At 36.1% G+C, this 72089-nt stretch overlaps 1 long non-coding RNA gene across 2 annotated transcripts; it reads right to left on the bottom strand.

Moving 5' to 3' along the window:
- Positions 1–14158: 14158 nt before the first annotated feature.
- Positions 14159–56968, bottom strand: LOC139362272 (uncharacterized). 2 transcript variants are annotated; one of them, XR_011620782.1, is made up of 4 exons: positions 56243–56968; positions 54261–54434; positions 36543–36613; positions 14159–15385 (listed from the first exon to the last, which is right to left on the bottom strand). It is a non-coding gene; the product is annotated as an uncharacterized lncRNA (long non-coding RNA). The 2 variants fall into 2 exon arrangements; XR_011620783.1 differs by lacking the exon at positions 14159–15385 and adding an exon at positions 34129–34228.
- Positions 56969–72089: the final 15121 nt, after the last annotated feature.

Below are 72089 nucleotides of genomic sequence, written 5' to 3'. Positions count from 1 at the left end.
CCAGCCCTAGGCAACTACCTCAGAATCATTTATTTTTGAAATATTTATTATATGCACATATACATATGTATATATGTATAAATCTATTTATATCAACATGTTTATCTTCTATAAGTGTGTGTATGTATTCATCTTTATGTTTCTGTGTACATATGTGTATATATGCATAACTTTCTAAATACATACATACACACATATATGTGTGCGTGTGTTTAGTCTGTTACTTATTGATTATAAATAAAAGGTTATTTTTCTTATTATGGTCATAAAATCCTCATTGTTAATGTGCCATATACATTTTACTGATGAATAAATTTACCTATTAAAAGAGTGGAATAAACAGCTCTGTTGCCTTTTGTAGGCTTCAAATATTTGGAATATTTTTATCTTTGTAATCACCATTCAAAGTTGAAGGGGAAGATGAATTAAACATGCCAAGGAGATGACCTTCCGCATTAGAAGTCTTGTGAGAGCTAAGACCATACAGGAGAAAGACAAAAGTTTAACTTGCCTGGCAGACTCTGATTCCCTTGATCTCAACCTCAGTGCTTTGAAAATGAAGTGCTAAATTACTAATTCCAGAATAGTAATGACCAAACTCAATAACTCAACCGTGCTAGCAGATCACAAGTGAAATGAATAGAAGCATATATAGGGCTACCATAGTTTTCAAAGGTGCTAATGAATCACAAAAACTATTGGTATCTTTACAGTGTTAAACTTTGAAGAAGAGCAAACATAGACAAATCAAGGCAAACAATTATTCTTGCAACAGAACAAAAATTAGTATTAGAATTTGGATCTTAATTATTGAAATTAATCTGGAATGTCTTTTTAAGCTATGAAGGTATAAAATGTTCCACTAAGGCCGGGCACGGTGGCTCAAGCCTGTAATCCCAGCACTTTGGGAGGCCGAGATGGGCGGATCACGAGGTCAGGAGATCGAGACCATCCTGGCTAACACAGTGAAACCCCGTCTCTACTAAAAATACAAAAAAAAATAAGCCGGGCGAGGTGGCGGGCGCCTGTAGTCCCAGCTGCTCGGGAGGCTGAGGCAGGAGAATTGCGCGAACCCGGGAGGCGGAGCTTGCAGTGAGCGGAGATCTGGCCACTGCACTCCAGCCTGGGCGACAGAGCCAGACTCCGTCTCAAAAAAAAAAAAAAAAAAAAAAAAATGTTCCACTAAAAGTATGTGTCTTATGTTGACAAATTAGGTAAACTATTGTAATGTTATTGTAACATTACCATTACACAGAAAATGAGGGATAAAGGCAAATAAGCATACTTAACACAATTAGTCAGGACTATTAAATACAAACATATTAAACATTAATGATCGTTACTCTTTGAAAATTTGGCCCTGGATTATCACTAATATTACCATATAATGCTGAAAACAGCTTCTTGTTTCTCTATTATTCTTACATTTCTCCAAAATTTGTTTTAGGGAATGCATTTATTCACCAAGTAGCAAGACAATTGTTTATATAGTCATGATAATGTAATCATAGGGCAGATCGATGTAAAAGGATTTTTGACATTGTAATTATTTGAACTTTAAATCATAACAATGTGTTTTTATGTTTGTATACAAATAATATCTTCAAAATGATACATGTATAACAGGGTCAAAAAAAGCCAGTTTTTGCATGTCAGCACTTAATTGCCTTTGACAGTTTAAGATTATTTCAACGTTAGTATTATACATTGATTGGATGGACATTCTGAATCCATCTCCAATTCTAACTTGAACTAAAATCTCTTCTGCATAAATCCTTTTCCTTAGCAATTTTTATGCACAAACTTATTTTCACTCTTCAAAATTCTTTTGCTTTTAATTGTAATAAAACATATTTTTCAGAAATTTTCATTACAGTTTTCAAATTCTACGCAAGGTCTATGACACATTCTAACTTCCTATCACAATCAATGCATTTATTTAAAAGATGCTTTTTAAACCCATGTGTTCCAGACCGTGATCTAGGCTTGTGGAGTTCAAGAATGAAAACAAATAAATAAACCAACAAAAGCAAGGCCTGTAATCTCCTGGAGTTGAGGATTCTTGTTGAGAGGAAATCATATCAATAAAATATGCAAAAAGAAAGAAGATACTTTGAGAGCAAGATAGCCACACAGGTTGATGAGATAGAATCAGGAAGAAGAAAAAGAAGACTCTGAGGTCGTCTGCGAGCTGACCTCCGAATGGCAGAAAGGTCATCCACCTGACTATTTGCAGATTCCCTACAAAGAAATGATGATTGAGGCATCCATGAGTCAAAAGCAAGCCTGGTGTTTTGGAATGGCTGGAGCCTACTGAAGAGGAAGGAGAGTGGTGGGGATAAATTGGAGAGACAGTGAGAAACAAACAACGTGTGTTCTCACTCATAAGTGGGAATTGAACAATGAGAACACACGGACACATGGACATACAGAGGGGAACAACACACACCAGGGCCTACTGGGGGGTGGGAAGTGAGAGGGGAGGGAACTTGGCGGATGGGTCAATAGGTGCAACAAACCACCATGGCACACATGTACACATCTAACAAACCTGCATGTTCTGCACATGTATCTCGTTTCTTTTCTTTAGAAGAAATAAAAATAATTAAATAAATAAATAAATAAATAAATCATAATGTTGAATAAGTAAAAAAAAATTAAAGGGTAAAAAGACATCATGTAAAACAATATACTGAAAATCTTAGAATTAAAATGTCATTATTAAACTTTTTTTAAAAATTTTAGCCGGGCGTGGTGGCTCACGCCTGTGATCCCAGCACTTTAGGAGGCCGAGGTGGGCGGATCACGAGGTCAGGAGATCCAGACCATCCTGGCTAACACGGTGAAACCCCGTCTCTACTAAAAATACAAAAAAATTAGCCAGGCGTGGTGGCAGCGCCTGTAGTCCCAGCTACTCTGGAGGCTGAGGCAGGACAACGGCGTGAACCCGGGAGGCGGAGCTTGCAGTGAGCTGAGATCGCGCCACTGCACTCCAGCCTGGGCAACAGAGCCAGACTCCGTCTCAAAAAAAAAAAAAAAAAGTTTAGTAGTTCGTGTACATAATGCAACTATTAGTTTAATTAGTATTAGCGGGACCCTGATGAATAGAGAAATTACCATGCTGATAATTTGTGCATGTAGCTTTTGTCAAGCAGAGAATAAATATATAATTTTAAAATTACATACAACTAGTGAAATATCTCAAATGTAATATGAATAACCAAAAAGGAAAAAAAATTATTAGAGATATAGAAGATAGATCAGAAACGTGGAAAACTAGTCATACAAAACTTCCAGACAGAACAATAAATGCAGAGATCATTTGAAAGTGTTAAAGAATATAGTTGATTCCCCAAACCCAAGCAAACAAAGATTAGGGATTAATCAGACCCTCATAAAAACGCATAGGACTATTTGTAGACTGTTCTTATAAACAAAAGGCTAAATAAACGTGGCCAGGGGCAGTGGTTCACTCCTGTAATCCCAGCACTTTGGGAGGCTGAAGTGGGTAGATCACCCTGAGGTCGGGAGTGCAAGACCAGCCTGACCAACATGGAGAAACCCTGTTTCTACTAAAAATACAAAAAGTAGCCAGGCGTGGTGGTGCATGCCTGTAATCCCAGCTACTTGGGAGGCTGAGGCAGGAGAATCGCTTGAACCTGGAAGGCAGAAGTTGCAGTGAGCCAAGATCACAGCACTGCACTCCAGCCTAGGCAATAAGAACAAAACTCCATCTCAAAAAAAAAAAAAAAAAAAAAGAAAGAAAGAGAAAAAAGAAAGAAAAAAAAGATTATTCTTTCTTCAGGGGACTTTTGTAAACATTACAGAGAATTTTTCTAAATATCCATTTGACTGGACAGTAGAGAATTTAATTTAAAAATTATGTATTTATTCTCTGCTTGCCAAAAGTTGCATGTACAAATTACTATAACTGGAAATTATGTGATACATCTAGCATTCTGTAACAGCCTGTATCCCATAACAAAACCTGCACCTGCCTGCAGGAAATTGTGCCTCACCAGCTTACTTTAGAGACTTTTCACTGTTTGTTGCAGGGCGCGCCCCCCCCACCCTCCCCCGCCTTCTGTAATGATAAAGCTGTTACTTACAGATGGATTGCTGGGTGGTTTTACTCAATTCAGGATAACTAATGGTCTTGTGAATCAGAAGCCTCTGACCCAAGTGTTGGATATCCCTTTATGTGATCTACCTAACGATGACTCTAAAGAGAATCTTTATTCAAAAACCCATATGTTATGTGAATCCTCCAACTGATGTGTCTCCTGACAAGCTTTTGCAGTTTTTTTTGGAATGACAGGTTATTTTCTGTCTTTTGGATGTCTGGTTACTCAGATTTTCCATGGCATCTGCAAATGGCAAAGATAATTTTTGAAAAGAGGTTAAATAACCATGATTTTTTTTTCTTCTTCAGGTGAGAGAGGACTGACTGTCTGGACTCAGTGCGTTATAGTGATTGATGCTGTCACATGAAGACAAATCAGACATACGGGGATTGAATCTCCAGGAACTTTCATTTCTTCCATATAGTACGGTATCATTGTTCCCAAATAGCAGGAATATTTAATGTAGAAAGAAACCTAAGAATAACATCCTTTTCAATGGAAGGATGTTATAGTTTTTGTGCTACTAACCCCCCAAATTCACAATCATTGAAATATATTTCAATTAACACGTTGTATTTATACATAATTAACACAAGGAAAACTACATTTCTCTTCTGATTCTTCAGTTATTTTGTTATAACTTTCATAAACAAAAGGATTCTCACAATAGTTTTGCATTCATTAAAATGTAGAGCCCATCAAACAAATCTAATTATTTGTATTACCCTTTCTTTTCTAGGTGGAACAGCAAACTTTTTTGCTACTTTGTAGCTATTCTAGGAAAGCAAAAGATGATTTAGTTATAAAAGACAACGAAAGAGTTTATTATTCTGAATCTGAAATTTGAATTTGAGAAAGCACAGTTAAGAATTTTTAGAGGAGAGCAATGTGGCCGAATAGGAACAGCTCCAGTCTCCAACTCCCAGCGCGAGCGACACAGAAGACCGGTGATTTCTGCATTTTCAACTGAGGTACTGGGTTCATCTCACTGGGGAGTGCCGGACGATCGGTGCTGGTCAGCTGCTGCAGCCCGACCAGAGAGAGCTGAAGCAGGGCGAGGCATTGCCTCACCTGGGAAGCGCAAGGGGGAAGGGAATCCCTTTTCCTAGCCAGGGGAACTGAGACACACAACACCTGGAAAATCGGGTAACTCCCACCCCAATACTGCGCTTTAAGCAAACAGGCACACCAGGAGATCATATCCCACACCTGGCCGGGAGGGTCCCACACCCACGGAGCCTCCCTCATTGCTAGCACAGCAGTCTGTGATCTACCGGCAAGGCGGCAGCGAGGCTGGGGGAGGGGCGCCCGCCATTGCTGAGGCTTAAGTAGGTAAACAAAGCTGCTGGGAAGCTCGAACTGGGTGGAGCTCACAGCAGCTCAAGGAAACCTGCCTGTCTCTGTAGACTCCACCTCTGGGGACAGGGCAATAACAAACACAGCCGAAACCTCTGCAGACGCAAACGACTCTGTCTGACAGCTTTGAAGAGAGCAGTGGATCTCCCAACACGGAGGTTGAGATCTGAGAAGGGACAGACTCCCTGCTCAAGTGGGTCCCTGACCCCTGAGTAGCCTAACTGGGAGACATCCCCCACTAGGGGCAGTCTGACACCCCACACCTCACAGGGTGGAGTACACCCCTGAGAGGAAGCTTCCAAAGCAAGAATCAGACAGGTACACTTGCTGTTCAGAAATATTCTATCTTCTGCAGCCTCTGCTGCTGATACCCAGGCAAACAGGGTCTGGAGTGGACCTCAAGCAATCTACAACAGACCTACAGCTGAGGGTCCTGACTGTTAGAAGGAAAACTATCAAACAGGAAGGACACCTACACCAAAACCCCATCAGTACATCACCATCATCAAAGACCAGAGGCAGATAAAACCACAAAGATGGGGAAAAAGCAGGGCAGAAAAGCTGGAAATTCAAAAAATAAGAGCGCATCTCCCCCCGCAAAGGAGCGCAGCTCATCGCCAGCAACGGATCAAAGCTGGACGGAGAATGACTTTGACGAGATGAGAGAAGAAGGCTTCAGTCCATCAAATTTCTCAGAGCTAAAGGAGGAATTATGTACACAGCGCAAAGAAACTAAAAATCTTGAAAAAAAAGTGGAAGAATTGATGGCTAGAGTAATTAATGCAGAGAAGGTCCTAAACGAAATGAAAGAGATGAAAACCATGACACGAGAAATACGTGACAAATGCACAAGCTTCAGTAACCGACTCGATCAACTGGAAGAAAGAGTATCTGCGATTGAGGATCAAATGAATGAAATGAAGCGAGAAGAGAAACCAAAAGAAAAAAGAAGAAAAAGAAATGAACAAAGCCTGCAAGAAGTATGGGATTATGTAAAAAGACCAAATCTACGTCTGATTGGGGTGCCTGAAAGTGAGGGGGAAAATGGAACCAAGTTGGAAAACACTCTTCAGGATATCATCCAGGAGAACTTCCCCAACCTAGTAGGGCAGGCCAACATTCAAATCCAGGAAATACAGAGAACGCCGCAAAGATACTCCTCGAGAAGAGCAACTCCAAGACACATAATTGCCAGATTCACCAAAGTTGAAATGAAGGAAAAAATCTTAAGGGCAGCCAGAGAGAAAGGTCAGGTTACCCACAAAGGGAAGCCCATCAGACTAACAGCAGATCTCTTGGCAGAAACTCTCCAAGCCAGAAGAGAGTGGGGGCCAATATTCAACATTCTTAAAGAAAAGAATTTTAAACCCAGAATTTCATATCCAGCCAAACTAAGTTTCATAAGTGAAGGAGAAATAAAATCCTTTACAGATAAGCAAATGCTTAGAGATTTTGTCACCACTAGGCCTGCCTTACAAGAGACCCTGAAGGAAGCACTAAACATGGAAAGGAACAACCAGTACCAGCCATTGCAAAAACATGCAAAAATGTAAAGACCATCGAGGCTAGGAAGAAACTGCATCAACTAACGAGCAAAATAACCAGTTAATATCATAATGGCAGGATCAAGTTCACACATAACAATCTTAACCTTAAATGTAAATGGACTAAATGCTCCAATTAAAAGACACAGACTGGCAAACTGGATAAAGAGTCAAGACCCATCAGTCTGCTGTATTCAGGAGACCCATCTCACACGCAGAGACATACATAGGCTCAAATTAAAGGGATGGAGGAAGATTTACCAAGCAAATGGAGAACAAAAAAAAGCGGGGGTTGCAATACTAGTCTCTGATAAAACAGACTTTAAACCATCAAAGATCAAAAGAGACAAAGAAGGCCATTACATAATGGTAAAGGGATCAATTCAACAGGAAGAGCTAACTATCCTAAATATATATGCACCCAATACAGGAGCACCCAGATTCATAAAGCAAGTCCTTAGAGACTTACAAAGAGACTTAGACTCCCATACAATAATAATGGGAGACTTCAACACTCCACTGTCAACATCAGACAGATCAACGAGACAGAAAGTTAACAAGGATATCCAGGAATTGAACTCATCTCTGCAGCAAGCAGACCTAATAGACATCTATAGAACTCTCCACCCCAAATCAACAGAATATACATTCTTCTCAGCACCACATCGTACTTACTCCAAAATCGACCACGTAATTGGAAGTAAAGCACTCCTCAGCAAATGTACAAGAACAGAAATTATAACAAACTGTCTCTCAGACCACAGTGCAATCAAACTAGAACTCAGGACTAAGAAACTCAATCAAAACCGCTCAACTACATGGAAACTGAACAACCTGCTCCTGAATGACTACTGGGTACATAACGAAATGAAGGCAGAAATAAAGATGTTCTTTGAAACCAATGAGAACAAAGATACAACATACCAGAATCTCTGGGACACATTTAAAGCAGTGTGTAGAGGGAAATTTATAGCACTAAATGCCCACAAGAGAAAGCAGGAAAGATCTAAAATTGACACTCTAACATCACAATTAAAAGAACTAGAGAAGCAAGAGCAAACACATTCGAAAGCTAGCAGAAGGCTAGAAATAACTAAGATCAGAGCAGAACTGAAGGAGATAGAGACACAAAAAACTCTCCAAAAAATCAATGAATCCAGGAGTTGGTTTTTTGAAAAGATCAACAAAATTGACAGACCACTAGCAAGACTAATAAAGAAGAAAAGAGAGAAGAATCAAATCAACGCAATTAAAAATGATAAAGGGGATATCACCACCGACCCCACAGAAATACAAACTACCATCAGAGAATACTATAAACACCTCTACGCAAATAAACTGGAAAATCTAGAAGAAATGGATGATTTCCTGGACACTTTCACTCTTCCAAGACTAAACCAGGAAGAAGTTGAATCCCTGAATAGACCAATAGCAGGCTCTGAAATTGAGGCAATAATTAATAGCCTACCAACCAAAAAAAGTCCAGGACCAGATGGATTCACAGCTGAATTCTACCAGAGGTACAAGGAGGAGTTGGTACCATTCCTTCTGAAACTATTCCAATCAATAGAAAAAGAGGGAATCCTCCCTAACTCATTTTATGAGGCCAACATCATCCTGATACCAAAGCCTGGCAGAGACACAACAAAAAAAGAGAATTTTAGACCAATATCCCTGATGAACATCGATGCAAAAATCCTCAATAAAATACTGGCAAACCGGATTCAGCAGCACATCAAAAAGCTTATCCACCATGATCAAGTGGGCTTCATCCCTGGGGTGCAAGGCTGGTTCAACATTCGCAAATCAATAAACATAATCCAGCATATAAACAGAACCAAAGACAAGAACCACATGATTATCTCAATAGATGCAGAAAAGGCTTTTGACAAAATTCAACAGCCCTTCATGCTAAAAACGCTCAATAAATTCGGTATTGATGGAACGTACCTCAAAATAATAAGAGCTATTTATGACAAACCCACAGCCAATATCATACTCAATGGGCAAAAACTGGAAAAATTCCCTTTGAAAACTGGCACAAGACAGGGATGCCCTCTCTCACCACTCCTATTCAACATAGTGTTGGAAATTCTGGCTAAGGCAATTAGGCAAGAGAAAGAAATCAAGGGTATTCAGTTAGGAAAAGAAGAAGTCCAACTGTCCCTGTTTGCAGATGACATGATTGTATATTTAGAAAACCCCATTGTCTCAGCCCAAAATCTCCTTAAGCTGATAAGCAACTTCAGCAAAGTCTCAGGATACAAAATTAATGTGCAAAAATCACAAGCATTCTTATACACCAGTAACAGACAAACAGAGAGCCAAATCAGGAATGAACTTCCATTCACAATTGCTTCAAAGAGAATAAAATACCTAGGAATCCAACTGACAAGGGATGTAAAGGACCTCTTCAAGGAGAACTACAAACCACTGCTCAGTGAAATAAAAGAGGACACAAACAAATGGAAGAACATACCATGCTCATGGATAGGAAGAATTAATATCGTGAAAATGGCCATACTGCCCAAGGTAATTTATAGATTCAATGCCATCCCCATCAAGCTACCAATGAGTTTCTTCACAGAATTGGAAAAAACTGCTTTAAAGTTCATATGGAACCAAAAAAGAGCCCGCATCTCCAAGACAATCCTAAGTCAAAAGAACAAAGCTGGAGGCATCACGCTACCTGACTTCAAACTATACTACAAGGCTACAGTAACCAAAACAGCATGGTACTGGTACCAAAACAGAGATACAGACCAATGGAACAGAACAGAGTCCTCAGAAATAATACCACACATCTACAGCCATCTGATCTTTGACAAACCTGAGAGAAACAAGAAATGGGGAAAGGATTCCCTATTTAATAAATGGTGCTGGGAAAATTGGCTAGCCATAAGTAGAAAGCTGAAACTGGATCCTTTCCTTACTCCTTATACGAAAATTAATTCAAGATGGATTAGAGACTTAAATGTTAGACCTAATACCATAAAAATCCTAGAGGAAAACCTAGGTAGTACCATTCAGGACATAGGCATGGGCAAAGACTTCATGTCTAAAACACCAAAAGCAACGGCAGCAAAAGCCAAAATTGACAAATGGGATCTCATTAAACTAAAGAGCTTCTGCACAGCAAAAGAAACTACCATCAGAGTGAACAGGCAACCTACAGAATGGGAGAAAATTTTTGCAATCTACTCATCTGACAAAGGGCTAATATCCAGAACCTACAAAGAACTCAAACAAATTTACAAGAAAAAAACAAACAACCCCATCAAAAAGTGGGCAAAGGATATGAACAGACATTTCTCAAAAGAAGACATTCATACAGCCAACAGACACATGAAAAAATGCTCATCATCGCTGGCCATCAGAGAAATGCAAATCAAAACCACAATGAGATACCATCTCACACCAGTTAGAATGGCGATCATTCAAAAGTCAGGAAACAACAGGCGCTGGAGAGGATGTGGAGAAATAGGAACACTTTTACACTGTTGGTGGGATTGTAAACTAGTTCAACCATTATGGAAAACAGTATGGCGATTCCTCAAGGATCTAGAACTAGATGTACCATATGACCCAGCCATCCCATTACTGGGTATATACCCAAAGGATTATAAATTATGCTGCTATAAAGACACATGCACTCGTATGTTTATTGCAGCACTATTCACAATAGCAAAGACTTGGAATCAACCCAAATGTCCATCAGTGACAGATTGGATTAAGAAAATGTGGCACATATACACCATGGAATACTATGCAGCCATCAAAAAGGATGAGTTTGTGTCCTTTGTAGGGACATGGATGCAGCTGGAAACCATCATTCTTAGCAATCTATCACAAGAACAGAAAACCAAACACCGCATGTTCTCACTCATAGGTGGGAACTGAACAATGAGATCACTTGGACTCAGGAAGGGGAACATCACACACAGGGGCCTGTCATGGGGAGGGGGGAGGGGGGAGGGATTGCATTGGGAGTTATACCTGATGTAAATGACAAGTTTATGGGTGCAGCACACCAACATGGCACAAGTATACATATGTAACAAACCTGCACGTTATGCACATGTACCCTACAACTTAAAGTATAATAATAATAAATAAATTTTAAAAAAAAAGAATTTTTAGAGGAGAAAATATATGAACTAAAGTCTTAAATACCTAAAATAAGGAAATAGTTACAATCAATATTTTTCTAATGCACAGTATACGAAACAATGTAAACCTGAACTTTACAAATTAGGGACTCAAGAGCAGGCCAAAAGTACAGAAAGTTAAGAATATTTGAATGATAAAAAGAAAACTCTACAATGTAGGCCCAAAATAACTGGTAAATTTAGAAAAAGAAAAACCAAAATTTGATTTTTTTTTGTATAAAATTTTATGTATCTAAATTTGTATGTATATTTGAAAAATTTAGATAGCTAAATTTAGACACCTGCCTCGGAGACTGGAAAATTCTTAACAATGGCACAGACACCTAAATGCGACCCAGATTTAAGGTCCGCATTTCAGTCAGTGCCTTTTACAAATGGAGGTTCTATTCCTAAGGAATATTGGTTTCTTTTATTCCCAGGACAATACATTTAAAAACTAAGTCTGGCAGTCGCAATGAAATAATCAGAGCTCAGAAAACTTACCTTGATATTACAGGAAGGGTGGCCTTCCCTCTGAGCCAGTAAAGATACAAATAACAATTAGCAGTAAAGAATTTATTGTTATACATATATAGAACATAAATATCTTATTAAGATTATAAACACTCTTAAAAAACACTCTTTGGTATAAGAGTGTTTCTAACTCAAATTTGTATCTTAAATCAAATTTTTATAAAAATTTGTATCTAAATTTTTCAGTAGACTTTTTCCCTTCTGCCTTAGAGATTGGAAAATTCCGCAATGGCACAGACATCTGAATGTGATCCCGATTGTGGGCAACAGTATCAATCACTCTTATGTTATAGGAGTGTTTTTTACACAGTCTTGCATATATAACATAACTGTATAAATATACATACATAAATATACAAACAGATGATTAGTGTAAAACTTTCCACAGCTATGGTTTTTTCGTCATTTACTGTATTACTATTTTAATAAGGCAATGTTAGTTTATAATGTATTTACCATCTTAATAAGCTCTGAAAGTTTTATCAATAAAGAGACAAATTATTTTCTTGTTCACAGTTTTTATCTTTCCATAACAAATACACCTAGTGTTTTTTAACATTAATGAGATTTCAAATGATGATAAATATAATCCTTAATCAAAATAATTCCTCTGTTTTCTTCAAACACCAGCAGAACACTTGAAGAAAGGAACACGTGCTGTCAATTTTTTTCCCATGAGAAAACATTCAATTTTTTGTAAATTTTAAAATGGCAAAAATAGCCACAATTGAAATGGCATTCAAATGCATTTGTACAAAGCATAATATGAATAAATTAAAAGTTGGTTCAGCAATCACTGTTTTGCATCATTTTCATATTTAGAAATTGCAAAGCATTTAAAGATTCTGTTTTAATCACTTCAATTTATCATTTGTTTAAGGTTTTAAAGTTTTTAAAAGAGCTATATTTATAAGTTTCATTAAGTTAATTTCTTAATAGTTACATTGTAATGAGAATTTCAGAGGCATAAACTCTTTTAAAATGTTCTTTTTAACAATTCTACAGAGATAAACATAATTTTATATTGTTTTGGAATCTTAACTATAAGGAAACACTCATATCTTACTTGACTCATAGAATCAATATCATTAATTCAGAAGGTATTTATAAGTAAGTTAACCCTATTCTCAACATAATAGGATGTTGTGATTACACTCATTTTTATAGTAAAACCAGGGAGAAAAACAGTTTTCTTTAAAATCAGTATTATTAACTGACTTGCATTTGTCTAATTGAATATCTTATTATCTCAAATAGTACATGAACTGTTATCTTGATATAATCTGTAAACCTCTGAATTAATAAACTAATTTTTAAGGTCTCCGAATCATTCCAAAGGTTGAGTACCCTGGATTTTCTTATTTGGGGAACTTTGTAACCGGTTTCATAATTTAAAATAAAAAAATACTGCTAAATTTTATCCCCCTTGAGTTAAAACTTTCAGAAGGAATAAATTTAAAGAGGAATAAACATATGAATTTAATATTTTCCCTTTATTGGAGTAAGAATGTGAAAACTATTTTTTACCAATCTTTTTATTTACAATATTATAATAACAAGTATCTTTGACAAAAGGGTGGATTTTCCCCACTTGCATGTTTCTTTAACTTCTAAATTATTATCGTCATCTTGCCAACAGGCTTTTCAACAAAATTTTTCTATCCTTTGGCCTCACCAAAAGAATGGACACAATGGTAGAGGTAGACAGAAAGTAAGAACCAAGGACAAGTAAAATTTTTCAATAAATCTTTTTATTTCTGACTTAGAGACTGTAAAATTCTTAACAATGGCACAGACATCTGAATGTGATCCAGATTTAAGGTCCACACTTCAGTCAGTACCTTTTATAAATGGAAATTCTTTTTTTTTTTTTTTTTTTAGATGGAGTCTCGCTCTGTCAGCCAAGCTGGAGTGCAGTGGCACCATCTCGGCTCACTGCAACCTATGCCCCCCATGTTCAAGCGATTCTTCTGCCTCAGTCTCCTGAGTAGCTGGGACTACAGGTGTGCACCACCATGCCTGGCTAATTTTTTATATTTTTCGTAGAGATGGGGTTTCACCATGTTGGCCAGGCTGGTCTTGAACTCCTGACCACAGGTGATCCACCACCACGGCTTCCCAAAGTGCTGGGATTACAAACATGAGCCACCATGCCCAGCCTACAGTGGAGATTCTATTCCTAATAGAATTTTATCTATTCCCAGGACAATAAATTTAAAAACTAAGTCTGACAGCCTTGATGAAATAATCAGAGCTCAGAAAAGTTATCTTGAGATTCTGGGAAGGGTGACCTTCCTTCTGAGCCAGTAGAGCTGCAAGGTGGCAAGGATGTATCCCCTATTCGTTATCTAGTGAAGGGCTCTGGTCCATTGAAGCAAGAGTTTCAGATAAATTTTGGTGGAACTTCTAGTTTCATTGAAGTCCATCAGTTAGTGACCACCAGAAACATGCATGTAGTCAAACAAAGACAGATTTATTAACGTGCCACAGAAAACAAGAATTGATCAGAGAAGCAATAAGGCCCTTTTTAGTAAGAGGGAGTTATGAGATATTTATGACAGATGGTGATTTATCATAGGCAGTTTTTTTAAAGTTTAAAGGAAAGTTTGTCTTGTATTGAGACCTATCGGCAATTGTAATAAATAGGAGATTGGAGGTCTTAACAATTTTTAGGAAGAGGCAGAAGGAACAACCTAGGACAATGTTTTTAATCAGAAATGGAAGAGTAGTCATGCATGTTAGCTGGAAGAGAGGTTTATCTGATTATTTACATAATGACATCTGTCCTTGTTTCTGTGTTCAGATGGGATTAGAGTCATTTTGCCTGGCCGGGTGTGGTGGCTCACGCCTGTCATCTCACCGCTTTGGGAGGCCGAGGCGGGCAGATCACCTGAGGCCAGGAGTTCAAGACCAGCCTGGCCAACATGGTGAAACCACATCTCTACTAAAAATAAAAAAATTTAGCCGGGAGTGGTGGAATCCACCTGTAATCCCAGCTCCTCGGGAAGCTGAGGCAGGAGAATTGCTTGAATCCAGGAGGCGTAGGTCGCAGTCAGCCAAGATCGTGCCACTGTACTCCAGCCTGGGGTGATAGAGCAAGACTCTGTCTCAAAACAAAACAAAACGAACCAACAAAAAACAGTCATTTTGCTTTTATCTTGTTCTGCCGTGGTCAGAATGAGTCTGTTTGATTATTGTTGATCTTCTTCAGAAACTTTTTTAGATCAAGAAGAACATCATGGCCTAGCTGTTGGTTGCCAAAGGCCAGCAGTTGGCCATCATGGCACTGTTGTTGCTATTGTTCTTTGTTTGTTTCCCTTCTCAATACTGGTATCCTCCAACTGTGGAATGTGTTTCAATAAAATGTGTTGGCTTAAATAGGAATAAGATTAATTAGTGAAGAGATAAAAGATTCAGGTGTAAGATGGATAAGGGAAAATAAAATCCTATGGTTTTTTGTTTTTTTTTTTTTTTTTTACTTAAGTTAAAAGTATCAGTATAAACTTGCAATGTATTTTAAGTTTTTAAAAATGCGTATTTCATAGTTTTATCCACTCTATAGGAACAGAAACAAGGGTCAGGTCAGCTTCAACACCTTTAGTGGTCAGGTTGTGGTCTTCATATGCCATTTTCCAATTACCAGAACCAGGGGTCCTTTGAGATACAGTTGACTCTAGACCTGGGGCAGAAAATAAACAAGAAAAACATTGAATTTCTTGTCATATCACAAGCAAAGAAGCTCTCAATTACAAGTGAGCATGTGTCAAACAACAACAACAACAACAACAAAACGCAACTCATTTTTCTTGACCTATGACCAATGAAAGCACAATTGAGCATCAGATTTCAGGTCCTTGACATACAATCCTCCCCCAGAAGTTAAACCAGATCAACAGGTTGTATTAATTATCTTTGCATAGCCTTCCAGTTAGAAACAGATACCTGGATTTAATACTCCTCCACTCAATATGTTTTATTATACTCTGCTCTGGGCTTGCTTATTCAGAAAATAGACTGAGGCTTTTTATTGACAGAGAGCCACATTTCACTGAATGCTTTTTAAAGAACTTTCCAAAGCCTTGCCTTTTAACTCAAAGACTATCCTAAATATCCTGACTATCCATACTATCCTAAATCATCAGGAAAAATAAAAGCACACACACAATAGATTTAAACTAAAATCTGACAACGTTCTTGGATGCTGTGGAACTCCTGTGGCCTAAACCTATTGACATAAGCTTTTCCTTTATGAGTTAATGCACCTTGAATTTGGGGATTTCAATCTAAATATTTTTCTGCCCTAATGCAAAGTGATATGGCTAAATACTGTGAAATACTCATATATTGCATACAGATTTATAATCACCAGGTAGAAAAATCATTTACGAAACATTCAAAATATCTTCCTAAGTAGATTTTGCATAGCCTGAAATAAAAAGATTTAGTCTTCTGATAGAGACATCGCAGAGTGCACCTAAGTCTCAGTGGAAAACACCTCATCAGGAACACTTAACAACTATCACAAACAAGATAACCCCAAGAGGTTGATCTCTGGATTCATGTTTCTTCATCAAAAGGCATTTGCTCTCTGCTACAGATCATTGTACTCCGTTCTTTCATGAAATACTAAGATGAGGATTCTTAGGAACCTTCCAGAACATGCTACTGGAATCTTCCAGAAGCTTATGAACTTTAGAAGAGAAAAACTAAAACAGGATCCTTATACCAAACAGAGGTCTACAACACCTGAGATGATGGAAATAGATCAATTTTCTGACATATTTTCTCCTTTTAATTTTTTTTTTAATTTACCACTTATTTTATCTGTTATTATTCAGTGGTACCCCTCAGTAACCTCCTGAAGTTTTTTAAAAATATGCTTGAACCTATATTTGTCTCTTTATTTTTGAATCCTCTATGGCGTTCTTCTACTATCTAAGAAAAGGCAAGACTCATATGCACTTTTCCACAACCACAGCTACTACTCTGAAATTAAATAGTTACTGAATTTGTCATCCCTCATTTGATGACCTCTGACAAAATTTAATTCTGATAATGTCTTAGAAGTTAGATTTCTTTGACATTTTCTCTCTAAATTTTATATTTCCCTAACATTATTAATCCAATGCTTTACTATTATCAACATTTTATTTTGACTACAAGTAGATAAAATATTACTACAGAAATCATTACAGCAAACCGGACTAACCAGCAGTAGAAACAGAGATTGATTAATTCTATCACATCCACTCTGTTAACTCCAGATCCTTTTTTAAAACTTTTATTTTAGATTCAGGAGCACATATGCAAGTTCGCTATATAGGTAAACTCATGTCACAAGGGTATGTTATACAAATTATTTTGTCACCTAGGTGTTGAGCCTAGTATACGTTAGTTATTCTTCCTGATCCTCTCCCTCCTCCCACCCTTCACCCTGTCATAGGCTCCAGTGTCTGTTATTCCCCTCTGTGTGTCCATATCTTCTCATCATTTGACTCCCACTTATAAGTGAGAGGATGTGGTATTTGGTTTTCTGTTCTTGTGTTAGTTTGCTAAGAATACTGGCCCCCAGCTCCATCCATGTTCCTGCAAAGGACACATTGTCATTCTTTTTTAGGGCTGCATAGTATTCCATGGTGTATATGTACCACATTTTCTTTATCCAGACCATTGATGGGCATTTATTGATTCTTTGTCTTTGCTATTGTGAATAGTGCTGCAGTGAACATTGGCATGCATGTGTCTTTATAAAAGAAGGATCTATATTCCTTTGGGTACATACCCAGTAATGGGATTGCTGGGTTGAATGATAAGAATTCTTTTCAGTGACTAATCACCTTCACTCATAAAATCTACCTGTTTTAAGAGACCAATACTTACCTCACTACTGTTAATGACAAATATAATCATGCTCCCAATACCATCTGAGGCCCACTAACACACTGAGGTACTACTTCTCTGGTAGACAACATTTCTGCATCAAGTATTTAAAATGTATTTGCCTATGTGCTTTCGTACACAATTATAGATAGAAAGATAGGTAATAAGACAGATACACTGATAGATGAAGAGACATAAGGATTACAGATAACCATATTTTGTTAAAATATCCACGATGAGACGAAAGGAAAAGTTCACCTGTCTCTCTACAACTGACCCATATAAATGTGGGGTGTGTTTAGGTTTTCATGACTTGGCTTTCAGGCCCTTATTTACAGTCTACTGTGGATCTCAATAACCGTCTTATATTTGCTTGTATTGAGTTGTGCATTTTTTTCAAGAATCTTAAAGGCTAGTAGTTGTCAACAACTGTGAAGAATCTCAGATTTACCCCTACCTCAAGTTAGCAAGCTTGCTTGCCACAGTTTTGTGGATACTGGCAGAACACGGGAGACTTCTCAGTCAAAAATGAAGAGCTCTTTACTCATAGCACAACACACAGAAAAAGTTGCATATCCACATCAGTTCTCTTTGCATCTCAAACTACAGAGGTAAACCCACATGGATGCTATGCAGGCTTTTGGTTTCCATCACAGCTGAAAAATCTTGAGTTGAGGAAGCACCAAACTTTTATAGAGGCTGCAAGTAAACCTTTCCAAACTCTGTTTCAGAAGGAGACATTATCTTTCTTCTACTGTATACAAAGAACAAATCCCCATTCTGCTATAAAGGTGGATAGTATGTTTATATATCCAGGCAGTTTGCTAGAAAAGTATACTTTAAAATAAAAGTGCAAGATGTACAAAATGGCAAAAGTTGTCCATGCCTCTTCTTGAGTGCATGCAGAAATGCAAGCGTCCCATGGAGCATTGTTTTCCAGCACTTTTGTGATACTGTCATGGGACACTATTCAAAACATAATCCTGCAGCAGAAGAAATCATAAGATGTAATTGTCCCAACTGCAGAGGTTCCCTGAACAAACTGTAAACCATAACATTTGGGGAACATTGCAGATTTGAACACTACATAAGATACAGATTATTGTCCTCTGGCCTTGCTTCATATATCTTTGCTTAAGGCAGGAATAATGGGAGATGGAGAACTAACAGATGGCAGATGGCAACTAAGGGGTAGACCGTGATGTTTCTTTTTGAGCAGAAGCAATTTCCAGAGGATGTTAACAAAAATCAGACAGGGTCACTCCTTGACTGCGGAAGAACAACATGGAAACAAGATCACTCTGTAATCACATCTAAACTGATCCCTATACAACCAATTTGACAACCTAATCTTCTCCTCTTTCAGCTCATATGAGTTACTATAGTTTTAGTAACAATGATAAGCCCAGCTCAGCTATATTTCTCTGTTTTTTTTTTAAATAAAATATATTAAGACAATCAATCACTGAATTGTCCCAATGTGATAGCACCTGATTTATTTTCTTGGACTCCATCCCAAAATTTTTAATAAAAGCCCCAGTCACATAATAAACACTTCCCAACTCTCTTACTGAGATGCTCCATAGGTCCTCTACTGTTCTTCCTTGCTGTAGAAATGTGTTTATTTATTTGGTTGGTTGCTTTTAAATTTTGTGGGGACATAGTAGGTATATATATTTATGGGGCGCATGAGATGTTTTGACACAGGTATGTGATGCAGAATAATAATCACATCATGGAGAACGGGTTATCATCCCCTCAAGCATTTATCCTTTGTGTTACATCAATCCAATTATACTCATTTAGTCACTGAAAAATATACAATTAAGTTATTGCTAGAGTCACCTGTTGTACTATCAAATAAAAGGTCCTATTTATTCTTTCTAATTACTTTTTATCCATTAATCAACCTCATTTCTACCTCAAATATCTCCTGCCCCACTGGCCTTCCCAGCCTCTGATAATCATCTTTCTATACTCTATGTCCATGCCTTCAATTGTCTTGATTTTTAGATCCCACATGTAAGTGAGAGAATGCAATGCTTGTCTTTCTGTGCCTGGCTTGTTTCACTTAATGATCTCCAGTTCCATCTATGTCGCTGGAAATGACAGGATCTCATTCTTTTTTATGGCTCAATAGTACGCCATTGTTTATGTGTAGCCCATTGTCTTCAGCTGTTCATCTGTTGATGGACACCTATGTTGCTTCCAAATCTTAGCTACTGTGAACAGTACTGCAGCAAGCATGGGAGGACAGATAACTGTTTGATATACCAATTTCCTTTCTTTGGGGTATATAGCTAACAGTGGGTAGCTCTATTTTTAGTGTTTTAAGGAACCTCCATACTATTCTCCGCAGTGGTTTTACTAATTTACACTCCCACCAACAGTGTACAAAGTTTCCCTTTTCTTCACATCCTTGCCAGGATACTGCAGCAATTTAATAAGCCTTGTTTTGTTTGAATTTAGGTGTATTCTTGGTGAAGTTTGTCTAGCTGGCTTCAAAATATCAACATTTTCAGTGACATTATGATTACTAACCTGTGTTGAGATTAATTTTTTAATTTGCATTTTTAGTATTTTGCTTTTCAGTGTATAATCTCTGTGGATATCATGTCATGGTTATTTAAGTGATCTGAAAGAGTTCATTTCTGTATGATTATGCCACTAGCTTCACATGTAGTTGGTTCCTTAGTTGCATTTGCTTTTAATTCACAGAGATTGCTTTTGAAAACAAAAATGTCGTGTTATAATTTTATAAAATGCTATTATGATTTCTAAAACAAATCTAAAAACAAATAAATTCTGAAACATAAATCACATTTTGTGCCCTTTATCTAGTTTCCTCCTTTCTCCATATGCAGGAATGGTCACATATGAGATGCCATTTTGTCCATTGTGCATGTTTTAACTGATCTTCTTGCCATCATTCCAGAGGTATTTCACACTGATGTTTAGAACTTCAAAGCTCACTACTTGGTTTTCTATAGACTTCCATGGTTTATGTAATCAGACTTTTAATGCTGGACAATCTGTTGATTCCTGTTTTGCTATGACAATTAGTGCTGCAAAAAAAGACTGTGCATATGTCTATATATTATTACAGGTTAATCGTCAAAACAGAATTAACCGTGTAGGCCAGGTTCAGTGGCTCATGCCTGTAACCTCAGCACTTTGGGAAGCTGAGATAGGAGGACTGTGTGAGCCCAGGAGTTTGAGACCAGCCTGGGCATTGCAGTGAGACCTTGTCCCTACAAAAAGTTTAAAACTTAGCTGAGGGTGGTGGCGCGTGCCTGTAAAACCAACTACTCAGCAGGCTGAGGTGGGAGAATTGCTTGAGCCCAGGAGCGGGAGGCCGCAGTGAGCTGTGGTCATACGACCTTACTCCAGCCTGGGCAACAGAGCAAGGCCTTGTAGATAAAAAATACATAAATAAAGCAATGAACCTGAGAAAATAGTATACATGAAAGTTGAGGATCTGATAAATCATTTCCTCAAAACGATTTAAATCCACATTCCTTAAGGAAAGTCTTTATGAATTGCCAGATTTCACATACTGAACTCTGCACAACTTGGTCTGTCAACTGAAAAGAGATAATTTCTTTGGAAAAATACAAAAGGCTGAACATCCCAGATCATAATAGAGTGGCACCAGGCACGAAACAGAGCAGTAAAAGCAAAGAGACAGCCTGTCAAGCTGCTGGAAGTGGCCTCATTGATGTCCCATTATGTTTTCCAATTGATCGAACAAGTTGCTGCCAGCTTGCTTGGGATCAGCCCCTCGTGGATGCTCACTGTGATCATTTTCAGTGACGCAGGTAGACTTCTTCCAATCCTGATGAAGGATCCCCCCCCCCCAAAAAAAAAAATGACGTCCCTAACTCAATGTTTAAAAAAGAAGGGTTCAAAGGGAAATAAGAAAGAAAATGTAAGAGACTGTAAATTTAGAGCAAATGAAGTTCTAGTGTCTGGGATTAGCAAAGACTAAATTTTCTACAGGCTGACTGTTTTCTTTCACATGCCAAACTCTGTAAAGTCTCAGTTTTATAGACGACTCTTATCTCTTGAAGCTGGGGTCTGCTATCTAATTGAAGTCTGCTGACTAATTGACAGTTTTGTTTTATGGAAGAAATAGAAATAATCTCAGGCAAAATGTAATAAGTAAACACTAAAACTACTTTTTACAATTTGTCCTCAATTTGGTCTACATTACAAAACTATTAAAGATGAATTGATTTCCATTTTCTTGCTACTATAAGTGTGAATGCTTCTGTATTTATTAAGATTATGGAATATAACATAATTTACTTTTCATATATAATGAATTGATATGTTTTGGCTGTGTCCCTACCCAGAATCTCATTTTGAATTGTAATCTCCATGATCCCCATGTGTCAAGGGTAGGAGGTAATTGAATCACGGGAGTGGTTTCCCCCATGCTGTTCTCGTGATAGTGAGTGAGTCTCACAAGATCTGATGGTTTTATAATCATCTGGCATTTCCCCCGCTTACACTCACTGTGTCCTATCACCCTGAGAAGAAGGTGCCTGCTTCTCCTTTGCCTGCCACCATGATTGTAAGTTTCCTGAGGCCTCCCCAGCCACGCAGAACTGAGTCAATTAAATATCTTTCTTTATAAAGTACCCAGTCTTGGGTATTTCTTCACAGTAGTGTGAGAATGGACTAATACATGACTGTTAAGATTCCTTTTTTTTTCTTTTTTTGCTTGATAAAGTTTTTATGTATCTTTTAAAATCAAATACTATTTCTTAGAAGCCTTCGGAAAATATTGTGCCTGAATATTGATGTTATACAAAGAGGTAATAATGTCTCCTTTAAGAATTTATGTTCACGAGGCAACCCTCACAAGAATTTGAAGCCTTATTTTGTATACCTATATAAAATATTTTCATTTCAGTGCCGTTAGGGTAATACGTCCACCCCCAGGGAAAGTGACAAAAGAAAAAAATTCAAACAATTCAATGTCAATCAGACTTCAATACTACGATAAGAAAAAATTTCCAGGTAATAACTATTCACAGTTGAAAATAACAAATTCCACAAGAAATGAAAGTACTATGAGTGAGAAGCTGTAGAAACCACACACAAAAAATGACTACTGAAGACAATTACTTCAGATGTTAAAATAAATCAGACAATAGAATATAATAATATTAGAACATTCGGATACTAATATTATTAGAACATGAAATATGTATTATTATTATGAATAACAAATACATGGAGACTTGAAAATATGAAAAAGGTGAATGATTAGAAGTGAGCATATATAACACACAAATAATTTGAGTTTAAAATAAAATATTAGAAGAAATAGAACTAGTAATATAACTTAATCAAAGTAATGATTAAAAAAAGAGAGAAAGGAAGGAAGGAAGGGAAAACAAAAAAAGAGAAAGAAAAGAGAGAGAGAGAATGAGGGAGGAAGGAAGGAAGGAAGGAAGGAAGGAAGGAAGGAAGGAAGGAAGGAAGGAAGGAAGGAAGGAAGGAAAGAAGGAAGGAAGGAAGGAAGGAAGGAAGAGAAATTCTCCTATTAGGCATAGCAGGGTAAAATTGCAATAAACCAAAGATAGAGAGAAAGTCTTAGAAGCAGCTGAGATGAGAGAATATTGTCTGCAAAGGAACTTTAATTAACTTAAGGGCTGACTTTTCAAGGACAAGACCAGAAGTGAATGAAATTGTTATATCTTTAATGTACTGAAAGAAAACACATTTCAACCTAGATTGTTGTAATCAGTGAAACCATCTCTCAAGAACAAGAACAGAACAAGGACAAAACAAGCACAGAATAAAGACATTATCTGAAAAACAAAAACAGAGATTTCCCCCACTTAAAATTGTCAACAAAATGAATGGCAATAATGAGTTTCAAAAATTGGGTGAAAAGAATTGAGAAATAATAATAAGCTCCCAAATTAGACACACAAGAAACAGAAAATAAGGAGAAAAGAAAAACACAAAATAAGATACTAGAAATAAATCAAAATACTGAATTCAAGAGAAGTCCCTTAAATATAAAACCAAATATGTTAAATAAATTGTATATAATATTATACTAGGTAAATATTAATTAAATTAATACTGCTATTCAAAAATTGTATATAATATTACACTAGGTAAGTGTTAAATTAATTCTGCTCTTCAAAAATTCCATATAATGTTACGCTAGGCAAGAATTAATGATGCTATTCAAAAATTGTATATAATATTACACTAAGTATTAATTAAATTAATACTGATATTCAATTATTAATATCAAACAAATTAGAAATAAAGCATAAGTGTTAGTTTTATATGGATTACTACTGTAAGGTAAAAATATTCAAAAAGCCAGGAACATATGTGCACTTCTAATTACTGGAATCATACAGAAAACAGTCAGTAACAAACACATATGTAGAGCATTCATACATGGTTGAAATGTAAAGCACACTTATAGTTAATGATCAAAATAAAATTACGATTTGAAAAATAGTTCAAATTAAGCAATAAGGAACCTTCTACCAGTCAAAACTTACAGACGATTTCACTGGACTATCAGATTATTTTGATAAGGACAATAGCTAGTGATTATAAGGATCTAGAGCAACATAAAAATGTGTAGTGAAATAAGCTCGACAAAAAGAATGTATGTTACATAATTCTTTGGAAACCGATTTCCAAAACAAATAGTAGCATCCTTTGGACAGCGCACCTTAACTCTGAGAGGACTTAAGGGAGCCAATTGGGGTACTGGAGGTGTGTTATACCTTGATCTGTGCTGCAGTTACGTAGCTGTAACATTTAAAAATATTCATCAAGCTGTGCACTTCGCATCATGCACTTTGCTTTATAAAGTTATGCCTCAACAAGAAAAAAAAAAATTTCAATGGCTGCAGTATAGTGGTCTTACACAAAATTTTTAAGAAAACTATAAAGCAGAACATAGAAGAGAAAATTCAATAAACCTACAAAAGAAATGAAGAAAAAATTCACAATTAATGAACTTAGCATCCATTTTAATATAAAAGTAGACAGCAGAAAACAACGAAAGAAATTTAAATAATAATAACTGGCAATTAGAGAATAAAAATACAGTTTTTTTTTTTTTTTGGTAAAGACTAAAACAATATTAGAAATACCCAAGTGTAAAAACCCAAGAGTAAGAAAAAATAGATAAGGAACAAGAAATATATTTTATGTAATATAGGAGACTTTTACTTCTAATTTGTGAAAAAAAAATTTTTAAAGCTAAGATGGAAAAAATATATTACTTATCTAACCTGATTCAAAATGAAATTGTAAAGATGAATAATCTTGTAATCATTAATGAAATTGTACCTATAGTCAAAATCTTTTCACAAAGAAGATGACAGGCTGAATAATTTTAAGGGCAAGTTTCACCATACATTCAAGCAGCAGATTTTATGTGATCTATTCCCTTAGAACTTCTAAAGGGGGAAAGAAAGATAAACAGAAGTGTAAATAGTTTACATTTGTATCTTCTCATATTTAAGATTAGGATCAAGATACAAATGCAAACTATTTACACTTCCCTTTATCTTTCTTTTTTTCATTAGGAGTTCTAGGCAGTTTACTAAGAAATGAATTATATGCATAAAACAAAATTCTAGTTATTTGCAATTGGATTGTTATGTCCATAGCAAATGCAACAAATTTATAAATAAATTATTAGGGTTAATAAAAAAGTTTATAATGGCTGATTAACCAAAAAATATACATGGCAATAATTATTTCTTTTTTTTCTAATTATTTCCACGGAGGTTTCCATATCGTGTCAACATCAATATTTTTTACAAGAGCAAATCAAATTCTGAATTATGTTAAATGATGTAAAAGGCCTTTTGGAACAGAGTTATAAAATTTCATCAAACAATATGGGTGAGCTATACCATCAAATATTATAAAGATTCCAATTCTTTCCAGTTGAATCAAAGGATAAGTGAATGAATATAATTTAATACATTTATATAATAAAATATCATAGGGGAATAGAAGTGACTAAACTATAGATGTTTGCATGGAAAACTTCCAGGAGAAATAATATAGTTTTGAATAATAAAAGCAAATCACAGAATGATATATATTGCAACTGTTTTTGTAAAGTGCAAAAACAGGCAAAATGTTTAAAATAAACACTTTTTTTAGGGATATAAGTCTATATTGTTTGTGTATTTTTAGCCGTTTTCAATACTCAAAAGTCAAAATTTTAGAATTTTTTTTTTTTTCTCATGAAACTCTCTAAAACACGTGGAACTCCTTCCATTTAGAGACTCCATCACCTCCACAGTCACACACTTCCTCATCCATCTAGCTGAAGGGGAAAAGAGCAAGGAAGAACACGCCCACATCTGGTCCCAAAGTGCGACATATCACTTCCATTCATTTTCCAGCTAAGCTAGAACTTTTCGTGTCGCCGCACCTAAATACAAGGGAGCTCGGGGGCAAGTTCTCACGGAGGCAGCTGCTTCACAGTGACCACTTTACAATAATCCAGGGAGCTTACGTTTCTCGTGCAAGTTCAGCAACTCTGTTGTAAGATGCAAATGAAAAATGAAAAACATAGGAGGGGATCTATATGTAACCTTAGTGTTATTTTGAGACAAAGTGAGAAATGCAGTCATGGTAAGAAGAGTGGGCCTTTCAAAGATACAGATAATATTATACTTTATGAGTTTGAGGTAAGTATATAAATGTTTATAATATTGTTATTGAAAATGTGCAAAATTTGTATGACTATCATATCTCTATATACAGTCACTCCTTAGTGTTTGGTTCCAGGATCTCCCATGGATGCCAAAATCTGTGGATGCTCGAGTTCGTGATATAAAAAGGCCTAGTATCTGCATGTAATGTATGCACATCCTCCTCTACTTCAAATTGTCTACATTACTTATAATATCTAATACAACATAAATGCTATGTTATTAGTTGCCAATCTATACTGTTTAGGGAATAATGACAAGAAAAACAAAATCTGGACATGTTCAGTACAGATACAATGTTTTTTTAAAAAATATTTTTGACCCAGAGTTGGTTGAATCCTCTGATGTGAAATCCTCTGATGTAGAGGACTGACTGTAAATATACAAATATAATACACGTATACGTATATGTTTGTGAGCTCTGTGTGTGTGTGTGTGTGTGTGTGTGTGATTGACCACAAAAGATGAAAAATAAGATAGAAGTGAATGCACTTGACCCTTGAACAATGCAAGGATTAGGTCCCCCATCTTCACAAGGTCCACACACATGGTTAAACTTTGACTTCCCCAAAACTTAACTGTTTTTAGCCTACTTTTGTTCAGACACTTTAATGATAGCATAAACAGTTGATCAACATATAAAAAGACTAGTATCTACATATATTTATAGGATACCAAACTTTTTCTTAATTATTTTTATATTCCTATGCTGTGCAGTTTTGCAAATTGTCACAATCTTTAAAAGTTGTTTCAACTGATTTATTGAAAAATACCACATGTTAGGGGACCTGAACAGTTCAAATCCATGTTGTTCTTGGGGCAACTGTACAATGTTAATTATGATAATCAATAGTATTTATTGAGTACTACTTAATATGAACCAGGAATTGTTTGAATACTTTAAATGGTTACCTTTGCTAATCATCACAGCACATCTATAATGCTAGCACAGTTCCCACCATCTAAAAGATGAAATGATACATAACCTGCCAAGGTCACACAGCTTGGGTGAGCCAAAAATTGCAAAGCTAGTGACAAAGATGGATTTTTAAAAAAAAAAAATTGTAAAAAATTTAAAAGTTGAAATTCTGGTGAATGTGACTGGGAATGTTCCACATTTTTAAATTTTTATCTCAAATAATTTTGCAAAAAAGAAATACTACAGAGAAAGAATGATTTTTTTTTAGAGAATTTAGAGCAGGACAATACATAGGGAAACTCAGGGGGCTACAGCAAAATAATGAGTGAGAGATTACAGCAAAATAATGACTGATAGATGATAGTGGTTTATAGAAATTTAGTGGCGGAAACAAAATGGAAAAAATATGGGATATATTTATATATATTTTATTGCACAAAAAATAAATTTCTGATTGATAAATGGTTATTCAAAAAAGGAATGGCAGCCAAGAATTCTAAGTCTTTCTCAATAAAAACAGGATGTAAGTTTCACTCCTACATAGACATGATGGGAAGAAAATTAATAAAGAATTTTAATAAAGAATAGTATTTGGCTATAAAATCAAATTTTAGTTGGTTCTGAGGTGATAATAAGACAGTAAAGTCTCACAAGTGATCTCAGAGGTAAGTCTGGAATCATGTGCATATACACACACACACACACATATATATAAACACACACACACATATATACACACACATATAATATATTTAGATATATAAGACTGGTATAACATGTGTTGTAAATTAAGGAGCCATCAATACACTGATTCTACTTAATTGTCATGGGACAAGATGTGATTTCCTATGTTGCAATTTTAAATACAAATTTTAGATCTTTTAAAGAGCACCCTGGATAAAGCAGTAGGTCATTCTTTAAAAATAGATGCCAGGACAAGAGCAGAGTTAGAAATGGAAAACTGGAAAGAGTCAGCCAATGATGTAGTAAAGAAGCCAAGAAAGTATGTTGGAAATAGAAGGAATATAAATAAATGTTTTCAAATTGTGGTAGTGCTAAAGTATAACAAGTGATACTAAGTGACTGAGTGGGATGACAGCAGAGAATATATTATTAAAGTTGGCAATTGGAAAGTTCTTGGTGACTTTGATAAGACTTTTCATAGAGTCGTCAGCAGAGAAACCTGACTGTAGGGAGTTAGAGAGTGGGAGATGGCAACAGTAGAGATAGAAATAAAATATGACATCTTCAAGAAATTTTACTGTAAATAACATGGATGCAGTTGTAGGCCATAATCTTAAGCGAATTAACACAGAAACAGAAAATCAAATACTACATGTTCCCACTTATTAGTGGACTCTGAACATGGAGTCAGCAGGGACACAAAGACGGAAAAAATAGACACTGAGGATTATAAAAGAGTTGGAGGAGGGAGGATAGAAAGGATTGAGAATCTACTCAGTAGGTACTATGTTCACTACTTGGGTGATGGGACCATCAGAAGCCCAAACCTCAGCATTATGCAATGGAACAAACTTGCAAGAGGTGCCCCCAAGTCTAAAGTAACAATTTTAAGAAATATAAAAACAGTAAGTTGTTTTTAATTAGAAAAAGAAAACCAAACACCGCATGTTCTCACTCATAGGTGGGAACTGAACAATGAGATCACTTGGACTCGGGAAGGGGAACATCACACACCAGGGCCTATCACGGGGAGGGGGGAGGGGGGAGGGATTGCATTGGGAGTTATACCTGATGTAAATGACGAGTTGATGGGTGCAGCACATCAACATGGCAGAAGTATACATATGTAACAAACCTGCACGTTATGCACATGTACCCTAGAACTTAAAGTATAATAATAATAAAAAAAGAAATTTTGCTGTAAATTGATATAGAAAATTACAGCAAAATAATTTGCTATAAATGGACAAGCAAATGAAGGTGGACATTGGTTGCAAGGAAGGAATTATAGTTGTCTGCAAGATGACTGGAGTACTGAACTAGGAGGGTGAATTCAATGAATCATAAAAACGGAAAGGGTGTTTGCGGAAATGAGAGTATTCAGTAGGCAAAGTGGATGGGATCCCAAGCATAAGACCTGCAGGCCAGAGTTAGGAAGACTGACGCATTTCCTACATCATGTGGAAAGACAACTGTGGGCAGAGAGAACATGGCTTCAAAGATTTAGTGTTAGCTTTTGTCATCTTCCTGCTTCTATTTTCTTGGTAAAGTGAAATTTGAGGAAGGGTTATCAGATGGCAAATAGGGGTATAGTGAAGGCAAGTGGATGGGCAGTGAGAATAATTTACAAAATAATCATCTAAGAAAGTGTGAAAGCAAATTTTGCCAGGAAATATAATAGTCTGTGTGAGAAATAACTGCCAATCTAAAATCTGTGTTCATGATTTTTAAAGTGAGAACAGCCCACATTGTTGTGGGATTTCTTCATCTTGGGTTGCAAACATGGAATGAAGGTGAGTTTGGTTTCACTAATAATCGTTTTGCCAGTAATTATGAAGGTGAGAGAAGGGGACAAGGGAGTTGAGGGTATTTGCAATGACTGATTTTAACAAAGGATCATGAAATCTAAACTGAGTAAGTGAAGAAACATCCAAAGATGGATGAGTACAAGTTAAAAAACAAAAAGAGTAAGATGTATAGATTGGGATGTCCAAATGTATTAAAGAGTAAGTGAAGCGGAGCTATAAAGAGCTAAAAAGATAAGAAGCATTATTTCTAATTAGACTAAATGAAAAAGATAATCTCTTGCTTTGTCTTGAGTTATGAACATTTTATCAGGCAATTCTGCCATTATCAGTTTAAAAGCAAACTATTTGCTATAATTGTTTTTTAATTTTTCTTTCTGGTTTCTAGTTGTGATTGACCCTCACACCACTCCCTCAAAAAATGTCAGATTCTGTCTTTCAAAGTTGGACAACAATCCTTCTTAGAATTTTTACACATACAAAAGTTCAAAACAGAAAATGAGGTAACATTTTAAAATTATATTTTAAAGTCGTTTCTTCCTGGTGTACTAAGGGTAGAGATTCAAGCACAATACCCTTAAATAAAAATGTGCTGTGATCACATTTAACTATCTGAAAGAGGAATTTTTTTCTCTATTTTAATCATCTTCAATCTCCATATGAATATTGTGTCTTTAAGCAATATGTCTTTATGCTAACTGTGAAAATAAATTTCATATTCTATATTGACATGTAGAGCTTTTAGTAAACAGACTAAGAATAAAATTTAATACTATGATTTTAAGGATTGAAGAGGAAAGAAGCATGAAAGGTGGCTTGCCAGTTATGATAGGTTTATTTTAGAGAAAATAAACCTGAGAGGGGCATCTGGCTGAGTTAGGTTAGAGGCACAATCTCTAACAGACTAACAGTTTTTCAGGATTCAGGGTGGGAGAGTTTATTAGAAACTTGCATTGCTTCTGTGTGTGTGTTTTTTTTTTTTCTGTGTTTTGTTGTTGTTGCTGTTGTGCTTATCTGGGAGGGAGAGTTGTGTGTTTGTTCCCATACATCTTTCTGCAGCTGCAGGCGCACCCCCCAAGTCTGCACCTGAAGAGAAACAAACGTGCTTATTAAGGCCCACTGTTCTACTGGGGCCCGTTGTATGAGGGTTAGGTTTGACAGTTACCCAAGAGACTTTCCCCCTACCTTCCTCTGTGCCTGAGGTGTCTTATCTGTGTCTTACTGTCTGCTCTTTACGACTGCTTGTAATTAGAAGAGAAGTGGTTTCCTTGAAATGCGTGAGGCTAGAAAGGGAGCTGGAATTTAAAGTGGCCGTGTTGGGCCAAAATGACAGCGCCCCTGCTCTAACAATAATAAGTGTGAAAAATGTTACTTTTTTTTTTTTTTTTTTGAGATGAAATCTTGCTCTATCGCATAGGCTGGAGTGCAGTGGTGAGATCTTGGCTCACTGCAACCTCCGTCTCCTGGATTGAAGTGATTCTCTTTCCTCAGCTTCCTAAGTAGCTGGGCTTACAGGCAGGCACCACTATGCCTGGCTAATTTTTGTACTTTTAGTAGAGATGGGGTTTCACCATGTTAGTCAGGCTGGTCTCAAACTCCTGACCTCAGGTGATTCACCTGCCTCGGCCTCCCAAAGTACTGGTATTACAGGTGTAAACCACTGCACCCATACACATCTGCTTATTAAAAGCATTTCAGATTTCTTTCAATATTTGCTAGCTTAGGTTTAGGGAGAAACAGTGATGATTTAATTGATAAAGAGATCACATAAATATTGTATTATTGAATTTTGAATATAAAAGTAAATTTGTAACTTATCAAACAAAACTCCTTTATTTATAGATAAGGAGTCAGAAAACAAAAACTTTTTTTTAAGGGGTTTGTTGAAAGGCAGTGAGTGCCTTTCAACTTTCCTACATCCAAGTCCATTGAACTATCTTCTGCTGAATTTTTATGATGTTCTTATTTGGTACTTATTGTTATTTGTGGGGATAATATGGTGTAAAAGAATAATAAGTAACATGACCTATTGATTTTTAAAGTTGGACTTTTCTTCACAATATAATTCATAAAATAATTTTAAGCAGAGATATATCAGTATAGAAATTTGTTTTCCAAGAAAATTCAATACATAATGCATTCCTTACTTGAATTTTATCACAAAATTTGCAGTCTGTCAAGCTGTCATTTAAAGGCATACCTTATAGATATTGCAGGTTCAAGTATAGACCACCGAGATAAAGTGATCATTACAATGACGTAAGTCACACAAAATTTTGGTTTCTCAGTGCATATAAATGTATGCTTACTACATACTGTAATCCATAAGGGTGTATTAGCATTATGTCTAAAAACATGTACATAGCTTAATTTAAAAATATTTTATTGCTGAAAAATGCTAATGATCATCTGAGCCTTCAGAGAGCTGTAATCCCTTTGCTGGTAGAGAATCTCACCTCAATATTGATGGCTGCTGACTGATGAGGGTTCTGGTTACTGAAGGCTAGGGTATCTGGGACAATTTCTTAAAATAAGACGATGAAGTTTGCCACATTAATTGACTCCTCCCTTCACAAAAGGCTTCTGGGTAGCATGCATTGTTGTGCAATAATATGTTATCCACAGTAGAATATTTTTTCAAATTGAAGTCAATCCTCTCAATCCCTGCTGCAGCTTTATCAAATAAGTTTACGTAATGTTCTAAATTCTTTTCTGTTATTTCAATAATGTTCACAGCATCTTTACCAGAAGTAGATTCCATCTCAAGAAACCACTTTCTTTGGTCAGCCACAAGAAGCAACTCCTCATCCACTCATGAGATTGCAGTAATTCAATCATGTTTTCAGGCTCTGCTTCTAATTCTAGTTCTCTTGCTATTTCCACCACCTCTGCAGTTGATTCCTCCACTGGGGTCTGGAACCTCTCAAAGTCATTCGTGAGGGTTGGAATCAATGTCTGCCACACTCCTGTTAATGTTGATATTTGGACATTGCCCCATGAATCAAAAGTGTTCTTAATGGCTTCTGGAATGTTGCCTTTTTTCTCGACAGCTTTAATTAACTATGACCATATTAATCAGAGGAATCATTATCTATGAAACTTCTAGCATTACAAAATGTATTTCTTACATAATAAGACTTGAAGGTTGAAATTACTCCAGGATACATGTGCTGCAGAACAGACACTGTGTTAGCAGGCATGAAAACAATGTTAACCCCTTGTGTATCTCCATCAGAGCTCTTCCATGACCGGTTGTATTGTCAATGAGCAGTAATCTTTTGAAAAGAATCTTTTTTCCTAAGCAGTAGGTCTCAATAGAGGGCTTAAAATATTCAGTTAACTATGCTTTAAACGGATATACTGCCATCCAGGCTTTGTTTTTCCATTCCTAGAGCACAGGCCGAGTATATTCGACAAAATTCTTAAAGGCACTAGGATTTTTGAAATATATAAGAATTGTCTTCATCTTGAAGTAATCAGCTGTATTCACCCCTAACAAAACAGTCAGCCTGTCCTTTGAAACTTTGAAGCCAGGCATTGACTTCTCCTCTGTAGTTATAAAAGTCCTACATGACATCTTCTTCCAGTATAAGACTTAGTATATATCAAAAATCTACTGGTTTTGCCACCTTTATCAAGTATCATAGCCAGGTCTTCTGAAAAACTTGCTGCAGCTACTCCATGAACACTCATGGTGTCATCTTGCTCTTGTGTATTATGGAGACAGTTTCTTTTCTTAAACCTCATGAACCAACCTCTGCTAACTTCAAACTTTCCTTCTGCAACTTCCTTACCTCTTTCAGCCATGAAGAGAGTTGGAGCCTTGCTCTGGGTTAGGTTTTGGTTTAAGGGAATGTAGCAGCTGGTTAGACCTTCTATCCGGAAGACTCAAATTTCCTCCGTATCAGCAATATAGCTGTTTTGCTTTCTTATCTTTTGTATGTTTGCTGGAGTAGTAAACTTAACTTACTTCAACAACTTTTCCTTTGCAGTCACAGCTTAGTGAACCATTTGGTACAGGAGGCCTAACTTTCAGCCGATCTCAACTTTCGACATGACACTATGTTTAATGATTTCTAGTTTTTGATTTTTGAATTAAATCAAGAGATATCCTTTTACTTAAACACTTAACAGGTCATTGTAAGGTTATTAATTAGCCTAATTTTAAAATCATTGTGTTTCAAGGAATGGGAAAACTTGAGGAGGACAGAAATGGAAAAAGGGTCAATTGTTGGAGCAGTGAGAACACACATTTATCCATTAATTTTGCCATTGTGTATGGGCTTGGTTTGTGGCACTCTCAAAACAATTACAACAATAACATCAAAGATCACTGATCACAAATCACCATAAAAGATACTATAATAATGAAAAAGTTTGCAATATTTGGATAATTACCAAAATGTGACACAGAGACACAAAAAAAGCACATGCTGTTGGAAAAACGGCAGCAATAGACTTGCTTGATGCAGGGCTACTACAAACCTTCAATTTGTAAAGTACAATATCTGTGAAACACAAAAAAAGAGATATGACTCTACTGTACATGTTTTAATATAGTCTCAATTCAAATACATTAATTTGACATTAGATGAAAATCCTACTTTCCAATTTGAAATCAAATTTTGAACAGCAGTTATCCCTTCCTTCAAATTTTATAAAACATAGTCTACCTTATTAACAAGGACATTTTCAAAGGTTATTTACTAATGACAACTTAGATACAGATCTATGCTTCAGTAACAGCTATGTTCGTATAAAGCATCTCATTAAAATGTTATTTTATCACCATTTGTGTTATGAATTATGACAGTAGTAATATTTTGGGATATTTTAAGATATTATGGCTGATATGGTTTGGCTGTGTCTCCACCCAAATCTCACCTTGAATTGTAATAATCCCCAAGTGTCAAGGGCAGGGCCAGGTGAAAATAATTGAATCATGGGGGCGGTTTCTACCATACTGTTCTCGTGGTAGTGAATAAGTCCCATCAGATCTTGTAGTTTGATAAATGGGAGTTCCCCTGCACAAGCCCTTTTGCCTGCCACCATGTAGATGTAACTTTGCTCCTTGTTCATCTTCGACCATGATTGTGAGGCCTCCCTAGCCATGTGGAGTTAAACCTTTTTCATTTTTAAATTGCCTCATCTCAGGTATGTCTTTACTAGCAGTATGAGAACAAACTAATACAGTAAATTGGTACTTGGAGTGGGGTGCTGCTGTAAAGATCCCTCAAAATTGGAAGTGACTTTGGAACTGGCTAATAGGTAGAAGTTGGAACCATTTGCAGGGCTCAGAAGAAGATAGGAAAATGTGGAAAAATTTGGAAATTCTTAGAGACTTGCTGAATGGCTTTTACCAAAATGCTGTTAGTGATGTGGAATGATAAGTCCAGGCTGAGGTGGTCTCAGATGGAGATGAGGAACTTGGGAACTGGTGTAAAGGTCACTCTTGCCGTGCAAAGAGACTGGTGGCATTTTGCCCCTGCCCTAGAGATCTGTGGAACTTTGAACACGAGAGAGATGATTTAGGGTATCTCGCAGAAGAAATTTCTAAGTGATGAAACATTCGAAAGAAAGTAGAGCACACAAGTTTGGAAAGTTTGCAGCCTGACAATGCAAGAGAAAAGAAAAACCAATGTTCTGGGGAAAAATTCAAGCCAGCTGCAGAAATTTGCATCAGTAATAAGAAGTCGAATGTTAATCACCAAGACAATGGGGAAAATGTCTCTTTTGGGCATCCTCTCCCAGAATAGGCCCAAAAGCATAGGAGGAAAAAATGGTTTCATGGGCTGGACCCAAGGCCCCTCTGCTGTATGCAGCTTAGGGACTTGGCATTCTGCCTCCAAGTTGCTCTAGCCATGGCTAAAAGGGACCAATGTACAGCTGGGGCTTGGCTTCAGAGTGTGCAAGCCCCAAGCCTTGGTGGCTTCCATGTGATGTTGAGACTGCGGGTACACAGAAGTTAAGAATTGAGGTTTGGAAACCTCTGCCTAGATTTCAGAGGATGTATGGAAATGCCTGGATATTAGGCAGAGGTTTGCTGCAGCAGGTGGGACCCTCATGGAGAACCTCTGCTAGGGCAGTGCAGAAAGGAAATGTGGGGTTGGAGGCCCCACAAAGAGTGTCCACTGGGAAACTGCCTAGTGGAGCTGTGAGAAGAGGGCCACCACCCTGCAGGCTCCAGAATGGTAGATCCACTGAGAGCTTGTATCGTGTGCCTGGAAAAGCCACAGACACTCAATGCCAGCCTGTGGAACCAGCCAGGAGTGGAGGGCTGTACCCTGCAAAGTCACAGGGGTGGAACTGCCCAGGCTTGGGAGCCCTCCTCTTGCATCAGCATGACCTGGATGTGACACAAGGAGTCAAAGGAGATCATTTTGGAGCTCTAAGATTTGCCTGCCCCACTGGATTTCAGACTAGTTTGGGGCCTGTAGCCCCTTCGTCTTGGTCAATTTATCCCATTTGGAATGGGTGTATTTACCCAATGCTTGTACAGTCATGATATCTAGGAAGTAACTAACTTGATTTTGATATAGGCAGAAGAGACTCATAGGCAGGTGTCGTCACTTAAATCTCACCTGGAATTACAATAATCCCCCTATGTCAAGGGCCAGCTCAGGTGGAGATAATTGAATCACGGGGCCATTTCCCCCATACTGTTCTCGTGAGAGTAAATAAGTCTCACAATATCTGATGGTTTTATAAATGGGAGTTCCGCTGTATATATGAAAGTGCCAAAATGCATTTTCAAGTTGAATACTAATGGTTAATTGTATTATTTAATATTATGAAATTTTGTCCTATAGAATCCTTGCTCACCTCTAAAACCTCTTTCACTTAATGTGCACCCGCATCCAACGAAAGAGATGCTATCCATGTGGTATGGTTATCTAGAAAGAGAAATATAGATTATAGAATGCATAAATGTAGCATAAATGAAGTTTATAAATAACACAATGTTTGAAAAGCCATCAATTTAGGCAAAGTTAATAAAAAAAATGATACTATCTATGTGTAAGGCAGCATATATTTTTAAAAAGTTGTATGAGGTATAGTCTCAGTCTATAATCTGCTGTTATGACAATTCCACAGATTGGGTAATTTATAAACAACAGACATCTAAGTGTCTGACATTTGTGGAGTCTGGGAAGTCCAAGAGCATGGTGTTGGCGTCTGCTGGAGGTCACCCCATGGCAGAAGGTGGAGGACAGAAGTGAGCACATGAGACAGACAGGGAAGCGAGTTGAACTCAACCTTCTTATGAGGAAGCCACTCTCAATGATAATGGCATTAATCCATTCACAAAGGCAGAGCTCTCATGTCATAATCACGGCTTTAAAAACCCACCTCCCAATAGTGTTACAATGGCAATTAAGTTTTCAATGTATGAACTTTCGTGGTATACGTTCAAACTATAGCAGGCAAAGTATCCACTTTTAAAAAGAGGGTAAGCTAAAATTAAATTTTGCAAAGTCTAAATCTGCAAAACTAATATATTTTTACATGAGAGATAATTTTTGGACACAAATCTAATCATTCTAGAAATGTAAATCAAAGTCACGATGAAATATTACCTTACACTTTTTAAGGTGACTATTACAAAAGACAAGAGATAACAAATGTTGGCAAGAACGTGGAGAAGAGGGAACTCTCATACACTGTTGGTAGAATTGAAAATTGATGCAGCCATTATGAAAACCAGTACGGAGGTTCCTCAAAATTTTTAAAAAACAAACTCAAACTACTATGGGATCTAGCAATGCCACTTCAGAGTACATAAAGAAAACAAAACCAATATGTTGAAGAGATATCTGCACCCCCATTGTTGCAGAATTATTCACAACAGTCACTACATGGAAAACAACATAAGTGTCTGTTGAAAAATGAATGAATAAAAACAACATGGTAATATAGACAATGGGATATTAGTAAGCCATGAAAAAAGAAGGAAATTCTGCCATTTGCAACAGCATGAACAAAACTAGAGGATTTCATGCTAAGTGAAATAAGCCAGACAATGAAAGATAAATACTGTCTCACGTGTATGTGGAATCTAAAAAAGTTCAAACTTACAGAAGCAGAGAGTGGAACAGTGGTTTTCAGAGGTTAAAAAGGGGGGGATGGGGAGATGTTGGCCAAAGAGTACAAGCTTTCAGTCATAAAATGAATATGTTCTGAGGACCTTATGTACAGCATGGTAGCTAGAATGAATAATACTGTATTGTATTGTACACTTGAAATATGCTAAAAGAGTAGATTTTAATAGTTTTACCCTTCCCCAAACAATTAACTATATAAGGTGATGAATGTGTTAATTACCTGGATTATGGTAATCATTTCACAATTTTTACATATGTCAAATCATCACACTGTACTCTTTAAATATATACAATTTCATTTGTCAGTTATAAACTTAATAGAACTGAAAAATTTTAAAAACTCAAAGTGCATTAATGAGCAGAAGGCTCATATCCAGACTGCAAACTGTTTCTGAGCTTCATTTCTTCTTTTACTTCACCCTTCACTTTTCTGAGAGCTTGTCCCATTCCCTCTTCTATGTATAATGCTACTCATCCCTTTACTATAATAGAATCTCTTGTCATAAACAAACACATATTATTTATTTTGAGTTTCTTGCTATTGACCTCCTCAAAACAGAAATGTCTGCATTTGGAAATAAGAAATAGACACAGAGATTAGCACGCTGGCATTCATAAGGTCACAAAGCCATTGTATTCTTTAGCCTAGACTTAAATACAAGCCATATTTCTGGCCAATTCAATAGTTTTATTCAGACAGTGTTGGCCAGTCTAATAATATAACCATGAAGGTGGTGGCTTAGGTTCAAACATCACCTGCATGAATGCAGGTACAGGCTGGGGAAAAACTATCATGATTGCGGTCACTTTGATAGCACTGAAGGGCTGAGTGTCCAGAATGCATAATACTGTTATCATTCTGAACCTCAAATCTGGTTTATCATCACTGGTGGCAGAATTTAGATCATTTTACTTAATTATTGAGAAGCCAGTGTTATTGGTGATGGCTTTGTCTTTCTAGCCCACAAACTGAAATACATAGGTTATTGGAGGAAGGACAAGCCCCAGGACTCTCCAATGTCATGGGGATGATGAAAATTTAATCACCTTTGCTGAGAGAAACTTTTGATTGTCTCCTTTGTTTCACCACCTTATTCCTATTTTTCTTCAAGCCACAATATCACAACAGAAACATAGCTATTAGTAACTATTTCTGTAAGCTCTTCTAAACATTTTTTTCCTGTTTAATTGGAATAGTATCACTGAGTATACAGCCACAACCATCCATAAATCACAGAAGGCTTCCCAAGACATCCACAAGATATTGAATTTATTTATTAGTATGCTAATACTCTTTTAAACATTATAAAACTTGGACTTACTGTTCTTAACCTTTCTTTCCTATTAGAAAATCTTTCCAAAATTATGCTAATGATGGTAGAAAGAAACGGAGATACATAAGAGTCCAGACTGAGTAGTCTCATTGCTGAAAATTCTTAATAATTAAAGCAGTCTGGCATCACTAAGTTTACATTAGAAACACAGGAAGTTAATTTTTAAGTATAGAAGATACCACTTCAAATATTTCCAGTCATCCATGAATGTCATTCTGATTACTTAACAAACAAAAGTTAGAGTATAAATGAATAATGTGCAAAATATATTTTACTGTGGATGGTAATAGCTGTTAACATTTCCCTGTAAGAGACAGCTCTGTGTATATGTGTGTAGAAACTTTTAAAAAAGAAATATTGCTGTATGAGGAATATTTCTATCAGAACTTAAATAAAATTCTTTTGAATCTCAAAAAATTAATCAAAAGTGAAGATAAACTCAATGAACAAAAACATAGAAGAAATAATGAGAAATTTTTAGCTTGTTCAATTATGTTAAAGTTTTCCCTTTGATTTCCTTTTGATTAAAGGAGAAATATTAAGATTATGTCAACTATTTCAAACATACACAGATAAACAGGCATGACATATAACGTCTTCCTCTCATTTACTGAAATGTTTTACAAATCAGATAGAACTCTGATTATTTCACAGATCAGATGGAAATCTTATTACACAATTTCTGTAAATACATTGATCAATCACGATTTGAAATATTTACTTTTAATAGACTCACTATATATTTTATAAATCCCAGCTTTAAGATAAAAATAATTTTCATGAACTTGAAAAACATCAAATGAGAAGGTTTTGATAATGTGAATACGTTAAAGAAGGTACTTTTAAAAATATTTGCTGCTGGCCGGGCGCGGTGGCTCAAGCCTGTAATCCCAGCACTTTGGGAGGCCGAGGCGGGCGGATCACGAGGTCAGGAGATCGAGACCATCCTGGCTAACACAATGAAACCCCGTCTCCACTAAAAAAATACAAAAAAATTAGCCGGGCGTGGTGGCGGCGCCTGTAGTCCCAGCTACTCGGGAGGCTGAGGCAGGAGAATGGCGGGAACCCGGGAGGCGGAGCTTGCAGTGAGACGAGATCGCGCCACTGCACTCCAGCCTGGGCGACAGAGCGAGACTCCACCTCAAAAAAACAAAAACAAAAACAAAAACAAAAATATTTGCTGCTAAAAATTTCACTTTTTTTTCTTTTGAGATGGAGTTTCATTCTTGTTGCCCAGGCTGGAATGCAAAGGAATGATCTAGACTCACTGTAACCTCCGCCTCCCAGGTTCAAGCGATTCTCCTACCTCAGCCTCGCAAGTAGCTGGGATTAGAGGTGCCCGCCACCAAACCCAGCTAATTTTTGTATTATTAGTAGAGAGGGTTTTCACCATGCTGGCCAGGCTAGTCTCAAACTCCTGACCTCCGGTGATCCACCGCCTCGGCCTCCCAAAGTGCTGGGATTACAGGCATGAGCCACCATGCCCGGCCAAAAATCCACTTTTTACATGAAATATTGCATTCATAACATTTAAGAAAATATTTATAACTATTAAGAATAAATTGTTTCACAGTATAAGTGAATTCCAACAAGTATCGTAGAAAAAAGAAAGTATGGCCAAGTGATCTATCTAATGATGTTAACACACATGAAAACCCAAATTTCACATTGCATTTGTGATTGTATAAATTTGTCTCCTACCAATATAATTGTTTCCATATGAAGTCAATGACATAAATTTCATTAGTTATTATATAGCTCATCCAGATCTCATAGTACTCCCTGAATATCCCTCCATGGACATTGAGATAATAAGCTATACTGACATTTCAAATATTCTTTCTTTTTACAATGACATATTTCAAAAATAAAAGCAAATATAAGGGTAACTACTCTAACTCTATATCCATCAACCAGTTAAAAACAAATCTGATCACTTTTTATATTTCTCTAAGATGTTTTTTACAAAAATGAAACAGAGTAGTTAAAGTCAGCTTTTACTTCCCATATACACTGCAATTTCATTCTTATCCATTTCCAGAGGAAATCTCCATTTTGTGTTTATTGTATACAGTTTTTATACAGCTATATTTATACATATACACAAACACTAATATTGTATTAGTTGATTTTAATTGAAATTCTAACATAAACAGAATTACACTGAACTTATATTTTGTGAGTCTTGCTTTTTGAAATCTCCCAATGTTGATATTTGTTCATTTAATTCAAATGCAATGTTTTAATTTATTGTATAACAACATCTCCATTGAATTCCTTATTCTTCCTTTAGTGGCTATTATGATTTCTACACATTGTTAATGATATTAGAGTCAATGACATATATATGTTTGAGTATCTATCCAGAATCAGAATTGCTGACTTGTAACCTATGCATCTCTTCGGTTTCCCTAGATTTTACCAACTTGCCTTCCAAAGTGATTGACAAATTCACATTTCAATCAATGTGAGAATTCTTATATTTCTATGTATTGGGATAAATAACCTTTTGAATTCTTGCCTAAGGGAGGGATTTCATTTTCTTAAATGTGCTTTCTTTCTTTCTTAATGAGATTAAGCATTATTTATGTGCCATAGATATAGCACATAAATATTTGAGTGACTTATTCATAGTATTTGTCCATATGTCTATGAGTGCTTGTTTTTATCATTACTCTTTTGGCATTCTTATTTTCTGTTGTCTGTTTCTTTATTAGTTACAAATGTCATAAATACATTCTTCCATTCTCCACTTATTTTTCCACTTTTTTATTGTGTCTGAATTTTAAATGTTACTTTCTAGATTTTCAACTTTTCTCCTTCTGAATACATTTATTTATCAACCTGAAATTATTTTTTAATTTGAACAATTCTCAATAGCAATAATTGCAAACTCTTTATAATAAAAACTTCAAGAATTACTCTCTGACCACCACTGCTGTCTTTCCAACTCCGTCCCCAACGCCAGCTACCCTTTATCCTTCCTGGGGATCCTTCTAGCTCTCTCCCTTTATATACTGTTTTACCATTTATACATTCTGTGATGTCCAAGATCCCCTTTTGTAATAAATTAATTGTATATATCCCTAACAATCTTGCTCCTCTCTCTTTTCATGTTGGTTGTTTGGGTAAAACACAACCATAGTTAAAATCCAATTCTCTAGCTGAATGTGGCTAGAAAGAAATGAAAAATCATGTTAAATATCCTCACTTAAATGAAAGACAAATAACTTCAAGTTGACTCTCCATGGGTTTTATATTGTTTCCAAATATTTGCAGATTTTCTAGATATCTTTATGTTATTGATTCATAATTTAACTGCATTACAGTTAAGGAACATGTTTTGTAATAGTTACATCATCTAAAATTTATTGATTTTATGGCTCATAATATAGTCTGTCTTGGTAAATGTTCTGTATGCACTTGATAAGAATGTGTATCTTACAATTTTTTAGTGGAATGTTCTATAAAATGTTAGTTACAAAGTGTTGGTGGATAGAGTTTTCAAGTACTCTATATCCTCACTGATTTTCTGTCTACATGTTCTATCAATTATTTTGAGATTAGTGTTGTGGGATTGTCTATGCTTTCAGTTTTATCAGTTTTTGCTTTATATATTTGAAATTTCTGCTACTTGTAAGTAATGGTTAGAATTTCTATGTTTTCCTAATAAATTGGCCACATTTTCATTATCCTCTTTATCTCTGTTACTATTATTTGTTCTGAAAAATACCTTACTATTAATATAGCCACCTCGAATGTTATTTTCATCGGTATTAGCATAGTGTATCCGTTTACATTCTTACACTTTTTGCATCCTTACACTCTTTCCATCCAACCTATTTGCATCTTTATAAAGTAGAAGTAGATGCCTTACAGCCAGTCAGTTATTCATGCTTGCTTTTAATTTCAATGTGACAATCTTTGTGTTTAATTGTTTAGACCATTTACCTGCACTGTAATTATTGACATGGTTGTGTTTAAATTGTTATTTTGTTATTTGTTTTTTTTCTTTGTCCCATCCATTCTTTGTTCCATTTTCTCATTTTTCTGCCTATTTTGGATTAGTATTTTCTTATTACTCTGTTTTATTTCCTGCATTGACTTTGCAGGTATGAGTCTTTGTATTATTTTAGTAGTTGCTATAAAGTTTAGGGTATACATTCTAACTTCTCACAATCTATTTTCAAATATACGATGCTACTTAACATACAGTCTATCTTTACAAGAGTATACTTCTATTTAGACCTTCAAAGCTTTTATACTGTTGTATATTTTATTTCAATAGATGTTGTAAATTCCACAATACATTGTTTTATCCTTTTTGTAAGTAGTGAATTATATTTTAGTTATTTAAATAATAAAAATATATATATTTACTCATGAAGCTACTATTTTTGATATTCTGTGTTTCATTGTCTATATACATTTATATCATATAACTGATCCATGTGGTATCATTTTCCTTTTGCTTGAAAGACTTAACATTTCTTTCTTTCTTTCTTTCTTTCTTTTTTTTTGAGATTAAATCTCATTCTGTCGCCCAGGCTGAAGTGCAGTGGCACAATCTCAGCTCACTGTAACCCCCACCTCCCAGGTTCAAGCGATTCTCCTGCCTCCGCCTCCCAAGTATCTGGGACGACAGGTGTGCACCACTGCACCCGGACTTAACAATTATTTTGATGAAAGTCAGCTTGTGATGAAGTGTTTTAGTTATCTATGTTTGTATAAATCTTTGCTTTGCCTTCACTTTCTAAAATTTATTTTCTCTTAGTAAAGGACTATAAGGTGACTTTTCCTTTTTGCCCCAGTACTTTAAAGATGTTGTATTATTATCTTCTTATTTGCATAGGAATATCTGTGGCCATTATATATTTAAATGTATCTACCCAATTCCTCCCTCTCTGTGGAACTCTAATACCCACATATTTGGTTGCTTGCAGTTGTTCCACACTTTACCAATGCTCTGCTTATTTTGTTTTCATTCAATCCTTTTTCTTTCCGTTTCCTTTTTGATAGATTTTTTTTTTTACTATGCCTTCAATTGTATTTCTTCTTGCTTCTGACGTATCTCTTCTAACCTTTATCACCTTCAGTGTACTTTTCATCTCAGATATTATAGTTTTCATGTCTAGAAGTTTAGATCTTTGTAATTTATTTCATACCTCACATTAATATGTTTATTCTTTGATCTAGTTTCTTGATGGGATGTAGGATACAGTTAGTTTTTAAAGTCCTGATCTAGTAATCCTGCCATCTGTATCATTTCTGAGTCAACATTAATTATTTTTTCTTCTAGCTATGGGTTATAGTTTACTGCCTTTTTGACTGATTCATAGTTTTTGATTGGGTGTCAGATGCTATACATTTTACCTTATATGTTGCAGATATATTTTGCAGTCCTATAGAAGCTTCTGAACTTTATTTGCTAAATGCAAATGGGAACATTTTATTCTTTTGGGTCTTTCTTGTGACCATTCTTGGATCAAAGCAGCCTTTAGTATAGAGTAATTTTCTCTACTACTGATACAAGATCTTAGTACTCTATTCAGTGTAACATTAATTATGGCGATTTCCACTCTGGCTGGTGAGAACAGGCATTACTTGAAATCTGGTTTGTGTGTCGGGCACTGTTCACCCTAACCTATTCAAGTGATTTGTTTGGCAGTCTCCATTTGTTTTCTCACACACCTGTAGTGATCAGTAGATATTTGGACTTGAAGGGGATCTTTTGCAGATTTGGGGAGTTCTTTCCCTATGCAGCTCTTTTTGTTCTCTAGTACTTGGTTTGCACTTTGAGGACACCCTGACTTGCCTGCATGCTCAGTTCTGTGTCCTTAAATCAAGGACTCTGTAGATCTCTGCCTGGATTCTCCCACTCTACCCCATAGCTTGAAATACCTATTTCTGAGCAGTAAGCTAGAGAATTACAAACTAACCATGTTTGTTTATTTTCTGCCTCCAAGGGATCACAGTATTTCATTGCCTGATGTCTAATTTCTTGAGAGCCACTGGTTTACATATAAAGTCTGAATTTTCAGTTGTTTCAGGTGGGGATGGGGTGTGTGGAAATTCAGTTCCAATGACTTCATTTGCAAGGAAGTCAAAACTTGAAGTTTAGTAAAGTAATTCCAGTGTATTTCTTTTAGCTTCATTCTTTTAGCATTAATTGTAGTGGTAAAAACTGTTATATACCTATGATCTTTACACTAGTTAATATATTTTGTTTCTCTGATATTTATTTAAAATTATTTCTTTATCCCTGTTGCTCAGTTTCCATCTTGCGACTGTCTGTGTCTCCATTTATTTACCATGTTAATATACTGGGTACTGTTTTAATATCATGCTTTTCTGAGAAAAGAGATTCTGTTAAAAACACTGAGTTTTAAGTATTTGTGTATTATTTCTTTGCTATTCCCTTGACTTTCTGTCCTTGAACTATTCTTAGAAAAAAATCATCTCCTGAATTTATCTTTCTTCTACTTACCTTTTTTTTTTTCATTTTAAACTTTTGAAGCAAAATTCTATAATTTTTCTCAATTTTATATTCCAACTTACTATTTTCATAGGGGCTAGAGCCTATCCCTTGCACATATTTTTAAATTTCAAACATTGATTTTCATCTGGAAATGTCATTGTTTCACTTTCAAATTCTTATTTACCTGCTTCATTTGATCATGTTTTTATATCCTCCTTTCGTATTTTTTGCAGATGTAATTTCCTTATTTATTTCTTTGAAGATAAATTTTAAATATTGAATACCACTTTATTTTTAATTCATGAATTATCAGTGCTTTGTTATAATTTTATCATTGATCTTTCATACAATTAGATTTCAAATTTCACTTTCTATTTGTTTTTGTATGTTAATTTGAAATAAGAAGCTTTCATGTTTTTGGTTCATTTGTATCTTATTTTTCTCTTTTTTTCCCTCTGTGCTCATCCTTTTTTTAATAATGATTACGTGGCTAGCTTGCCCAAGGACAACTATCCTCCATGCAGGCCATACTTTGCCAGTGTCATGGTGATGGTGCTATTTTATAGACAGGATCTCTGTGACCGCTGAAAATTGTTGGTTTTCTCTGTAATATACTGTCCTTCCTCCCTAGGCTCAGAGTTTCCCAGCCATGGGCTACTTACTGAGAGGTGGTGCAACCACATCCCAGCTTCAAGCCTTAAGACTATCTCTGGTCCCAAATCTAGCATGGAGTACTTCTATACCTCTTTATCCCTCTAGGGTCAAACCACCACCACTCTTTCCTGCTTTCATAGCACAGAAAATCCAATGCTCATTTCTAATCATCACTTTATTTAGTCCTTCTTTTTCTAACCTACACAGATATTGTTTCTGAATCTGGCTATTTAAAAAAAAATATTTTGCCTACAATTGCTGTTTGAAACAGGAGTTGTATCAAAATATACATTTGTTAGGCCACAATTTTTGTAAAATCTTAAGCCAAGGGTATTTTTATCCTAAAAAGGACATCAATTCAAATTCTTTGGACAACAGAATTTACAGAATTTTAGAATTTATAGGTTTTTAGATATTATTCATTCTAAAAATACAACAGGAAAAAACAGAGAAATTGACAATGTTGACTTTCTAGCTTGTCTTTGTGTCTTTGAGAGGAATTCATCTTGCAAACTGATAGACATTAATTTTTCTTAATTGAAATAACATAATTTCTAAAACAATTTTTAAACAGAAAACCATAAGAAGGTCAGCTGTTTTGTGAAATGCAAAAATTAGACTGAAATACCTCAGTCAAATAGATGTCTACTTCTAAAGAATTAGTTATAAAAGTGCTTCTTCAAACTTCTCACTTAGAAAGTGTGTATCCAATTAACCATTGCCTTGAAGGCTTTTATACTCGCATCTCTTGAAGTAGAGGTCAAACAGAGGGTTAATTGGAGATTTCCAAGTGGAATTTTAGGAAAAATTAAAGTATTGCTCTCAGAAATTTGATTTTTTAATAGATATCTTGTAATTTTCCTGAAGCTACATTCACCAATGACTTCACGCAAGTAGTTTTGTATTGACTGAAAACACAGGGTACTAAAAGATATATTAGTTAAATTACCCCATCAAATGAATTTTCAATTCAGTAGGAGTGCTTAATCATGGATTAAAAGTGGAAATATTTATGGCATTGAGAAAAATGGTATCCTTGTTATTTAACCTTACCTACAAGATCATGTCAACCCCAAGTACAAAGTTAACCATATTCTGATATGCAGTTCAGCTGTAGGCTACCATTTAAAAGATAACTTTTGGATGCCCTAAGACTATTGTTATCTTGAATAATTTATTACCACCAGCTTCCTGTATTTCATCATATTTTACTCTAAAAATCACCTTTTCCAGAGAGGACAGTGACATTAGCTTGCTTCCTATCATTTAGTTACTGCCAGAATCTCTCAGGGACCCTACACAAATATACAAGAAAAGCAACTGAATCCTCTTGTTAAGTGTGGACTCAGGTCAAATTGGAACAGGATGAAAAAACAGCCTGACTTTCTGTAATGGTTCTTTTGTTTTGGGGCGTACGCTTTCCTTCTTACTGAAAAAAAAAAAAAAAATAGAACATCGCTAGAGAAGAGTTCCATTTTTATGCTACAATTTACTAGTATGATTACCTTTGTAGAGTATAGCTTCCCAGATTTGTGTGGACTTATGCTAAGCCATAACTATTACGATGAGACAAAGACAAGAAAACCCCAGATATCAAATTATCATGCTCATGCGCAAGCGCACGCACGCACGCGCGCACACACACACATACACACACACACACACACACACACACACAGATTCGTGTGGACTTACACTAAGGCAGAAGTACTACGATTAGACAAAAACAAGGAAACCCCAGGTATCAATCTCTCTCTCACACACACACACACACATACACACACACACACACACACAATCAAAGGTATTTTAAAAATGATATTAACATCTCCGGCACTGGGATTCAGTAAGTAGTGATGGTTCAGTGCAACTTATAGACCTTCAGGCCCAGAAAAATGTTTCTCAAAATTTCTTGCCCATTATCTTCAAACAAAAATTTACTATGTTCAAATGCCATGACTTTTGTATTTTATGCTTCCACCCTTGTTGAAGATAGACTCTGATTTGTACTTCAGGGAGGGATTTAGCAGCTAAAGAGCTTAGTAAGATAATCTTTCTCTCTGAATGAATGAAATAGATCTTTCTTAACAAAGTATTTTTTTCTTAGAATTGTTGAAAGTCCATTTTCTTATTCATATTTGTGTTTCAATGTGTGATCCTGAGGGCATTCAGAAATTATTGAAGTTCTCTGCTCAGTTGGGCTTGGTAGCTGAGAAAAAAATTATAATACTTAGGAATCAAATTTCTCTTTTATTTTTTTACAGACTGTAAGTTATATCAGTAAGATCTATGGATATTTTTGGATGCCATATAATCGATTCACTTTGCCACATAATCTTGTATTATTGACCCACTATCCCAGTGTTTATGCACCTGCTCTCCTATTTTAAGTTCTTCCATACTTTGGTTCTGTGGAGAGTGCAGCTACCATCATTTCTGTAAATGTCTCTTTTTTTATATGTGCAAATGATAGGTGACAAAGTGCTAGCAGCCCTCACTCTCAGTGCCTCCTTGGCCTCACCGTCCACTCTGGCGGCACTTGAGGGGCCCTTCAGCCTGCCACGGCACCGTGGGAGCCCCTCTCTGGGAAGGCTGGGACCGGAGCTTCCTCCCTCTGCTTGCGGGGAGGTTTAGAGGGAGAGGCGCGGGCGGGAAGCGGCGCTGCGCTTGCGGGCCAGTGTGAGTTCTGGCCGGCGCGGGCTCGGTGGGACCTGCACACGGAGCGGCCGGACGGCACCGCCGGCCCCAGGCAGTGAGGGGCTTAGCACCCGGGCCAGCAGCTGCCGCCGTTGTGCCGGACCCCCAGCAGTGCCGGCCTGCCGGCGATGCACTCAGATTCTCAGTAGGTTTGGCTGCCTCTGGGCGGGGCAGGGCTCGGGACCTGCAGCCCAGCCCGCGGTGTCTGAGCTCCTCCGCCGGCGGTGGGCTCAAACGTGGTCTAAGCTTCCACACCCGGCGCCGCCCCCTGCTCCCTGGTGCCGGGTTCCATCCACAGCCCAGTGGCTGAAGAGTCCAGGCTCTGCCTGCAGCCCTGGTGCAGCATTCACTGGGTGAAGCCAGCTAGGTTCCTGAACTGGATAGGGACTTGGAGAACTTTTATATCTATCAGGAGGATTGTATGTGCACCAATCAGCACTCTGTGTCTAGCTCAGGGTTTGTGAATACACCAATAGTTACTCTGTATCTAGCTAACCTAGTGGAGACTTGGAGGACTAGCACTCTGTGACTCTGTGTCTAGCTCAAGGTTTGTAAATACACCAATCAGTACTCTGTGTCTAGCTCATGGTTTGTGAATACACCAATTGGTACTCTGTATCTAGCTAACTCTATCTAGCTTACTAGCACTCTGTGACTCTGTGTCTAGCTCAAGGATTGTAAGCGCACCAATCAGCACTCTGTCAAATCGGACCAATCAGCTCTCTGTAAGGTGGACCAATCAGCTCTCTGTAAAATGGACCAAACCAGCGGGATGTGGGTGGGGCCAGATAAGGGAATAAAAGCAGGCTGCCTGAACCAGCAATGACAACAGGCAGGGGTCCCCCTCCACCCTGGGGAGGCTTTATTCTTTTGCTATTTGCAATAAATCTTGCTGCTGCTCACTCTTTGGGTCCACACTGCCATCATGAGCTGTAACACTCACCGCAAAGGTCTGCAGCTTCACTCCTGAAGCCAGCGAGACCACGAACCTACCAGGAAGACAGAACAACTCCAGACACGCTGCCTTTAAAAGCTGCAACACTCATCGCAAAGGTCTGCAGCTTCACTCCTGACAGCAAGACCACGAACCCTCCCGAAGGAAGAAGCTCCAGACACATCTGAAGGTCTGAAGGAACAAACGCCAGACACACCATCTTTAAGAACTGTAACAGTCACCGCGAGGGTCCGAGGCTTCATTCTTGAAGTCAGTGAGACCAAGAACCCACCAATTCCAGACACACAAAGATTTCTCCCAAGTATTTATTTGTGATTGAGATTGCTGAGATAACATACTGGTAGTATAATTCCAGTTCTTGATCTTGGGAACTACAGGGACATTGAATGCTAGAATTGTCTGTTTAGGTTTTATAAAATACTCAGTAAATTTAATTAAATGTCAATTTATTTAACTTTTGCTGAATTTTATTATGTGCTCAAACATAGTAAGTTTTATGGATATTGACAGTGAAGAAACAGGAAACTGCAGTGCCGGGGCTAGGGGAGAGGTTGTAACTACAAATAGATTGATCAGAGGCGGCCCTGGTAAGATAACCCCCGATCTCATACTTGCACATGGGGAGACAGTGTCCAGGAGGAACCTGAGGGAAGAGGGAACAAGGCTCTAAGGCAGTGTTCTGTTATGTCCAGAATGCTTGAGGAACAGCAAACAGCAGGGAAGGTAAAATGATTGCAGCAAGGTGAATGAGGGAAAAATAATAAGAGATAAGTCAGAGCGGTAACAACCAAGAGAGCTGCTCACCTCGTGAATAAGTCATTGGTAGGTAGGACTTTGATTTTTGTGACTTAAGCTTTTTTTTTTTTTTTTTTTTTTTAATGGAGTCTGGGCTCACTGCAAGCTCCGCCTCCCGGGTTCACGCCATTCTCACTCCTCAGCCTCCAGAGTAGCTGGGACTACAGCACCCACCACCACTCCGGGGGTTTCACCGTGTTAGCCAGGATGGTCTCGATCTCCTGACCTCGTGATCTGCCCGCCTCGGTGTCCGAAAGTGCTGGGATTACAAGCGTGAGCCACCACGCCCAGCGTGACTTGGGTTTTTAAACCACACTTGCGAAGAAATTATAGCACACAGAGTGGTGCAGAGGAGGTGGAGATGGATAGCTCCTGTCGGGGGCCTGCTGTCTCTGGTCCTGAGGGATGCAGCTGACATATCAGACAGGACAGCATGCAACCCAGAAGCCTTGCAATGCATGTTTCTAGGACCCAAGTTATGTAAGTAGGAGAAAAGTTGGGCAGATGTAGGATGAGAGACTTAGTAACAGTTTTGAGTACTGGAGTTATCATCTTCAACAAAGGATACCTTGCCACAGAGAGAACCATAAAATCTCTACAATATGGTCCGCATCATAGCAAAAGCTGCTGGTGCCGCAGATGGACTGCTGACATTGGCGTCACAGCCAAAAGCAGAAGGGACGAAATAGTTTCACTCACCTTCTAATGTCCTGCCAGTACTTTATAGTGGAATAACCTAACTAGAAACCAGCTGCCAAGCACTGGGAAGTGAAATTCTCAGGCTTTCAGGCCCATAAATTACACAGGCAAGCACATTTAAGAGTGGCAGTAGAGCTGTGGTCTAATCCACAAACATCTAACCCACTTAGAGTTACCAGCTTGATAGCTACTGTGTCCGGAACCTCCAGAGGGAATCCTTTAATGACTCTTCTCATCTTTCTCAGAGTAAAAGTGAATGCAAACAGGATACATTTCACTATATTCTTACAGCATCATCATGATGGAGAGAAAAACGGTGCAACATTCGAGGAGGTTACTCTGAGAAGGCAAACTTAAAGAGTAAATACCAAACCATCAGCTAAAAATGCCTGCAAAGAAGTAACGCCATTAGGCTAAAAATGGTCTTAACCGATCCCATCATTCCGGAAGCGCCACACGCTATCACCCCTTCCAAAACTGTTCTCAGTCTCAGTTAAGCAAATCTCCTCTTTGTCATGAGCGGTAATCTATCTGTGCTATCCCCAGAGTCGAAGAGATATATATTAATAAAAGTAACAAAATTAAAATATACGCATCCTTTGTCAACTTATTTCTAAACCGTTCATTGTAAATCTGTTTCTATTTTGCCTGAACTGCAGGTAAATCTCTATAGGCTACTTGACATTTCATTTGATAGTTTTTATTTCAAAACTGATAACTACATAGCCGGCAAATTATGACTTGTGAACCAAATCCATCCCACTTCCCGTTTTTGTAAATAAAATATTATTGGAACACAGTCACGCCTGTTTATTTACTTGTTGTCTCCGGCTTTCTTCATCCTAGAACAGCTGAGCTGAGTAGTTGCAATAGCTAATTTCGGGTTCACATTTAGCAAAGCCAAAATATATACTATCTGACTATCCAGGAAAGAACTTGCCAAGCTCTTTTATCTGTGACACTTTACTTGGTATTTCATTCTGGGTAACCATTGTTGGTGACACCTTCCATAAGGACCTGGGTTCAGTAATCTTCTGCTCACTGTTTTCTTTTATCACAAATCTCCACCAGCCTCCAAATTTAGTGATTTTAAAATAAGATTAAGTTAAATCTTTAATGCTGCTGCTTTGTCTCTTTTCGTTGTTTCCACTCCGTCTCAATTGCTAAAATAATGTCATAGCTGAGTTATTATTCTGCCTCCAGTCAAATCAAATGCCTATAACATGATTTTTTAATGCAACTCGTTGCTATAAAGCATCTGTGCTTCCCCAATTGACCAATAAAGGTGAATCACTTTCTCTGTCTCCCCACCAATTTCTTTTATCCTCAAACAATACCTCTCACTAGTCACCTGCAGAAATGCTATACATCGTTCAGGAAACCCAAGAAAACCACATCACTATTTCCCAAGTAATATGTACTTAAAACAATGATGATTCCAATAACATATTATTGCCATTGAAAACTATAGAAATTATATTTAACTTTTCTACGCCTCGGCAGATATTTGTTCCAGACATCATCCACTGAGGCATAGGCAAGTTAAAAAAACATGAAACATCTAATTGGGACCTGCACATTCGAGAAGATAGTGGAATTTCACTTTATTGCTTTAGAGGGAACAATCCATTGAAGCTCATATTTGTAAAAGAAATTAGAATCCTATTTTTATAAAAAGTATTTAATATATAATGTGATTTTAGTAAAAATCTACCTTAATCATAAAACTATTTTTCATGCCTAAAAGATGACCCAAGGGTATTTAGGGCTAAAACATATTGTTATCTGATGATTGACTGAAGATGTCCTTGGTCATGAAAGGGGCAAACATTGAACTGGGAAAAATGTGGTGTAATCTTCCAGCTCTCTGAATTTATTATTGCAGGGTAAAAAATCTCTATTTTGCTTCTTAATCTAGGTGATATTTTTCTCCAAGGTCTGAGAAGAAAAGCATTTCCTGGACTCTCATACCTTTCCTAAAGCATTTTTCTCTTTTCTTTTTTCAGAGGTCATTGTCAAAGTTTTTGTCCTTGAAAGGTTAGCTACGTCTATAGATTTCTATTTGAAGTTACAAGTGCTCTTCAGAATTTCAGCTATAGGTGTCTACTTCTGCAATGGTATGAGACATTGCTCTTGTAAAAATTACAATCTGTATGGTGGAAAATTTTGGAAAAGTATTGTCAAGTGTATTACTTTCTGCCAAAGGTTAATCAGATACTGCTGAATGATGAAGTTGATTCTTTGAATAGTTAATGCTATTCTCAAGATTCTATTTGATACAAATAAAAATTACAATAAAAAGTTTAAAAAACAGTTTGAGAAGCTGAAAGTGTCAATGTATTTTTTTATAATTTAATGGAAAGTAAAAAATATGCATACACAATCTTTTAGGCAGTTTCATGAGCTATTACAAAGTGGAAGGGAATATTACTATTTATTGAGTATTCACGAAGCTAACTTTCTTTAAAAAATATTAGGAAAGGGTAGAAAAATTAATATCACTTTAATAAATAACTGTTCTGTGATATTAGGTACTTACATTTCCCAACTATCATCTCTCTCTCTGTCTCTCTCTGTCTCTCTCTCTCTCTCTCTTTCTCTGTCTCTCTCTTTTCTTTCTCTTGCTTACATGCAGGATGTAGACATGAGGAAAAAAGTAGATAGTTAGGGACCCTCAGAAGTAAAATCTATAGAAATAAGCAAGACTTTGAAACTCTAAGTGGGGCCATTGGTTATTAAGATATTGCCCGTATTAAAAAAGTAAGAAATACCTATAAATGATTGGATGCCATGCTGACATAAAGAAAGCACAGATGTTAGATATACCTGGCACTCCTTCTGTGTTCCTCAGGCAATAGTCACAGGACTGCTGAGACCCTGAACAAAATCCCGAAGTTCTGTCCAGAAAAGAAGGAGGTGATACTAGGCAACTGCTGTCAGCAACCAACACAAGGGATTTAAGTATCAAGCAACTCTTCATCTCTCCCTTTTTCTTTTTTCCTGTTTAACAAAATTCTGTAAGTTAATTACAAATTTGACAAACAAATGAAGGAATGATCACACAGGCATTCTAGGTGGCCATCTAAATTCACCACAAATTTAGTATCCCCAAACCTACTGATTTGTGTGCTATGAAAAAAGAAAAAAAAAAAAAAGACAGAGAAAGAGAAATATAGTTCTGGAGAGGACATTTTCTTGTACATAAGGGCTATTTCTGTTTAGAAAAATCCACACTGTGAACTTTGAATCCGGGCATCTCCTCTCAGCTAGGGCACTGGCAAAGGATAGAGAAGGAGCCGATAAAATGCCATCACCCACGGTGACGACGCCAGACGGTGGGAGACAAAGAGGCAACAGCATTAGGTTTCTTCAGGCATCTTCGTTAGAATTGAAAACAGGAGTGACATTGACAAATATACAGTAATGGCAATGACAGTAGAAGCATTCTGACCATGCTGTGCTGAGCTGTTTAACCTCTGCTTCCTGATTCTAGTGAGATTTCAGAATCTACTTCCCTAGGCTTCTCATTGTTTTTTGTGACCCAGTTATAAATTTCTAAATTCATTTTCTATGTATGTGGCCAGAGTCATTTTCTAACATCTATAACTAGCAGGCAATAAAGATGACTTATGCAAGGGGTAAGGAAAGTTTCCTAGATAGTGACAACTCTTACTTATAACTTGCCAATTTTAGAAGCTTTTAGTTTTTCAATTTAGAAAAAAAAAATCTGGTAATATAGTATAACAATTATGCAATATTTTCTTGAATAATTTGACCCAGATTTATGATTGTATGGCATGGGTAAAAATGAATTTTATTAAGTAATATTGTATTATTCTTCAACATAACGATTTTGGGGTGATTCATTCTAAATTGGTTTCTCACAGTTAATCGAGTGCTCTTGTGAATTGTTTAATAACATATAATTTCACAGTTGGAAATTCTTTTTTCAATTTTGAGCATTTAATAAGTGAAAATAATCTGTACTTTATTTTGAGATAAATTTATTTTTAAAAAAGAGGAAAAGAGCTATTATATAAGGAAGAAATAATATTTTCATCTTCTTTCTCTTCTTTGACTTTCAAACATCTTAAATTTGTGGACCAAGTATCCCAAAACACCAGGGAGACCTGACCTTTCTGTGACAAGTATGGAATAAGTGAGTGAACCTCAGGGGGCAGATTTGAAAGAAAACATCCTTATCCTAAAGATAATTAAGTACATTTTTCAAACTAGGAGAAAATGCCTGTGTGGGGCATATTTTTAGTTAAACTCATTTTTTAACCTAAAAATGCAGGAGAAAGATTACTTTTGCAGGTTTTCAATAGAAATTACCTTGAGAATCCTTCTTTTGAAGCATTTCCCTGAGTTGCATAGAAAATTTGCAATAACAAAGTGATTATTATGCTGTATTCATTTTTCATATTTTACATACCGTGTAAGTGAACCTATACCAAACTAAGTACAGTTACCCTTTAGCTAAAGTTGTACTTTCACCTTTGCTTAAACCAGAATGAAGAATTTAAATTAATGAAATGGTCAGATCCATATAGATAAAAGGAAAGGTTGGAAACTAGGGCATCTTGGATTTCCCAGTTCAAATCCCACCTGATCTCTTCTTTTGCTGTGGTACAAAAGTTGGCCTTCATATGACCAAACATAAAACTGACCCAAATCTAAGTAGAATCTAATTTGTAAAATGAATGTTAAACTAAAGCTCTTGAGTATATGAATTACAAAGTTGCCCTTATGACCACTTTTCATGGATGGAGACAGTGCAAAAAGAGATTTGGAATAGAAACAGTTACCTGTGACATACTTTGTTCATCCCATGCAAAATGTGCTGGCAACATTCAATGTCAAGATGTTCTTCTCAGAATGTTCGAAGTATAGCTATAAATATGTGCTATATCTTTTTAATCTTGATTTTTATTGCCATTATAAACAGAAGAGTTGTGAGTTCACCAGGGATTTGTGTCACGTTTAAACATGTCCTTGAAAATTTTTAGTAAAAATGGAGTTACCCAAGTCCAAGATACTGAGATGTTTCATCAAAATCTGCATTGAATTGAAATAGATTACAGCATGGCCTGTGATTCAGAAATGCCGTAAGAGAAGGTAGCAGAGAAAACGTAATTGAAAAGATATTTATCTAGTACCAAATTATCAAGGTGGTATCATATAAATGGAAATAGCTACTTTAATTAGCTGTTTGTATCCATCAAACAGGAACTCTTACTGACCTCTTAGTTGACAAAATAACCAAAGTTCTGACATTTCTTATCAGCTTTTATTAATTGGTTTATTCAAATTATATGTGTTGAGTTCCTACTATATGCAGTGTGCTGTAATGGATTGTAAAGTTGAAATGAATATGAGTACTGATTCAAAATAAAATTATATTTTGGTAATAAGCTGATATGATACTGTATATTGAAAGCCAATTTTATGCTTAATTATTCACTGTACAGTTGAGACAGCCAATCAAACTATTGCCATTTTAGTCAATATATAATTATTTGAGTATTTAAGCATTTAAAGTTAAGCAGTTATGAGGGCAAAACTATATATCTTGAATAGAAAATATAAACCTGAAATATGTCTCACTAATAACCCACAACAAAATTTAAAATTTCCAAATATATAAATTATAGGTTTCGTTTGCTTTACAGCACACAAAACATAATGCTTGAATTAACATATGAATCATTTAATGTAAACATTTTTTTAAATTAATGTTAATGATGCACTACATATAGAAACTTATGGTCTGGTGAAAAAATGTCTATCGTTGAAAACATATACAGAATGCACATAATATAAATTAAATTATTATACATAAAATTTATTTTGATGTTCATTTATAGATTTTTATATTCTAATAATTTGAATATCATTAAAAAGGTATAATAGTTAAAATGGTTTTGATTTTATTAATTGTACATTTCTCCTTCATTTTATAAACAAGAATTTAATTCCTTTTCTCACCACCCCTGTGAAACAGATAAGAATTATTGCCATAATTAAGATGGCAGTAGAGAAGTCCAAAGGTTTTGGCTGAGGCTATTGATATAATCAGTGGCCCACAATAAGGAGAGATATTTACAAGTAACTTTGTTGAAAAGCCATAGGGCAAATCTAAGTGACTCTATCTCTTTTTCTACTTGTGAATTTTCCAAAGTTTTAAAGGATAATTGTACAATTATGTTTCAAAGTAGTTCTTTGAAATTAGCATTGTAAGAACATATGATGTTTAAAAAATAAAAAAACACAGAATATACTTCAAGAAATGCTTAAAGTATCTGATCTGTTTTGTGTGAATTAAATATATATATATTCAAGCCCTTGAGTACAATTTTAATTGGGATCTCATCTAAAAATGATTCAAACATAATACTTTGGAATTACTTTTTAATAGTTCAGAAAAATTGTCATTAGGATTAAAAATATCCGGTGTGCATATATGTGTGTGTATAAAATGTTTGTGTGTGTGTTTGAAGAACATCATGAAATACATGAGATAATTCTAAAATTTCTGTGATAATTAAAGATATGGAGAAATTTATGGTGACTTTGTCTAATTTTTCTAAGTGGTTTAAAGAAATTGAGACATGTTAAATTTCTTTTTGACAAAGAATAAATTTAATCACATCACTTTTCTTTTTGACAAATGATTATTTTTCAAACAATGTTAACAATACAAATTACCTTATATCAGCTTACCTTACATCTGCTATCCAAAGCTGATTTTTAAATTAAAATTCTCATGAGCTACTGGCAAAGTGAAAATTAGTGAGTTGGCAAATTGAGGTGACAAATTCTTCCAGAAATGTTTAAGAAGGAATAGCTAGAAAGAAAATATGAGAAAAATAATTACTCTAAAGGATAGAATTAGAAGAAACAGTTTCTCTTTAACGGAGCTTTCGAAGAATGGAAATGGAAAGGAGACAGTATTTATAGAAATAATATTCCGTAGAGCTTCTGGATGTATAGAAAGACATAATATAAATTTCACAGTTTTATTTTCCCCAGAAACAGCACCTAAAACTACCACCTCATGTAGGTGATTCCACGAAGCACAAGTGAAGACTTGAATGAAGCTAAGGAGAAAATGACTTGTTACTGAGCAATGGTGGCGGATTCCTGCTGGAGACTCTGAAGGCCCAACCTAGAACAGGTATCCACTGTCTCCAAGGATAGAGTCTTGAGGTTTATTATTGTTATTATTATTATTATTATACTTTAAGTTCTGGGGTACATGTGCAGAACGTGCAGCTTTGTTACATAGTTATACACGCGTCACGGTGGTTTGCTGCACCCGTCAACCTGTCACCTACATTAGGTATTTCTCTTAATGCAAGCCCCCCGCCCCTTGGCAGGCCCCCGTGTGTGATGGTCCCCTCCCTGTGTCCATGTGTTCTCATTGTTCAATTCCCACTTACGAGTGAGAACAGAGGCCACAGAACAGAGTCTTGGGTTTTAACTCCTTAAACTTTTGTCTGCTCCAGGCACCCTGCATAAGCTAATTCCTGACGGCAGAAAAGCTGAGAGATGCAATTGATATCTGAGGTGAGATGCTGCCAGAAGGCCCAGGACACTGTCCACCACTGTGACTGCTGAAACACAGGGGAAGCGGAAATGTAGAGGATGACGTGCGGGGCTCAAAAATAAGTCTAATGCAACTTAGACTGAAAAGACTGGTTCAGAAACATCCAAAAGGAAAAACAAGAAATAACTGGCACTAAACACATGCTAGTGAAATTTAAGAATATCAGTGACAATCTCCCAGAAAGAAAACAAAAATAGTCCTCATAAAAGTTAGGAACGTAAGATCAACATAAGCTTTTTCAACTACAACACTGAATGGAAGAAAAAAATGAAATAATATTCCTAAATTACCACAAGTAAAGCATTTCACACTATCATAAATGCAAAGGTGCTACATAAAAGACTCCAGGCATTCAAGAGCCAGAACATTTATTGTACATACAATACATCTGGAAGAAAAATATATAATAAATTGACAATGACATAAAAATAAACATGAGATTTTTGGGGAATACTAGAAAAATGTACAAGTTTTGTTAAGTTTTTAAAGTTACTTGGGGAGTGAACATAATTGTTAAGTTTTCACATTGGTAAGAAAAACATAGAAACACAGGTCAAAAAAGATAGGTGTAAGCATTAGGAGAAAAGCATAACATGTATAAATATACCTTTCTAAGTTTAAAAATTGCAAATATTCTCCAGGTGTGGTGGCTTAGGCTTGTAATCCCAGCACTTTGGGAGGCCAAGGCGGGAGGATCATTTGAGTTCAGCAGTTCAAGACCAGCCTGGGCAAGAGAACAAGACCTCGTCTCTACTAAAAAAAAAAAAAAAAAAGTATCCAGATGTGGTGGCGCACACTTGAGGTCCCAACTACTTAGGGGGCTGGGGCGAGAGGATCGTTTGAGCCCAGAAATTCAAGGCGGTAGTGAACTATGATCATGCCACAGCACTACAGCCTGGGTGACATAGGGAGACTTGTCTAAAAAAAAATACTAATGTTGTAAAATTTGTCATATTTTTAAAAGAAGAGCTAGCCATGGTGGCTCACACCTGTAATCCCACCCTTTACAGAGACTGAGGTGGGAGGATCACTTGAGCCCAGGAGTTGCAGATCAGCCTGGGCAACATAATGAGACACAAAAAAAGAAACAAACAAAAAAAAGAAAAAAAACAAAAACAAAAACAAAGACAAAAAAACTGCATGCACACATGAATACACATTTTAATACAATTAACATACATGTACTCCACTCCCAGATGATGAGCTAGAACATTAAACCTTAGATTCATTTGATCCGGGTTCATTCCTCTTCCTCCCATCTCAACATCATCATATCATGAATTCTTCTTTTCTTGGTTTCCAAGTTTTATTGCCGATCTATTTATCATCTGTAAATTGTTTTTCTGCCTTTTTGTCCTTTATACAAATGGAATTGTCTATTTTATAAAATTTTAAATTCATATTGTATTTTCAGAATCAATAATGTTTATGCATTTAATCATTTGTACTGCTAAATAATATTTTGTAGTATGATTCTACCATAATTTAACCATTCATTCTACTATTCTCCCATTAATGAAAATTTAGGCAGCTGATTTTTTTTTTTATCTATTCTGATTGATGTATCTATGGGAACATCACTCCTGGTACCCAGTTGCAAGGTTTGTCCTTGAAATTTTATGATCATAAGGTACATATAAGTTCAACTTCACAAGAGATTTGTAAATTGTTTTACAATATGGTTGCACAAGTTTACACTCTAAAACCATTAGTGTAATGACAGTATGACTATACCACAGCCCTTCTGTACATGTTTTTTAGTGAAAAGAACTGTGTACATTTTAATACTGACAGGGCAATCAATATTTTCATTGTGCTATTTACATTTGATTTAAGAAATCCTTACTACTCAGGGAGAAGAAAATACACTCTTACAACATCTTCTGAACATCTTCTGTCTGCTTGTTCTTGCCGCAATGCCACATAATCTTAATACTGTTAGTAACTCCTGTTCTTTATTTTTCAGGAAAGTTTTGGCTATTTCTTGTCCTTTGTTCTCTCATATAAATTTTAGACTATGTTTAATAAATTCCAAAGTAAAATACTATGAGGTTTTGATTATGAATGCATTCACCTATGATCAATTGGAGGAGAACTGACAACTTCACCCTATTGCAATCACAATCATAACCTTCTCCCAATATTTACAACTGCATCAATGTCTTTTAATAAAGTCTTATTTTCTATAAGTAAATAATCTGTTTGGGAGGCCAAGGTGTGAAGAAAGCTTGATCCCGGGATTCTGAGGCTATAGTAAGCTATGATTGCACCACTGCACTCCAGCCTGGGCAATGAAGCAAGACGACCATCTCTAAAATAAAATATAAAATAATAAATAAAATAATAAAAAGTAATCTCTGTTATGAGTTGGCATATCTTAATTTTTAGTATAGGTATTATGATCATTTTTACTTTACATTAAAAATTATTTGTTGTGTATAAAACTGTGATCGACACATTGATCACCCATCCGGAAAAATTAGCAAACTCATATATTAATTTTAGAATTTCCCCATGGTTTCTTTGGAGTTTCTGAATAGACAATCTGAAAATAGTCATGCTTTTGTTGTTACTTCGTTTTTCAATCAATTTTCTTTCTTTTTTCATTTTCATGGTTAGGCCTCCAAGTACAATGTTGAAAAGAAGTGATGACAGTGTATCTGGTCTAAAAGCAACTGCTTTAATACTGTACCATAAAAATTATATTTACTTTATTATTTTATGATGCCCTTAGCTGACGGCATTTTGCTTTAAATTTCTAGTAACTTAATCACAAATTGATAAAGATTTTTACTAACAGTCTTTTAGTCTATCAAGAAAATAACATATATTATGTTTCCCTCCTTTTGTCTGTTAATAGGGATCAACCCAACTATGTAAGCTTTGTCTTGTCTTTAAGTTTACTACTGGATTCATTTTGCTAATACTGTACTGCGTATTAACGACTAGCATGGTAAGTAATTTTCATTCTCCTATCACTTACCTTGTCAGGTTTTGGTATTAAGGTTTTGTTAACCTTATAAAATAAGGTAACAAATGCTCCTTCCTTTACTTCTGTAAGAGTTTATGTAATGTCAGGTTTATTTACTATTTGATACAACTTGCTTTTAAGGTCACTTGGATCTGGTGTTTCATTTGTGTAAGGATTTTAAAATACTGACTGTAATTTTTAATTGGTAGAGAACTATTAAAGATTTTGAGTCAATCTTGACTCAGTCTTGCTAGAGCCTTTCTAATTTTTTTTTTTATTTTATAAATTCACTGGCATGACAGTCATTAAAGCTCTTTAAAGTATATTTTAATATCTGCACCATGTATATTATTTCTCTTTCTTCCTTAAAAATATATCCATATATTGTTTGTATGTGCACGCTTGTGTGTTTGTATGTGTGTGTTTATGATTAGCCAAGACTGTCTGATTTATGATTATTTTCAAAGAACCAACAAGATAGGCTGAGTTATGTGGCAGGTATATAAAATCTCACACTGTTAGTGGTTTGAAATGTGTTTTATTTTTCCTTATACCTCAAACTTAGTGTGATCCAGAGTTTTTGTTTGCTTCTTCGTTTGTTTTTTAATTGTAGATCCTCTCATCAGGTTGCAAGCTGATGGAACACTCTCCATTGGTGACATCATTGTTGGCCACCAGGGTTCGACTGGAAAAGTAGGCCCCAAAGAATCCCCACAGAAATCCTAAGTTATTTCTGCACACAATTTCTTGGTCAAAATAAGTTGCAAAGCCATGCTTGAATTCAATAGGGTGGAAAATGCCTGGAAGCAGAATAAGAACAAAATGTGAAAAGCTCTGATGACATCCATGCCTATGCAAACTTTTGACTTTGTTCACACTCTCTGTTGAATATATTTTTCATTGATCCTGGCTTTAATCTTTATTAATTCCTTTCATCTTTTTCAAAGTTTTCATTGCCGTACTGTTTATGAACTGCCTAAGGCAGATATTTAACACAGTAATTTGCAGCTTTTCTTATTTTTAGATAAGTATTCAAGGGCACACATTTCTAAGTTCTGCTTAAGCTTCAGCTCACTAATTTTGATATCACCTATTTTCATTATGATTCTTTTCAAACAGTCCTCCAATTTCATTTTGATTTTTTTCCCTGGATATCGTATTTTAAAAATCACAAAGCAATTTTTATTGTGTTTTGAAAAAATTTGATTTTCATTTTGCTATTTTTGTATCTACATCAGTTACTGAGAAGTCTGTTGAAATATCTCAATATTTGAGTGGGTTAGTCATTTTCTCCATAAAGTTCTATAAAATTTTGATTTATATATTTCATACCATGATATTAAGGGCACCTCTGTTAAAATATTACATATTTCTGGTTTTAAAAGGCCTTATTAATACATAGCAAATAACTGTGAATCTACTAAGACATTTGCCTCAAATTCCCATTTGTATGATATTAATATGACTACATCAACTTTCTTTTAACTAGTATTTGCCCGGTTTATTTTTTCTTTGTTTTTTTCCTTTCATATTTGCTGTATGTTTACTTACCAGTAGGTCTCTAAGCAGCAGAAAAAAAATGTATTATTATTTGTTAACTCAGTCTCATAACCATTCACTGTAAAGAGCATTTAGACCATATAAACTGCATATGATTACTGGTAGGCTGACAGTGTTTCTATGACCTCAATATGTACTATTTGTCTAAATTTTTTTGTTTCTACTTTTCTTAAAGTCTTTATTAACTTTACGATGATTTTTTCACATTCCATTTTTTGAATTTTACATACATATTTTGCACATGCATATCTACATTTTGTGAAGAAAACTAGATCCTTTAGAACCCTTTAGCTTGATCTCATGGCTCTACAAATACACATTCTAGGTATTTCTCTCTTTTTTTTGTTTTTGTTGTTGTTTTTGGTCTAGGAATATTTGCTTTACCCAATCCCTGCACTTAAGATCACTTTCTTTATATCTGCAATACATTCTTCATATTTATTTTAAGTGAAAGTTTGTTGGTAATAAATGCCATCAGCTTTGTTTGCTTGATTTTTTTCAATTTTTCTTTTGAACTCGAAAAGCTATTTTTTTTAATGTAGAATTTTAAATTGACAGCTATTTTTTTCTCAGTTCTTTCTTCACAGTATCCTAAATGGCTTATGGCTTCCAAATGATGTTGTTAGGAATCAATTCTCAGGCCAGGTGCAGTGGCACTTGGATCATAGCACTTTGGGAGGCCGAGGTGGGCAGATCACTTGAGGTCAGGAGTTTGAGACCAGCCTGGCTAACTTGGCAAAATCGCATCTCTACTAAAAATACAAAGAAATTAGTCAGGTGTATGGCACGTGCCTGTAATCCCGGCTGCTCGAGAAGCAGAGGCAAGAGAATCGCTTAAACCTGGGAAGTGGAGGTTGCAGTGAGCCAAGATTGCGCCATTGCATTCCAGCTTGGGTGACCAGGTGAGGCTCTTGTCAAAGAATCAACTCGCAGACTAATTTTTGTTCCCAGGTGATCAACATTTTTATTTGACTGTTTTAAAGGTACTCTATTGTTTATGTTTTGCAGTTTTACAGAGAAAAACAAACAAACAAACAAAAACAATTGGTAAGCAAACAAAACATTGAAAAAGAATCCCTAAAAAAATTGGAGAAATGAAAAAAATAGAAACATGAATATATAAAAGAATGAAAAATTAGAGAAACATTAAAAATTGGAGTAAAACTAACACGTAATGCAACATTAATCTCAATAATTTTAATGCTCATCCATTGAAATACTAAAACTGGAAGACAGCACAAAAATTACTCCTACCATCCCAATAACAGCAAGCAAGCAAGAGCTGCCCAAAAGACAAAAATACTTAAAAAAAAACACCATGCAAAAAAAGCAGAAGATAAAGTTATAAAAAAAAATACTACCCCAAGTCAATATGAACCAAAATCAATCAAGGGTTGGAATTTTTTTGTCAGATAAAGTTAACATCAGAATAATAGAATTTAATAAAATAAGAATTTAGCCAAAAGAGAGGCATGCCCAAAAGATAAAACAACATAATGAAATGATATTACAACTGAATGAGCCATTTCTTTGATAATTTTCTATATCCAACCATCCCAGCCTGTCAATGGCTAACAACAACGTATACTTGTCTTACTGACCGACACAGGTCAAGTGTGCCTCTGCTGCACTCAGCTGAAATCAGCTGAGCTTGTCATTTTGTTTACAGGTATGCTCTTTGGGTATCCTCTTTCTGGGTTCAAAAACTACCCAGGGAGACATTCTTCTCATCAAGGAATTCAGAGGTATGAAAAGGCAATTCCAAACCGATCAAGTTCATTTAAGCCTCCACTCACCTCATGACTGCTAATAAATATTGATAAAACCATGTCAAATGACTAAGCTCAAAGTCAGTAGGTAAGGGGCGCATTTTCTACTTTCTCTCCAACAATGCCTCACCAGCAAGGCTAGGGATGTATAACTCTGTGACAGGGGAGAGTAAGGAATTGGAAAAAGAATTCAGTCAACTTCAAGGATCTGCAGCAGCCAAGCATTGTAGCCTATACCTGTAATCCCAGCACTTTGGGAAGCCGAAGTGGGAAGATCGCTAAAATCCAGGAGTTTGAGACCAGTCTGAGCAACATAGTGAGACCCTGTCTCTACAAAATAATAATAAAAATAAATAAATAAATACATAAATAAATAAAAATTAATTAGCTGGGATGGGGCTGGGCGTCTGTGATCCCAGCTAGTCAACAGGCTGAGGTTGTAGAGTTGCTCTAGCTCACGAGGTTAAGGAGTCACGACATCACTGTACTCCAGCCTGGGTGACAGAGCGAGAACCCGACAAAAAGAAAAAAAGTAAAAAAGAAAGCATATTTGGGATTGACTTTAAAAAATACATATACGTATATGTATGCACACACGCGCACACACACACACACACATTTCTTTTTCTTTTTTATTTTTATTGTTTTAGGGAGAAGCGGACAGATCTGTGTTAAATTTGGTGCCAGTTATTCCATCTTGGTCAAAAGTAGATTCCACTGTTTCTTTAATTTGCATTTTCCTCCCAATTGTAGGAAATTTGCAGTGTACATATTTTCTTATTCTTTCATTTATTCCCCACCCCCCCCCCGGAGATAATACCAGATTCTTAGTTTGAATAATCTCTTTCTAGATGTAGAAAAAATGAAAACCTGAATAAAAGTGTAATAAAGATAAAAATGTGATGAAATGGTCCTTACAGGGCTGGAATGCGGAAAGTATGAACCTTAGTTCTTACTTTTGTGTTTAGTTATTCATAAAAATAAGAGAATTTCTTTCAAGCAAAATGAAAGCTACCTTGTCATCCACCCATTCCCATTTTGCTCCTATTGATACTACTCCACAGTATTCCTTGACCTCAACTCCCCTTATTCATCACCTTCCATTTCCATGCCTCCATATTTATATTCAGTGGTTAGCACATGTTCCCAAACTAATGGAAAATTCTTATCAACATTCCAGTCAGAAGAAAGTTTCAAGAAGGCCTGTCTGCAGTATAAACCAGACATTACTTTACAGTGAGTGCCAACTACACCATGTGGAACTGTAAAAATTTCCTAAGAGTAATGGAAGAATTCTAAGAGTAAATGGAAGAATGTAATCATGAGAGAAAGTGAGCAAAATGAGATTTAACCTTCTGTTTTGTCCTAAGTTGATTTTACTTTATATGGAACATATTATTATCTTTCATGAGATATGAGAAAAATCTTTAAGTTACCTCTTTCTGTTCATCTTGTAGGAAACAAGAGGGGAGATATTTTATTGGTCATGGTCACCTTGACAAAAACTAATCATTTGGATCTAACTATCCATGCTTGAATCATAGCTTTGGTTCTGAGAGGAAACAGGAGAAAGTGAGCGAGAGTTTAAGTGATTTTTGAGGTGATGAGATATGAGATAAGCAAAGGTATTAGCATTCTTCAATTCTTAATATTAGACACTACTAGGGATGATATTTTTAGAGGAATTTGACAGCATAGTTAATCCTCTGGTCACATAGAGCCACCAGCTGAATGATTGTATTAGTTGTTCATTACTGCATAACAAATTACCCCAAAATGTAGTGGGTTGAAACAACAAACATTTTTCACATTTTCTGTGGGAGTGACCTGGATTTGAAATTTGCTCAAAATCCATTTGTTAATTTTCACCTCTTTTGCAATATGGAGAGGCTGAGAAATTTCAAAACCAACCCCTAGTTACCATTAGTTAACAGTACTTCCCTCAATTTCTTTCTCTCCTTCCACATTTTAGAATAAGCATCAAAAAGAAAGCAAGTAGCATTTTGAATACTTAGCTTGGAAATCTCCTAGGCCAGATCACCGCAGATTTTATACTTTCCATGTTAATGGAGGTAATACTGTTTCTAAGCCTTCTACCCCTTTAGAACAAAGATCCCCCATCCTCCAGTTTCCAAAAACATGTTCCTCATTCTTATCTCCTTTTGAACTTCATTGACTTCCTCAATGTCAAGATTTCTACTGAATCTGTTCAAAGAAACAGGCTTTTCTTAACATGCTTCCCAAATTCCCTTCAGCCTCTGCCCAATGCTAATCCCCAAAATACTTCCAAATATTTAGGTATTTGTTATGTCAACACACTACTTTGATGTACCAAAATATATATTAGCTATTTATCAATGCATAAGAAATGATCCCAAAACTTAGCAACGTAAACCATAGCATTGATTATCTCATAATTTCTGTGCATCTGAAATCTACATGTAGCTTAGCTGGGTCCTCAGGCTCAGAGTTTCTCCCAATGCTGCAATTAAGTTGTTGGCTAGAGGTGCAGTCATCTCAAGTCTTGAATGGGGGAGTGACTCACTTCCAAGCCTAAGCCCACATGGTAAAGACCTGAGACCACAAATGGCCACAATCCACATGGCCATTGGTAGGCTCAGGTCCTTGCTATGTGGGCCTTTCCATAGGACGCTTCACAACATGGCAACCGACTTCCCCTAGGTTGAACCCAGAGAGAATGTTGGAACAAGTAAGATGAATTCACAATCTTCTTGTAACACAATTCAGAAGTGATGTTCCATCACTTTTTGTTGTATTCTCTTTCTTAAAAGTGAGTCACTAGGTCCATCCCACATTCAAGTAGAAGGGATTACACGAGGGTGTGAATGTCAAGCACAATGGAAAAGACATTTAATGAAACACAAGGGTTTCTAATCTATTTTTATACACATAAGCTTCAAATTATGTAAAGTCAAATTCATGTTTCTTTTTTGTTATGTACCAAGAATTGCAGATAAGGAAGTATGAAAGAGTAATATCTAGTGAAAATATCAAGAAATGTTTATAACATATATAATGAAACATTTGGAAAATTGTGCTGAAGTAAATACAAATATGAAAGGCAATGCATACAAATCTTGTATGTAAAGACAGAAATTTTGGAGAAAAATCTCCATTCTATCCTAATTATCCTATACGTCTGTCCAAACTAACTTTATAGCAAGTGAAGAATGACAGCATGGTTTAATTCACATTCATATTTAGAACCACTGTGGTTCATGTATGGTTTTACTGCCTGTGTCTTCACTGAGGAGCCCAGGTTAATGGTGCTGTTCCTATCTGGAACATTGCTGTTCTTGTGACAGACAAAGCCTAAGAAAACATAGTAGAAATGTGATAGCTTTTAAGCTTCTTGGTGGGGCATTGAATTTCTGCTCATGTTTTACTAATTTAAGCAAGTCACATTGTCAAGAAGGACATCATATGGTGGGGAAGTATAATTTACCATAGGAAGGAGAACGGAAAGTCGTATTAGTTTTCCACTGTTATAACACATTAACACAATCTATTATCTACACACTCAAGTATTCTACCATTCGAGAGGTCGGAATTCCTAAAGTCATCAATAGGGCTGCCTTTCCTCTAGAAAGAGGCTCAAGGGGGCAACGCCCATTTTATTCTTTATGTAGTTTCTAGTGGCCACCTGCATTTTTTTTACTACTGTCTTCTTCCTCTGTCTTGGAGGCAACAGAATAGCATTTTCAAATACCATTCTCTCTCCCCTTTCTCTCCCCTCTCTATCCCTCTTCTTCCCTTTCTCTCTTTTTTCTCTGTCCCCTCCTTTCTACCTCTCCCTCTGCCCTCTTCTCTCCTCCTTCTTGCCTCTCCTCATTTTCTCCTCTCCCTCCCTGCTCCTCTCTTCCCTCTCTCTTCTCTTCTATCTCATTCCTATCTCTTGCCCACTTTTTCTCCTCTCCCTTCTGCCCTTTGTTTTCTCGCTCCCTTCCCCTTCAGCACTCTCTTGTCTTTCTCCTCTTCATTCTCTTCTCCCTCCCTTCCTCTCCTTCTCTCTCTCCCTCCTGCTTCTCTCCTCACATATCCTTCTGACACTCCTGCTGGCCTCCCTATTAAAGACCTTTGTGATTACAATGGGTCCAACTAGAAAATTCAACATTCTCTCCCCAACCCATGATCCATAAATGAATTATATCTGCAATCATATTGGAAAGTGAATAATATCTGAAAAAAGTTTATTTTTCCATGTAATGTAATACAATCACAGGTTCTGGAGATTACAACATGGACACCTTGGAGGTACCATTATTTTTCACCCCTACAATTATAACACCAAGCTTGAGATCAATGGGACAGAGAAAATGACAATTTGAAAATAAAAATGATAGATAGAAAGATAGATGATAGATAGATAAATGATAGATAGGTAGATGATAGATAGATAGATAGATAGATAGATAGATAGATAGATAGATAGATAGATAGTCCTATTGGTCATGAGTGTCATTTCCTTTCCATTTACATGCAAATATTCTCAGACCCCTCCTGCAGGAAGTACATCCATGAGTCCCAGTGTAGCATCAGGATCAATGTCCAGAGTCACAAGACATTTTCCAGGTCAGACCTGCATGTAGCTTATCTTGATCTAGGGACCACATAATTCAAAGGACACATGCAATAAATAGAGGATAACCTTGACAAGCTGTCTTGTTCACAAAGGGGAGGAATGACAGTTTCAGAACAGATACTTTTCCATAACAATTATGAAATCCCTCTGGGAGAGGGTAGTATCCTTGACCACTCTTTTCTATGAACCTTGCCTCTGCCTTCTGGATTATTTATTGATATCCCCCTCAGTCCCATGAAAAAAAGGCAATAGAGAAAGTCTCTCCTTGGGACCTAAGCATATTTTCCACAGGAATTTGGTGTTCAAGGCCAATCACTGGTGAATGGTTTGAGGATTTACATCTCTCCGAAACCTTTATCCAATCAGCTCCATGTGCTACTAGCCATACACAAAGTTTTGTAGCAAATGTCTCTTTCTAGTTTTAATTACAGACACTTTGAACTCAAAAATATGGTATGTTAGACTTTTTCCTCTGAACTACTTTTATCAATTGGAAGCATTTACTGGTTAGCAATGTAATCAGAGTTAGAACATTTAACAGAGGAATGGTGGCCATAACGTTGATTCAGTCTTTACCATGAGACTGATTTTATTCTATTTTGCCCCACCATGGTCTTCTCTGTTTTTTTTCACAGTTAGATGGTGATTAGCTACATCTCTTAAATGTGCAAGTTCCAAAATAGAGGCTCATTGAATTTGTTTTAAAATTGTATTTGTAAGGGACTTGCTTTTCTGAACTCATCTTGTAGTACCCTTTGAAATTCAGCCAATGTTAAGAGACATTTTATTTCCTAACTTCTTCAATGAAAACCAAGGACTCATTTCTCAGTTGCATGGGAGACAATTTTATGAAAATGACCCACCAACACATTGCAACTGATTGATGATTTTCCAGTCTTCAAATAAAGTTTCTTACTCTTCAATGCCCACCACAAGAGGCTATGCTACTTTTTTTTTGATAGATGTAGAACCCCACTGGTGGTAATGATATCTTTATTAGTACATTTGGGCTAGGAATAAACTATCCCTAAATCTCCATAAAATGTAGCTTATGTCTATTTATAGCTTATGTTATATATCTAATTTGGAACAAGACATAAGTATGTACATACTTATGTATGTAAAAACTAGTAATAGGTATTGTATCTACATTTTGGACAACAGTAATAAAATTACTAGAAATTAGAAATAAAATCAAAGGAATATAGAAAAGTTTCTCTTTTCTATATTTCTTCATTCTGCACCTAGGCTATAGAACTCACTACATTATAAATTGTTAATTACCATGTCTCGTTTGTTACCTAGCATAAGTTTTGGCACATAAGGGTACATATTTATATACATACATATTCAACCTTTACGTAAGAGATTTTGTTAGCAGAAAAATGGCAGTTGAAAACAAGAAACATACTACTATAAATATGTGAATGTGTATGTGCACTCACATATGTGTATATATGAGTTAACACAAAAAAGTTCGATTTGTCAAATCAGATTCTCATGAATCAGATTCCTTATGAAATACTTTCTAGTAATTCTAAAGTAACAAGTGGCAATTCACAGAGGAAGCAGGGAGTTGGCTGGGATATCGGGGAACCACCACCCATCTTCTCTTTAGGACATGTGATTTCTGGTTGGAATGATGGATGAAATCTCTAAGATTTGTCAGATGCCTCACAAAGAGAATTTTGCTTGTAACTCGTGTAGTTGTAGCTTACAAGACATTTTCCAAAGAGAGTGTCTCATAAATCCAATGATTCTAGGTTTGCTTTCCAAAAGCAATCCTACACTGCAGGCAGTCTGCTTAAGCATTTCATAGATAAAGACTCTCCTCATAGCAATATAATTAGTCTATTTGCCAAGAGGTCCAATTATCAGCATGTTTTCAGGAAGATTAGCCTGGGTCATCTGCCTTTCTTTTCCGGGAATGTCCCATAGGTAAGGGGAGAAAAATGAGCTACAATCCAGTTGTTTTAACTCCTTAAAACATTGCTGAAATCACAACATGGGAAATAAAAGCCTCAGGACTAACTTATACTTGTAGAAAGAGCATGTTACAAAAGAGGCTAAGTACATTTCATCTAATTTCATAAAATATTCTAGACTGTAGACAAATGGTATAGAAAACATATTGTAAAATTAA

This window comes from Macaca nemestrina, chromosome 3 (genome assembly GCF_043159975.1).
Source record: "Macaca nemestrina isolate mMacNem1 chromosome 3, mMacNem.hap1, whole genome shotgun sequence".
Classification (NCBI taxonomy): Eukaryota; Metazoa; Chordata; class Mammalia; order Primates; family Cercopithecidae; genus Macaca; species Macaca nemestrina.
Note: the sequence above shows the minus strand (reverse complement) of the source record. Positions and strands in the feature narration are given on the sequence as shown.